This window comes from Hyperoodon ampullatus (assembly GCF_949752795.1).
Source record: "Hyperoodon ampullatus genome assembly, chromosome: X".
NCBI classification, from domain to species: Eukaryota; Metazoa; Chordata; class Mammalia; order Artiodactyla; family Ziphiidae; genus Hyperoodon; species Hyperoodon ampullatus.
Genome location: NC_136913.1, coordinates 66,456,429 through 66,528,517, shown reverse-complemented (window position 1 = coordinate 66,528,517; position 72,089 = coordinate 66,456,429). Strand labels below are relative to the sequence as shown.

At 37.0% G+C, this 72,089-nt stretch overlaps 1 protein-coding gene across 2 annotated transcripts; it reads right to left on the bottom strand.

Moving 5' to 3' along the window:
• Positions 1–34,795: 34,795 nt before the first annotated feature.
• Positions 34,796–59,717, bottom strand: LOC307069114 (putative P2Y purinoceptor 10; the record flags this gene model as incomplete). Of its 2 annotated transcripts, none has more annotated exons than XM_079727263.1 (2): positions 59,596–59,717; positions 34,796–35,831 (listed from the first exon to the last, which is right to left on the bottom strand). In XM_079727263.1, exon 2 carries the CDS (start codon positions 35,780–35,782, stop codon positions 34,796–34,798), a length of 987 nt encoding a protein of 328 aa, XP_079583389.1. In that variant the 5' UTR covers positions 35,783–35,831; positions 59,596–59,717. The 2 variants fall into 2 exon arrangements, with proteins under 2 accessions (XP_079583389.1, XP_079583390.1); XM_079727264.1 differs by having other exon boundaries at positions 59,567–59,655.
• Between the last annotated feature and the right edge of the window lie 12,372 nt (positions 59,718–72,089).

Sequence of the window (72,089 nt, the reverse complement as noted above, 5' to 3'; positions counted from 1 at the left end):
TCTCAGGAAGCATGAGCACATTATCATAGATTATTTTATTATATTGAATGACTGAAATCAGAGTCCTGAGGGAATGGAACATAGACCAGGTAAATTTTGATAAGTACATGTATATGAGAGAATGTAGGGTAGAAAATACCCAGATCTTAGAGGAGTCCTTCAATGGCAGAAATTGCCTTATTTATTTCACTTTATGCCCTTAAAGATGTACAGCATTTCCTTTAACTTATTATACCCAGCAAATACAGAATGAACAATAAAACTATATTAATATAGCAGATTACAGAGCATTTCATAGCCATTATTTAATAAATCTTCAAAATAGTCTTCAGAGAGAAACATTGGTAGCTTCTCTTTATATATAAGGAAACTGAGGCTCAGAGAATCCCAGATAAAAGAGGTAACTTGACTTGCATAAGGTCAAACAGCCAATAAGTAGAAGAATCAGGACTTGGAGCCAGTCTGTTTGACTCCAAAGCTGTGTTTCTACTTCATTATGGTGATTGTTTGAGTGAGTGAAGAAGAATAAGAGTACAGATACTGTCAAGACCACAGAGGCAAGTAAGGCAGCATCTGTGAACCCATAATGGGGGACTAAAACAAACTCTAAAGGAGGTAGAAACCAGAAGAAAGCAAGTTAAAACTAAGACTGTTTTTTTTCATAGACTCTCCTCCTCCCTCTCCCTCTTTTTTTATATCTTTAAAAAGTAATCATTATTATTCTGATGTGCCACTCCTATGGTTTTCATGTGTGCTTTCCATCACATCAGAGGGAGGACTTGGCCATGCTCCTTTGGTCTGTGATTGGAAGGAAGTCATGTCCATGGCATCTTTAGATATATGTCAACAATCCAAGTGTAGCCACATTGTGTATCAGAAACTAGTGAATCATTACCATGGCTTGCAGATGACATAGAAAGAAACTTAGCTGTTTAAACTAAGTTCGATTTTCCAAAGTAAAACATAGGCTAAATTCCTTTCTCTCCAAAGACTTCATGTATCTTGAGTAACAAGAAGAAAGTTTTATTTAAAAAAAATTTTTAATGCAGTGAAATGAGGATTTGTGTTTCTTGGTGACCAGTTAATTGTATTATGAAAGTCTTTATAGTTACCCTTCCAGAAGACACAGTTCTTAGTTTTCAAAATTAGTCAGGTGTCCCAAAAATGCATTGTTGGTCCAGGTTTCAATGTCTTGTCTTTATTTTTCTTATGTTTACATACATAATTATCTTGCCTTTGAGCCTTGACAGAGACTGTCTCTAGAGACTGTTAGCAAATATTTCTCCTATGCCAAACCTGAGTGAGACTGACCACATACTTTGGAAACTGAAATCTACTGTCTTCCATGGACCAATCATCTATAAGTTCCCAAAAGGCTGAAGAACATTAAAAGGTCAATTTTTATGGGGCTTAACAGTCAATACCATCATTGGATTCCATTTTTTATCAAATGGTGATAATAAAATTATATATATACTTTTTGTTCTTTTGGATTATTTGACAATAGCTAGCTAAGACAACCAGATAATTCACATCACTTTATTGAACTATCCCTTACAGACTGACATGTGTTTGGATTTTCCCCTTGAAGATGGTTTTATTTTCAACTTGGGGAGAACAGAAAAAAAGGTTTGATTTTGTTAGGTTTATTTATAATTGGAAAAACTTTCTTTTGAAATTTCCTTTTATTCCTGACATTGTACTAAAATTATGCTTAAATAAAATATGCTATAAAATTACCACTTAAAATGGCAGTATTAAGTTTTTAATGCATTGCTGAACTTTAGTTCCCAATATTTTATTTAGCTTTGAGTCTATATTCATAAATAAAAGTCATTTATTTTTATGTGTGTATCTTAATAAGGACCATAATGCATTACAAAATGAATTAGCAGCTTACATCTGTTTGTATATTTTAGGAGCAATTATGAAAAAAGGAAATCTACTCATTGAAAATTGTAAACAATGCATCATGGATACTTGCCTTTGGTGGAGATGTGTTTAACTTTTCTTAATTTCTTATATAGTCAATGGTTTCCTTTTATAAAAATATTTTTGTTAAAATTTTATTAAAGTATAGTTGATGTACAATGTTATATTAGTTTCAGGTGTACAACATAGTGATTCGATATTTTTACATGCTGTACTTCATTTAAAGCTATTATAATCACCTGTAGCCACCAGCTTCCTTGTGCACCTGGAGCCACCAGTGTTCCCACAATCCAAGCAGCTGTGCCACCTCTGCACCCGGTCCTCACCAGGACATACCTAAAGAGTGCTCCAGGGAAGCCTTGGGAGCAGACTCCTGGGGTGGCCTACACACAGAGGTGGGGATAAAACAACAGCTGAGCCCCAGGGGCAGAGCAACTAAGGAAGGGGATTGAAAATTTTCCATCAGCTCCACAAGCTGCAGATTAAATCCCTGTGAACAGCTAAGTAGACCCTACATCTATGCAATATCTGAATGGACAGTGTGTGTTCCCACAAATGAAAATGCTGGAGCACCACAGAATTCCCGGGCCCAAGGAATATTAATCAGTGAGAGCTCTCACGGAGGCATCCACCTTAATCCAAGATGTGGCACCACCCAACTGCCTGCAGCCCCCAGTGCTGGACGCCTCAAACCAAATAACAAACAAGAGAGGAACACAAACTCACCCTTGAGCAGACAGGCTGCCTAAAGTCATACTAAGCTCACAAACACCCTAAAACACAACACCTGACATGGTCCTGCCCATCAGAGGGAAAAGACTCAGCTGCACCCACCAGAATGCAGGCACCAGTCTCTCCTACCAGGAAGCCTACATGGGACACTGGACCAAACTCACCCACTAAGAGCAGAGATTGAAGCAAAATGAACTACAACCATGTAGCTTGGGGAAAGGAGACCTCAAGCACAGTAAATTGGACAAAATGAGATGACAGAGAAATATGTTACAGATGAAGGAGCAAGGTGAAAACCTACAAGACCAAATAAATGAAGATGAAATAGGTAATCTACCTTAAAAAAAATCAGAGTAATGATAGTAAAGATGATCCAAAATCTTGGAAATAGAATGGAGTCACAGATTGGAAGATAAAAGAAATGACTAACAAGGACCTAGAAGAACTAAAGAAAAAAAAATCAGTGATGAACAACATAATAACTGAAATGAAAAATACAATAATAGCAGAATAACTGAGGCAGAAGAACGAATATGTGTGCTGGAAGATAGAATGGTTGAAATAACTGCAGCAGAGTGGAATAAAGAAAAAAGAATGAAAAGAAATGAAGACAGTCTCAGAGATCTCTGGGACAACATTAAGCACAACAACATTCGAATTATGGGGGTCCCAGAAAAAGAAGAGAAAGGGAAAGGGCCTGAGAAAATATTTGAAGGGATTACAGTTGAAAAATTCCCTAACTTGGGACAGGAAATAGTCAATCAAATCCAGGAAGCACAGAGAGTCCCCTACAGGTTAAACCCAAGGAGGAACATGATGAGACACACATTAATAAAACTAACAAAAATTACAGAGAAAAAATTTTAAAAGGAGCAAGGGAAAAGCAACAAATAGCAGACAAAGGAACACTCATAAGGTTATCTGCTGATTTTTCAGCAGAAATTATGCAGGCCAGAAGGGAGTGGCAGGATATATTTAAAGTGATAAAAGGGAAAAACCATCAAACAAGATTACTCTACCCAACAAGGATCTCATTCAGATTCAATGGAGAAATCAAAAGCTTTACAGACAAGCAAAAGTTAAGAGAATTCACCACCATGAACCCAGCTTTACAAGAAATGCTAAAGGAACTTCCCTAGGCAGGAAACAAAAGAGAAGGAAAAGACCTACAAAAACAAACCCAAGACAATTAAGAAAATGATAATAAGAACACACACTTTGATAATTACCTTTAATGTAAGTGGATTAAATGCTCCAACTAAAAGACACAGACTGGCTGAATGGATACAAAAACAAGACGTGTGTGTATGCTGTCTACAAGAGATCCACTTCATACCTAGGGACACATACAGACTGAAAGTGAGGGGATGGAAAAATATTCCATGCAACTGGAAATCAAAAGAAAGTTGGAGTAGCAATACTCATATCAGATAAAATAGACTTTAAAATAAAGACTGTTGTAAGAGACAGGGAAGGGCACTACATAATGATCGAGGGATCAATCCAAGAAGAAGCTATAACAATTATAAATATTTATGCAACAAATATAGGAGCATTTTAACACATAAGGCAAATGCTAACAGCCATAAAGGGGAACTCAACAGTAACACAATCATAGTAGGGGATGTTAACACCCCACTTTCACCAGTGTACAATTCATCCAGACAGAAAATTAATCAGGAAACACAAGCTTTACAAGACAGAGTAGACCAGATAGATTTAATTTATATTTATAGGACATTCCACGCAAAAGTAGAAGAATACACTTTTTTTTCTCAAGTGCACACAGAACATTCTCCAGGATAGATCACATTTTGGGTCACAAATCAAGCCTCAGTAAATTTAAGAAAACTGAAATCATAGCAAGCATCTTTTCTGACCACAACACTATGAGATTAGATATCAATTAGAGGGAAAAAATCTGTTACATATACAAACAGAGGGAGGCTAAACAATATGCTACTGAATAATCAAGAGATCATTAAAGAAATCAAAGACGAAATTTTAAAAAATACCTAGAAAGAAATGAAAATGAAAACACAAAAACGCAAAAAGTATGGGATGCCACAAAGGCAGTTCTAAGAGGGAAGTTTATAACAATACATTGCTACCTCAAGAAACAAGAAAAATCTCAAAGAAACAACCTAAACTTACACCTAAAGCAATTAGAGAAAGAAGAGAAGAAAGCCCTAAAACTTAGTAGAAGAAAAGTAATCATAAACATAAGAGCAGAAATAAATGAAAAAGAAATGAAGAAAACAACAGTAAAGGTCAATAAAACTAAAAGCTGCTTCTATGAGAAGACAAACACAATTGATAAACCTTTAGCCAGACTCATGAAGAAGAAAAGGGAGAGGATACAAATCAACAAAATTAGAAAAGAAAAGAAGTTACAAATGGCACTGCAGAAATACAAAGGATAATAAGAGACTACTACAAGCAACTGTATGCCAATAAAATGGAAAACCTGGAAGAAATGGACAAATTCATAGAACAGTAAAACTTTCCAAGACTGAATCAGGATGAAATAGAAAATATGAAGAAACAAATCACAACACTGAAATTGAAACTATGATTTAAAATCTTTTAACAAACAAAAGCCCAGGACCAGATGGCTTCACAGGCAAATTATATCAAATATTTAGAGAAGAGCTAAAACCTATCCTTCTCACTCATCCAAAATATTGCAGTGAGAGGAACACTCCCAAACAGATTCTATGAGGCCACCATCACCCATACCAAAACCAGACAAAGATATCACAAAAAAGAAAATTACAGGCCAATATCACTGATGAACAGAGACACAAAAACCCTCAACAAAATACCAGCAAAAAGAATCCAGCAACAAATTAAAAGGATCATAAGCAATCATCAAGTGAGCTTTATTCCAGGAATGCAAGAATTCTTCAATATATGCAAATCAATCAATTTGATACAACATATTAACAATTTGAATGGTAAAAACCATATGATCATCTCAATAGATGCAGAAAAAGCTTTTGACAAAATTCTACACCTATTTATGAAAAAAACTATCCAGAAAGTGGGCATGGAGGGAAACTACTTCAACATAATATAGGCCATGTATCTCAAACCCACAGCAAACGTCATTCTCAATTGTGAAAAATTGAAAGCGTTTCCTCTAAGATCAGGAACACAACAAGGGTGATCATTCTTGCCACTATTATTCAACATAGTTTTAGAAGGTTTTTCTTTTTTTTCTTTTCTTTTTTTTTTTTTTTTGTATAGCCCGACTTCCTAGAGTTCATGTCAGTGTTTACACAGCTTAATGATAAGTCAATGATTTGGACAGAGATTTTGCTCAGACACCTCAAATCTGGTAAGTCATTTACCCTCTGGTGATGGGTCTGCTTGGATATGGGTTGGGGAGTTCATTTAGTGTTCAGCAGTTATCAAGTCTGTCCTGGGTTCTTTTTTTTTTTCTTTTTTCTTAATTTAATTTTATTTATATATTTTTAAAGCAGGTTCTTATTAGTCATCAATATTATACACATCAGTGTATACATGTCAATCCCAATCACCCAATTCATCACACCACCACCCTCTCCCACTGCGGAGCACAGGCTCCAGATGCACAGGCTCCGTGGCCATGGTCCACAGGCCCAGCCACTCCACGGCATGTGGGATCCTCCTGGACCAGGGCATGAACCCATGTCCCCTGCATTGGCAGGTGGAATCCCAACCACTGCGCCACCTGGGAAGCCCTGCTGGAAGATTTCTAATCACAGTTTCAATTTCATTACTTGTGATTGGTCTCTTCATATTTTCTATTTCTTCCTGGTTCAGTCTTGGAAGGTTATATCTTTCTAAGAATTTGTCCATTTTTTCCAGGTTGTCCATTTTATTAGCATAGAGCTGCTTGTAGTAGTCTCTTAGCATGCTTTGTGTTTCTGCGGTGTCTGTTGTAACTTCTCCTTTTTCATTTCTAATTTTATTGATTTGAGTTATCTCCCTCATTTTCTTGATGAGTCTGGCTAGTGGTTTATCAATTTTGTGTATCTTCTCAAAGAACCAGCTTTTAGTTTTATTTATCTTTGCTATTGTTTTCTTTTTTTTCATTTCATTTATTTCTGCTCTGATGTTTATGATTTCTTTCCTTTTGCTAACTTTGGGTTTTGTTTGTTCTTCTTTCTCTAGTTCCTTCAGGTGTAAGGTTAGATTGTTTATTTGAGATTTTTCTTGTTTCTAGGGTTCTAGGACTTTCTTGAGGTAGGCTTGTATAGCTATAAACTTCCTTCTTAGAACTGCTTTTGCTGCATCCCATAGGTGTTGGATTGTCGTGGGGTTTTTTTGTTATTTTTGTTTTGTTTTGTTGGGGTTTTTTTGTGGTACACGGGCCTCTCACTGTAGTGGCCTCTCCCATTGCGGAGCACAGGCTCTGGATGCGCAGGCTCAGTGGCCATGCATCACTGGCCCAGACGCTCCACTGCATGTGGGATCTTCCTGGACCGGGGCACAAACCCGTGTCCCCTGCTTCGGCAGGCAGACTTTCAACCACTGCACCATCAGGGAAGCCTGGATCATCGTGTTTTAATTGTCATTTGTCTCTAGGTATTTTTTGATTTTCTCTTTGATTTCTTCAGTGATCTCTTTGTAATTTAGTAAAGTATTGCTTAGCCTCCATGTGTTTGTGTTTTTTATGTTTTTTTCTCTGTAATTCATTTCTTTTTTTTTTTTTTTTTTTTTTTTTTTTGCGGTACACGGACCTCTCACTGCTGTGGCCTCTCCCATTGTGGAGCACAGGCTTCAGACACGCAGGCTCAGCGGCCATGGCTCATGGGCCCAGCCACTCCGTGGCATGTGGGATCTTCCCGGACCGGGGCACGAACCCACGTCCCCTGCATCAGCAGGCAGACTCTCAACCACTGCGCCACCAGGGAAGCCCTGTAATTCATTTCTAACCTCATAGCGTTCTGGTCAGAAAAGATGCTTGATATGACTTCAATTTTCTTAAATTTACTGAGGCTTGATTTGTGACCCAAGATGTGATCTATCCTGGAGAATGTTCCATGCATACTTGAGAAGAAAGTATAATCTGCTCTTCTTGGATGGAATGTCCTATAAATATGAATTAAATCTATCTGGTCTATTGTGTCATTTAAAGCTTCTGTTTCCTTATTTATTTTCATTTTGGTTGATCTGTCCATTGATGTGAGGTGTTAAATCCTCCACTATTATTGTGTCACTGTGTCCTCTTTTATAGCTGTTAGCAGTTGCCTTATGTATTGAGGTGCTCCTATGTTGGGTGCATATGTATTTATAGTTGTTATATCTGCTTCTTGGATTGATCCCTTGATCATTATGTAGTGTCCTTCCTTGTCTCTTGTAACATTCTTTATTGTAAAGTCTATATTATCTGATATGAGTATTGCTACCCCAGCTTTCTTTTGGTTTCCATTTGCATGGAACATCATTTTCCATCCTCTCACTTTCAGTCTGCATGTGTCCCTAGGTCTGAAGTGGGTCTCTTGTAGACAGCATATATATGGGTCTTGTTTTTGTATCCATTCATCAAGCCTGTGTCTTTTAGTTGGAGTGTTTAATCCATTTATGTTTAAGGTAGTCATTGATATGTATGTTCCTATGACCATTTTCTTAAGTGCTTTGGGTTTGTTTTTATAGGTCCTTTTCTTTTCTTGTGTTTCCCACTTAGAGAAGTTTCTTTAGCATTTGTTGTAGATCTGGTTTGGTGGTGCTGAATTCTCTTAGCTTTTGCTTGTCTGTAAAGCTTTTGATTTGTCCATCAAATCTGAATGAGATCCTTGCTGGATAGAGTAATCTTTGTTTTAGGTTCTTCTCTTTCATCACTTTAAGTATATTATGCTACTCCCTTCTGGCTTGTAGAGTTTCTGTTGAGAAATCAGCTGTTAACTTTATGGGAGTTCCCTTGTATGTTATTTATCATTATTCCCTTACTGCTTTCATTAATTTTTCTTTGTCTTTAATTTTTACCTTTGATTTCTATGTGTCATGGTGTGTTTCTCCTTGGATTTATCCTGTATGGGACTCTCTGTGCTTCCTGTACGTGGGTGGCTCTTTCCTTTCCCATGTTAGGGAAGTTTTCACCTATAGTCTTCAATTATTTTCCCTGTCCTTTCTCTCCCTCTTCTCCTTTGGGGACCCCTAAAATGTGAATGTTGTTGCATTTAATATTGTCCCAGTCGTCTCTTAGGCTGTCTCTATTTCATTTCATTCTTTTTTCTTCATTCTGTTCCACAGCAGTGAATTCCACCATTCTGTCTTCCAGGTCACTTATCCATTCGTCTGCCTCAATTACTCTGCTATTGATTCCTTGTAGAGTAGTTTTCATTTCAGTTATTGTATTGTTCATCTCTGTTTGTTTGTTGTTTAATTCTTCTAGGTCTTTGTTAAATTTTTCTTGCATCTTCTTGATCTTTGCCTCCATTGTTTTTTCGAGGTCCTGGATCATCTTCAGTATCATTATTCTGAATTCTTTTGCTGGAAGCTTGCCTATCTCCACTTCATTTAGTTGTTTTTCAGGGGTTTTATCTTGTTCTTTCATCTGGTACATAGCCCTCTGCACTTTCACCTTGTCTATCTTTCTGTGAATGTGGTTTTGTTCCACATGCTGCAATATTGTAGTTCTTCTTGCTTCTGCTGTCTGCCCTCTGGTCTAGTTTTGGAAGTTTTAGTCATGGCAATCAGAGAAGAAAAAGAAATAAAAACAATCCAAATTGGAGAAGAAATAAAGTGGTCACTGTTTGCAGATGACATGATCCTATACATAGAAAACCCTAAAGATGCTCTCAGAGAATTACTAGAGCTCATCAATGAATTTAGTAATGTCACAAGATACAAAATTAATACACAGAAATCTCTTGAATTCCTACACACTAAAAATGAAAAATCAGAAATAGAAATTAAGGAAACAATCAAATTTACTATTGCAAAAATAAGAGCAAAATATCTAAGAATAAATCTATTAAAGGCAGCAATAGTCCTGTATGCAGAAAACTATAGAACACTGATTAGTAAAATCAAATAGGACACAAACTGATGGAAAGATATACCATGTTCTTGGATTGGAAGAATAAACACTGTGAAAATGACTATACTACCCAGAGCAATCTACAGATTCAATGCAATCCCTATCAAATTACCAATGGCAGTTTTCAAAGAACTAGAACAAATTTTTTTTCAGTTTGTATGGAAACACAAAAGACCTGGAATATCCAAAGGAATCTTGAGAAACAAAAATGGATCTGGAGGAATCAGCCTCCCTGACTTCAGTCTATACTAGAAATCTCCATTAATCAAGACAGTATTTTACTAGCACAAAAACAGAAATATAGATCAATGGAGCAGGATAGAAATCCCAGAAATAAACTCATGCACCTATGGTCACCCTATCTTTGACAAAAGAGGTAAGTATATGCAATGGAGAAAAGACAGTCTCTTTAATAAGTGGTGCTAGGAGAACTGTAGAGCTACATATAAAATAATGAAATTAGAACACTTCCTAACACCATACACAAAAATAGACTCAAAATGGATTAAAGACCTAAATGTAAGGCCAGACACTGTAAATTTCTTAGAGGAAAACTTATGCCAATCACTCTTTGATATAAATCACAGCAAGATCCTTTTTGACCCACCTCCTGGAATAATGAAAATACAAACCAAAATTAATAAATGGGACCCAATTAAACTTAAAAGCTTTTGCACAACAAAGGAAACTCTAAACAAGATCAAAAGACAATCCTCTGAATGGGAGAACATATTTGCAGATGAAATATTTGCAACTGACAAAGGGTAAATCTCCAAAATATACAAGCAGCTCATACAAATCAATATCAAAAAACAAACAATCAGGCTTCCCTGGAGGCTCAGTGGTTGGGAGTCAGCCTGCCGATGCGGGGAACGTGGGTTCGTGCCCCAGTCTGGGAGGATCCCACATGCCACGGAGCAGCTGGGTCCGTGAGCCATGGTCGCTGGGCCTGCACGTCCGAAGCCTGTGCTCTGCAGTGGGAGAGGCCACAACAGTGAGAGGCCCACATACCACAAAAAACAAACAAACAAAAAAAAATCAAAAATTGGGCAGAAGACCTAAATTGGCACTTCTCCAAAGTAGACATACAGATCACCAACATACACATGAAAATATGCTCAACATCAATAATTAGAGAAATTCATATCAAAACAACAATGAGACATCACCTCACACCGGTCAGAATGGCCATCATCAAAAAATCTACAAACAGTAAATGCTAGAGAGGGTGTGACCAAAAGGGAACCCTCTTGCACTGTTGGTGGGAATGTAAATTCATACAGCTACTATGGAAAACAGTATGGAGGTTCCTTAAAAAAACAAAAATAAAAGTACCATATGACCCAACAATCACACTACTGGGCATATACCCTGAGAAAACCGTAATTCAAAAAAATACATGTATTCCAACGTTCATTGCAGCACTACTTACAATAGGCAGGTCATGGAAACAACCTAAATTTCCATTGCCAGATGAATGGATAAAGAAGTTGTAGTACATATATACAGTGGAATATTACTCGGCCATAAAATTTTGAACTGGGTCATTCGTAGTGATGTGGATGGACCTACAGTCTGTCATACAGAGTAGTAAGTCAGAAAAAAAAAATACTGTATATTAGCGCATATATATGGAATATATATTAAGAAAGGTACTAATGAACCTATCTGCAGGGTAGGAATAGAGACAGAGATGTAGAGAATGGACTTGTGGAAACACAGGAGGAAAGGGAGGGTGGGATGAATTGAGAAAGTAGCATTGACATATATACACTACCATGTATAAAATAGATAGCTAGTGGGAAACTGCTGTATAGCACAGGAAGATCAGCTCTGTGCTCTGTGATGACCTAGAGGGGTGGGATGGGGGGTGGGAGGGATGCTCAAGAGGGAGGTTATATATGTATACATATAGCAGATTAACTTTGTTGTACAGCAGAAACTAACACAACACAGCAAAGCAATTATACTCCAATAAAAACCAAATAAAATAATAAAATAAAGTTATTATAAAATATTGTTTACCTTCCCTGTGCTGTGCATTACACTGTTGTATTTTCTTTCTTTCTTTCTTTCTTTCTCTCTTTCTTTCTTTCTTTCTTTCTTTTTTTCTTTCTTTCTTTCTTTCTTCTTTCTTTCTCTCTTTGTTTCCTTCCTTCCTTCCTTCCTTTATTTATTTAAAGTATAGTTGATTTACAGTATTACATTACTTTCAGGTATATAGTATAGTGATTGAGTATTTTTTTAGATTATACTCTGTTAGAGAATATTAAAGATAATGGCTATAATTCCCTGTGCTATACTGTGTATCCTTGTATCTTATCTATTTTATATACAGTAGTTTGTATCTGTTAATACCATACCCCTAATTTGTCCCTACCCCCTTCCCTATCCCCTTTGGTAATGACAAGTTTGTTTTCTAAATCTGTGAATCTGTTTCTATTTTGGACATACATTCCATTGTATTATATTTTAGATTCCACATACAAGTGATATCATACGGTATTTCTCTTTCTCTATATAACTTATTTCACTAAGCATAATATTCACTGATACTAACTTTGCTGCAAAAGGCAGAATTTCATTCTTTTTTATGGCTGAGTAATATCCCATTGTGTGTGTGTGTGTGTGTATATATATATATATATATATATATATATATATATATATATATAATATTTTCTTAATCCAATCATCTTTTGGGCACTTGGGATGCTTTCATGTCTTGGCTATTGTAAATAAAGCTTCTATGAACACTGGATGAGGGGGTGTGTATCTTTTTGAATTAGTCTTTTTTTTCTGGATATATACCCAAGAGTCGAATTGCTGAGTTATATAGTATGTCTATTTTTGGTATTTAAGGAACCTCTAAAATTATTTTCCATAGTGGCTGCCCCAATTTACATTCCAACAAGCAGTGTAAAATGGTTCCCTTTTCTTCACATCTTGTCCAATATTTGTTACTTGTAGACTTTTTGATGATAGCCATTCTGATGGGTTTGAGGTGATATATCATTGTTTACATTGACATTTCTCTGATAATTAACAATGTTGGACATCTTTTCATTTGTCTGTTAGCCATCTGTATGTCTTCTTTGGAGTAATGTCTGTTCAGGTCTTCTGCCCATTTTTTGATTGGATTGTTTGTTTTGTTTTTGTTTTTTTTAATATGGATTTGCATGAGCTGCTCACGTATTTTGGATATTAACCCTTTATTTGTCACATAATTTGCAAATATTTTCTTCATTCCATAAGTTGTCTTGTCATTTTGTCATTGGCTTCCTTTGCTGTACAAAAGCTCTTAAGTTTAATTAGGTCCCATTTGTTTATTTTTCATTTTATTTCTTTTGCCTTAAGAGACTGATCCAAAAAAATATATTGTTTCAGGTTATGTCAAGGAATGTTCTGCCTATATTCTCTTCTAGGAGTTTTATATTTCTGTTCTTACATTTAGGTCTTTAAATTATTTTTAGTTTATTTTTCTAGAAGGTGCAAGGGAATATTTTAATCTAATTGTTTTACATGTGACTATCCCATTTCCCCAGCACCACTTTTTGAAGAGACTCTCCATTCCCCATTGTATATATGTGCCTCCTTGTCGTAGATTAATTGACAATAGGGGTGTGGGATGTCTTATTTATTTTATACCTAGTAGTTTGTACTTATTCATCCCATTCTCCTATCTTGCCCCCTCCCCACACCTCTTCCAGCAGCTGTTTTGTTCTCTGTAGCTATGAGTATATTTATATTTTTTTAATTTTTTTTTCATTTGTTTTATTTTTTAGATTCCACATATAAGTGAAAACATGCAGTATTTGACTTTCTCTGACTTAATTCACTAAGCATAATACCCATCCATGTTGTTATAAATGGCAAAATTTAGTTTTTCGATGTCTGAGGAATATTCCATTTTATATATGTATATCACATCTTCTTTATCCATTCGTCTGTTAATGGACACTTTGGTTGTTTCCATGTCTTGGCTATTGTAAATAATGTTGCTATGAACATTGGGGTGTATGTACCCTTTCAAATTAATGTTTTCATTTATTTTGGATAATATCCAGGAGTGGAATTGCTGGATCATATGGTAGATCTATTTTTAACCTTCTGAGGAACCTCCATACTCTTTTCCATACAGGCTGTACCAATTTACATTCCCACCAACAGTGAACTAGGGTTCTATTTTCTCCACATCCTTGCCAACATTTATTATTTGCTGTCTTTTTTTAAAATTTTTATTTTTTTATTAGTTTCTGCTTTATAACAAAGTGAATCAGTCATACATATATATCTGTTCCCACATCCCTTCCTTCTTGCGTCTCCCTCCCTCCCACCCTCCCTATCCCACCCCTCCAGGCGGTCACCAAGTGCCGAGCTGATCTCCCTGTGCTATGCGGCTGCTTCCCACTATCTATCTACCTTACGTTTGGTACTGTATATATGTCCATGCCTCTCTCTCACTTTGTCACATATTTGCTGTCTTTTGAAGATAGCCATTCTGACAGATTTAAGGTGATACCTCATTGTGGTTTTGATTTGCATTTCCCTAATGCTTTGTGATATTGAGCATCTTTTCATGTGCCTATTGAGCATCTGTATATCTTCTTTGGAAAAGTGGCTAATTGCATCTTCTGCACATTTTTTAATCGGTTTGTTTTTTGGGTATTGATATCTATATATTTTGGATATTAACACCTTATCAGAAGTAACATTTGCAAATATCATCTCTCATTCTATAGGTTTTCTTTTTGTTTTTTTGATGGTTTCCTTCACTGTGCAAAAGCTTGTGCATTTAGTTACATCTGATTTGTTTATTTTTTAATTTTGTTTCACCTGGCCAAGATGACAGATCCAAAATATATTGCTAAGAATCATGTCAAAGACTGTATTGTCTATATTTTCTTCTAGGAATTTTATGATTTCTGGTCTTACACTTAGGTCTTTAATTCATTTTGAATTTATTTTTGTATATGGTGTGAGAAAATATTCTATGGTTTCATTTTTATTTTCTTATTTCATTTGGATAATTCTTTTAATAGAAAATCATCCATTAAAATGTATTTTAAAATTTATTTGCATTAGATATCATAGCATTGCCTTACATTATCTTATGTTGGTTATTCAGTGTCCTTTTTATTTTCTACTATCTACATTCTTGGTAATTCTAACCTTGGTCTCATAAGGTCACATTCATAATTACTGCTTTTTTCATCTCAGGTTTCCTATAAGATCTAGTATATAATCTATTATATAATACGTTCCATGGATGTTTCATAACCTACACTCCCTTTCTATGTGATGTAATGTCTACCAACTATCCATTATGCCTTACTGTCTTTTTTAGTGCATCTCAAAATGTTATTTGTTCTGAAGCAATTGTATTTTTCTTCGTTTACCTAATTGCTGAGTCATGCTTTATAGTACTATTTTCTGATTAAAACCAATATGTATACTAAAGAAATTCTAGCAAATCAGACAAATTAAAGTAGAAAATTGTAACTATTCATAAGCAAGTTTACCAAAGATAACCAAATTTAATATTTCAGTGTTGTTTTTCAAGTTTTTCTTTTATGCATTTGTATACAATTATTGCTGAGGCCATTCATAATATCATATATTTATTTACACTCATCTCCAAGGTTTGCTCCCACAGAAGAGATTGAAATAAGCATTTAGAAAGAAGGTAGAGACAAAAATGAGTTTTTAGGATGTTGGAAAATGTGAACAAAATCCAAATGCATGTATCACAACATTCTGTGTGTCTGATACATATTTTTATTAAAAGGGGAAAACACCATAAAATGTAAATGCTTCCCAGGAAATATATTTTACTGAATTAGTTTATAGACGAATTCTACAGTGATTAAACACATGATTTCTGGACTCAGACTTCCAGGATTAAAAAATTCCCAGCCCTATCACTAATTATTAGCTGTATATCCTTGACCAAATTACATAACCTCTCTATCTTGTGTTTTTTGTTTTGTTTTTTGTAATCTAGCAAATGATGATAATTATCATACCTATCATGGAATTGTGAGGATTGATTGTGACAAACCATATAAAGTCCCCACATTCTTATATTTTATCATTATTTCTCAAGACCTGTTAGATATAAGGTACTTTATTTTCATAATCCTTATGATCCACCTCCTCACCCACCACACAAAATTGCATTCAAATTCCTCTATATTATAGGCCTCTATTTTTTAAATTGACATATAACTGAAAAACAACATTATATTAGTTTCAGGTGTACAACATAATTAAATATTTGTATATATTGCAAAATTATCACTACAATAAGTCTAGTTAACATTCATCATCATATGTAGCTACAAATTTTTTTCTTGTGATGAGAACTTTTAATATCTACTTTCTTAGCAACTTTCAAATATGCAATATGGTATTATGCACCATAATTACTGTGCTGTACATTACATCCCCATGGCATATATTTTATAACTGGAATTTTGTACCTTTTGCCTCCTGTCACCCATTTCATCAACCCTTCATTCTTACCCCACCCTCACCTCTGGCAAACACCATTCTGTTCTCTATAATTATAGCTTGTTTTTTTGGAGGGGTGTCCTAATATGAGATCATATAGTACTTGTCTTTCTCTATCTTACTTATACTAAGCATAATGTCCTTAAGTTCCATCCATGTTGGTGCAAATGGCAAGATTTCATTGTTTTTTTATGTCTTAATACCATATATTTCTCACATTTTATTCATTAATCTGTCAGTGGACATTTAGGTTGTTTCCATACCTTCACTATTGTAAATCATGATGCAGTGACCATGAAGGTGCATATATACTTTCCAGTTATTGTTTTTATGTTCTTCAGATAAGTATGCAGAAGTAGAATTGCAGAAGTCACAGTATTTCTATTTTTAATTTTTTGAGGAACTTCCATACTGTTTCCCATAATGGCTCAACCAATTTACATTCTCACCGACAGTGTACTATGATTCCCTTTTCCACACATCCTTGCCAATACTTGTTATTTCTTGTATTTTTGATAATAACCATTATAATAGGTGTGAGGTGATATCTCACTGTGGTTTTGATTTGAATTTCGCTGATGATGAGTGATGTTAAGCATCTGTTCATGTAACTGTTGGCCATTTGTATGTTTTCTTCAAAAAAATGTCTACCCAGATCCTCTGCCCATTTTAAAATTGGATAATTTAGGGTTTATTTGCTACTGAGTTGTATGAGTTTTTAAATATATATTTGGGTATTAACTGCTTATCAATTACATGATTTTCAAATGTTTTTTTCCCATTCTGTAGGTCATCTTTTCATTTTGTCACTAGTTTCCTTTGCTGTGCAAATCTTTTAAGTTTGATTAGGTGCCATTTGTTTATTTGTGATTTTATTTATTTTCCCTTGGGAGACTGATCTAAGAAAATATTGCTATGATTTTTGTCAAAGAGTGTTCTGTCTATATTATCTTCTAAGAGTGTTATGGTGTCATGTCTTACATTTAGGTCTTTTAACCATTGAGTTTATTTTTGTATACAGTGTAAGAGAATGTTCTAATTTCATTGCTTTACTTTTGTCTATTCAGCTTTCCCAGCACAAATGTTAAAGAAACTGTGTTTTCTCCATTGTATATTCTTGCCCCTTTGTTGTAGATTAATTGACCATAGATGCATGGGTTTATTTCTAGGCTCTCTGTTATGTTCCACTGATCTATGTGTCTGTTTTTGTGCCAGTACCATGCTGTTTTACTATAGCATTGTAGTATAGACTGAAGTCTCAAAAGGCCATACCTCCAGCTTTGTTCTTTTTTCTCAGGAGTGATTTGGCAATTATGGGTCTATTGTGATTCTATATAAATTTTAGGATTGTTTGTTCTGTTTCTGTGAAAAATATCATGGGTATTTCAAAGGCTTTGCATTAAATCTGTTGATTGCTTTGGGTAGTATGGTCATTTTAAAACTATTAATTCTTCCAATTCAAGAGCATGGGATATCTTTCCATTTCTATGAATGAACTTCAATTTCCTTATCAATATTTTTTAGTTTTCAGCGTATAGGTCTTTCACCTCCTTGGCATGATGTATGTTTCTAGAAATTTGTCCATTTCTTCTAGGTGGTCCAATTTGTTGGCATAAAATTGTTCATGGTATTCTCTTAGGATATTTTTGTATTTCCATGTTATTGGTTGTAATTTCTCCTCTTTCATTTCTTGTTTATTTGGGTCCTCCTTGATTCTTCTTAGTGAGCCTAGCTAAAGGTTTGCCAATTTTGTTTATCTTTTCAAAAAACCAACTCTTGGTTTTTTTGATTATTTTCCATTGTGTTTTTTATTTCTATTTCATTGATTTCCTCTCTGATCTTTATTATTCCCTTTATTATGTTGACTTTGCTTTTTCTTCTTTTTCAATTATTTTAGGTGGTAAGTTGGGTTGTTTATTTGAGATTTTTCTTATTTCTTGAGGAAGGTTTGTATTCCTATGAACTTTCCCTTCTAGAACTGCTTTTGCTGCATCCCACAGATTTTGTAAAGTTGTGTTTCCTTTTCATTTTTCTCAAGGTATTGTCTTATTTCTTCTTTGATTTTGCCATTGACTTGTAGGTTTTTTAGTAGCATTTTGTTTAATCTCCACATGTTTGTTATTTTCCTGTTTTTCTTTCTGTAGTTGATTTCTAGTTTCATACAATTGTGGTAAGAAAAGTTGCTTAATATAATTTCTATCCTCTTATTTTAAATTTGTTGAGGTTTGCTTTGTGATCTGCTATGTGATCTATCTTACAGAACATTCCTTGCATGCTTAAAAAATGTGTATTCTGCTTTTTTTTGTATATAGTGTCCTTTAGATATCAATTAAGTCCAATTTTTCTATTGTGTCATTAGGACCTCTGTTGCCAATTGATTTTCTGTCTGCATGATCTGTCCATTGATGTCAGTGAGAATAAAAGTCTTTTACTATTATTGTATTCCTGTCAATTTCTCTCTTTATGTCTGTTAGTATTTGCTTTCTATATTTAGGTGCTCCTATATTGGGTGTGTTTATGGTAATGAGTGTTATTATCCTCTCCTTGTATTGATGTCTTTATCATTATATAATGCCTTTGTTTTTCTTTATAGCATTTTCTTTAAAGTTTATTTCATCTGATATGAGTATTGCTACCCCCACTTTCTTGTCATTTCCATTTGCATGAAGTACATTTTCCTATCCCCTCCCCTTCAGTCTGTGTATGTCTTTCATGCTGAAATGAGTCTCTTATAGGCAGAATATTATATCCCATTTTTTAAAATCCAATGCTCAGTCTTTTAATCTGAGCATTTAAAGTAATTATTGAGTGGTATGTATGAATTGCCATTTTAACCCTTTTTTTCCAGTTGTTTCTGTAGTTCTTCTTTGTTCGTTTTTTACTCTTTTTTGTTTTAACTTTTGTGTTTTGATGATTTTCTTTTGTATTATGCTTTAATTTATTTTTTGTTTTTGTGTATCTATTGTATGCTTTTTTTGTGGTTACCATGGAGTTCAAGTATGTTTACCCATAACTATATCTACTTGCTTTAATCTGTCATTCAAGTTTAAATACTTTCTAAAATATCTATGGTTTTATATCTCTCCCCTACATTATTTTAATGTCCTATTTTACATCTTCATGCTTATCCTTTTTCTGTTTGTTGTAGTTATAATTGCTTTTACAATTTTTTTTATTGTTTTTTTAATCTATGTAGTAGCTTAGTTAAGTGATCTTCAATCCTTACTATATATTTGCCTTTTCTATTGTGATTTTCTCTTTTCTATAAATTCTTGTTTCTTTTCTACTTAGAGAAGATCCTTCAATATTTCTTTTAGGTTAGGCTTAGTATTGCTGAATTTTTGCTTGTCTGAGAAATTCTTTACCTCTCCTTCGATCCTAAATGGTAATTTTGCTAGGTAGAGTATCCTAGGCTGTAGGTTTTCCCCTTTCAGCACTTTGAATATATCATGCCACTCCCTTCTGGCATGAAAAGCTTCTGCAGATAAATAAGCTGATAACCTTATGGGGTTCCCTTGTAACTGACTCTTTGATTTTCTCTTGCTGCCCTTAGAATCATCTCTTTATTTTTAATTTTACCCTTTTAATTATGATATGTCTTGTTGTGGGTCTGTTTGCGTTCATCCTGTTTGGGACTCTCTGTGTTTCCTGTACCTGGATATCTGTTTCGATTTTTAGACTTGGGGTGTTTTCATCCATAATTTCTTCAAATATGTTTTCAATTCCCTTCTCTCACTCTCTCTACGCCTTCTGGAACACCTATTATGTGTAGGTTAGCACATTTCATATTATCCCATCAATTTTGTATGTTGCTTTCTTTTTCTTTTTTCATTTTTCTTTGTGTCTGCTAATCTGATTGTGTGGTTTCCATTATTCTAACTTCCAGATCACTTATTCATTCTCCTGTGTCATTTAGTCCTCTATTCATTACTTCCAGATTGGTTTTTATCTCAGTGATTGAATTGTCTTTTTTTGATTGATTCTTCTTTATAGTTTCTAGCTACTTGTTACAGTAATCTTTCTTAATTCAGTTAGAATTTTAATACCACCTGTTTGAACTCAGTGTCTGGTCGAGCAGTGATCTCTGTTTCATTATTTATTCTTTCAGGGGATTTTTCTTACTCTTTTAATTGGGAGTGATTCTTCTACCTTTTTGTTTTACTTAACTTTCTCTATCTCTATGAATTTAAGAGAAATAGTTATCGATTGTGGTCTCAAAGTGGTGTTTTCATGTGAGAACATTCCTATGTAGGCTCTGTGTGTCCAGTGTCTTTGGTGTGAGAGCTGATTTTGATATGGATGTCAGCCACATCTTTCCTCACAGTGTTCTGGCCACTATCATCTTGATAGTGGCTGTGGTTGGTGTTTGAAGATCTAAAGCCTATGCAGTGAATGAGGCTGGACTTCTCTGCTCCATGGCTGTTGCCACCCTTTCATGGGTGGGGTCTGCTCTTCTTCCCTTGGATCAGAAGCCCTGAGTTTCAGGCTCAATCAGACATCATTCCCCTTTACTGAGTGTCCTGCCCCAAAGGAGGAGAGTGCTGCAGCAAGTGAGGCCAGTGCACTCAGAGAAGACTGATTTACCACCTTTATAGGTATTCATGGCTCTGCTCAGATAGAGCCAAAGGTTACATATCTTCCCCTGTTGTAGTTGTTCCAAATCTAGTGCAAGGCTGTGGTGTGGGGTGGGAAAGACTACGGTATTTGCTAGGTGGGAACTGGGGATTGTGGCTGCAGATATTGAAGTGACCTCATAGATCTGGGTTGCCTCTGTGGCAGTCTTATCCTAGGACCCATCTGCCCAGATGTAGTGTCAAGATGTGGTGTGGAGTGGGTGAGGTTGGAACACTTGGTTAGCTAAGAAACAGACGGCAGTGTGATGGTCATGGTGGCTCCCAAGTTGCTACCCATGTAACTGCCAACAATGACCACTGCTCCTCTACCTGGACCATATCCAAGTCTCCCAGGACTTTTGTGTCCCTAGATCAAGTCTTCTCCTAAGACCTGCTTGCTTCAGATCCAGCACCAAGCTGTAGTGTGGAGTGGGTGGGGCCAGAGCACTCAATAGGCTGGGAGATAAAAATTGCTGGTCACAGGGATTTTAGAGGTACCACCCAAGTAAGTACTGACAATGGCCGCTGCAGCCCCACCTTGACCACACACCAGACACCCAGGCCATTTCTGCATTGCTAGTCTTTTCCCAGGGTCCAGCTGCCCTAGATCCAGCACCAAGCTGTGGTGTGGAATGAGAGAGGCCAGGCTGTTAACCTGGCTTGTATTGGGGAGTGTGGCAAGGTGGCATCTGGCAGTGCAGAGCTCTCTCCACACTGTTTGTTGGCATGTCGGCACCCGTGCACTCTTCATGAGTAGAATCTAGGCTTCTCCAGTCACATTTTTTTTTTTTTCGTGGTACGTGAGCCTCTCACTGTCGTGGCCTCTCCCTTTGACGAGCACAGGCTCCAGACATGCAGGCTCAATGGCCATGGCTCATGGGCCCAGCCACTCCATAGCATGTGGGATCCTCCTGGACTGGGGCACAAACCCATGTCCCCTGCATCGGCAGGTGGAGTCTCAACCACTGCGCCACCAGGGAAGCCCCTCCAGCCCTTTTATCTGTCCCAGCAGCCAAGGAGGTTTGCCTCTTCTGTGCAGGACCCCAGGACTGAGACACCCAGTGTGTGGCTCAACCTACTCACTCCCCAGGACGAGTGTCTGCCTGTGCAGACTTTCTCTTCCTTTCATATCCTTTCCAGGGGCAGAGGTCCTGACCCTATGCCTTTTTTCCTTTCTGCCTGGTTATGTAGAAATCCTTCTTGCAGCTTTGACTGTATATTTCTTCTGCCAGTTTCCAGTTAGTTTTCCATGAGAATTTTTCCACATGTCAATGTGTTTTTGATGTATTTGTAGGGAGAGGTGAGTTTCATGTCCTCCTACTCTACCATCCAGATCCAATCTCACATTCAAGTCTATAATTCATTTTGAGTTAGGTTTCACAAATGCCACTGGAATTTTGATAGGGTTTGTACTGAATCTGTACATTGCTTTGGGTAGTACAGACTTTTACACAATATTGATTCTTCTAAGCCATGAGCATGGAATATCTTTCAATTTGTATGTGTCTTCTTCAAGTTGTTGTTAATGTTGTTTCATCAATATCTTATAGTTTTTAGAATAGAGGTCTTTTACTTCCTTGGTTAATTTTATTCCTAGACATCTTATTATTTTTGATGAGATTGTAAATGTTATTGTTTTCTTAATTTCTCTTCCTTATAATTCATTATTAGTTCATGGAAATGCAACCAATTTTTGTGTATTGATTTTGTATGCTGCAATTTATTAATTCTAATGGTTTTGGGTGGAGACTTTAGGGTTTTTATTGTCTTGTTCTTGATCTTAGAAGAAAAGATTTTAGCTCTTCATCATTGAGTATGATGTTAGCTGTAGGATTGTCATATATGGCCTTTAGTATGTTGAAGCACATTCCCTCTATACCCATTTTGTTGAGAATTTTTATTATAAATTGATTTTTATTTTGTCAAATACTTGTTTCTGCATCTATTGAGGTGATCATAAGATTTTTATCCTTCATTTGTTAATGTGGTGTATCTCATTGATTTGCAAAATTTGAACCAACCTTGCATCCCTGGCATAAATCCAACTTGATCATGGTGTGTGATCCTTTTAATGTGCTGTTAAATATGGTTTGTTAGTATTTTGTTAAGGATTTTTGAATTTATGCTTATTATATACATCAGCCTGTAATTTTCTTCTGGCTTGCTTGTATGTTACTGGTATCAAGGTAAAGCTCACCATGTAAAATGGGTTTGGAAATGTTCCGTTCATACCTATTCTTTGGAAGAGTTTGAGAAGTATAGACATTAATTCTTCCTTGTTTCATCATGATTTAGTTGTAGGTGATTGTTTAATTCTAGGAATTTATTTCTTCTAGGTTGTCCAGTTTGTTGGCATAATTATCCATAGTAGTTTCTTCTGATCTTTTGTATTTCTGGGGTATCAGTTGTAGCATTTCCTGCTTCATTTCTGATTCTATTTATTTGAGTTCTGTTTCTTTTTTTCTTGGTATATCAGTTTTGTTTATCTTTCAAAGAACCAGCTTTTGGTTTAATTAATTTTTTATTGTCTTTTTTAGTTTCTACTTTACTTATGCTCTGATCATTTTTTTATTATTTCCTTTCTTGTACAAACATTGGACTTCATTTGCTCTTTTTTTTCTAATTCCTTGAGGTGTAAATTTATATTGATTATTTGAGATGTTTCTTGTTTCTTGAGGTAAAATTTTATTGCTATGAGCTTCCCTGTTTGAACTACTTTTTCATATATCATAAGTTTTGATATATTTTATTTACAATTTTATTTGTCACAAGGTATTTTTGACTTCTCTTTTGAAGTCTTCATTGACCCATAGGTTGTTCAGTATTATGTAGTGTAATCTCCACATATTTTTAATTTTCTGGTTTTCTTCTTGTAGTTCATTTCTAGCCTCATACCTTTGAAGTTGAAAAAGATGTTTGATATGATTTCAGTATTCTTAAATTTGTTAATACTTGTTCTGTGGCCTAACTTATGATCTAGCCTGGAGAATGTTCCGTGTGAACTAAGAATGTTTATTTTGTTGCTTTTGGATGAAATGTTCTGTATTTATCTGTTATGTCTGACATGTCTAAAGAGTCCTTTACAGACAATGTTTCCTTCTTGATTTTTTGGCAGGATGATCCATCCATTGAAGTAAGTGGAGAATTAAAGTCTCCTATTATTAATGTTTTATTTTCTATTTCTCCCTTTAATTCTATTAATATTTGCTTTATTTATTTAGGTGATCCTAAGTTGGGTGAATTAATATTTACTAATGTTATGTACTCTGGTTACAGTTACCCCTTTATCATTATGTAATATCCTTCTTTCCCTCTTATAGCAATCTTTGTTTTAATGTTTATTTTTGTCCAATATAAGTAGAGCTACCCCAGCGTTCTTCTGTTTCCATTTGCATGGAGTATTTTTCCATCCCTTCACTTTCAGTCTACATATGTTCTTACATATGAAGTGAATCTCTTATAGTCAGCATAGATTTTTGTTTCTTAACATCTTTATTAGAGTATAATTGCTTTACAATGGTGTGTTAGTTTCTGCTTTATAACAAAGTGAATCAGTTATACATATACATATATCCCCATATCTCTTCCCTCTGTGTCTCCCTCCCTCCCTCCCTGCCTCCCTATCCCACCCCTCTAGGTGGTCACAAAGCACCGAGCTGATCTCCCTGTGTTATGTGGCTGCTTCCCACCAGCTATCTATTTTATATTTGGTAGTGTATATATGTCCAAGCCACTCTCTCACTTTGTCCCAGCTTACCCTTCCCCCTCCCCGTATCCTCAAGTCCATTCTCTAGTAGGTCTGCATCTTTATTCTCGTCTTGCCACTAGGTTCTTCATGACCATTTTTGGTTGTTTTTTTTTTAGATTCCATATATACTTGTTAGCATACAGTATTTGTTTTTCTCTTTCTGACTTACTTCACTCTGTATGACAGACTCTAGGTCCATCCACCTCACTACAAATAACTCAATTTTGTTTCTTTTTATGGCTGAGTAATATTCCATTGTATATATGTGCCTCATCTTCTTTCTCCATTCAGCTGCTGATGGACACTTAGGTTGCTTCCATGTCCTGGCTATTGTAAATAGAGTTGCAATGAACATTGAGGTACATAACTCTTTTTGAATTATGGTTTTCTCAGGGGATATGCCCAGTAGTGGGATTGCTGTGTCATATGGTAGTTCTATTTTTAGTTTTTTAAGGAACCTCCATACTGTTCTGTATAGTGGCTCTATTAATTTACATTCCCACCAAGAGTGCAAGAGGGTTCCCTTTTCTCCACACCCTCTCCAGCATTTATTGTTTGTAGATTTTTTGGATGATGGCCACTCTGACCGGTGTGAGATGATATCTCATTGTAGTTTTGATTTACATTTCTCTAATGATTAATGATGTTGAGCATTCTTTCATGTGTTTGTTGGCAACCTGTATATCTTCTTTCAAGAAATGTCTATTTAGGTCTTCTGCCCATTCTGAAACTATACACTTTTATACTCTTCCCCATGTTTTATGTTTTTCATGTCACATTTTCCATATTTTTATTTTGTGTATCCTTATCTAATTATTATAGTTACAAGCATTTTTGCTAATTTTTCTTTTTTAACTTTCATTCTAGCATTATAAGTGGTTAATCTACTAGTTTGTATGTATATACGTATGTGTGTCTTTTACAATGAGATTTATATTTTCAAATGTTTTGTTATTAATTAGTGCCTTTTCTTTTCAACTTAAAGAAGTCCCTTTAACATATATTGTAAGGCCAGTTTAAGAGTAATGAAATCCCATACCTGGAAAACTTTATCTCTCCTTCAATTCTAACTGATAACTTTGCCAGATAAGGTATTCTTGGTTGGACAATTTTTTTTTAATTTCAATACTTTGAATATATCATGCCACATCCTCTGGTTAGCAAAGTTTCTTCTGAAAAATCTACTGCTAGTCTTATGGGGTTTCCCTTGTATGTGATCAGTTGTTTTCTCTTGCTGCTTTTAATTTTCTCCATGTCTTTACGTTTTGACACTTTAATCTTAATGTATCTTGGTGTGGTTTTGTTTGTATTTATCTTATTTGGAACTCTCTGAGCTTCCCGGATCTGTACGTCTGTTTCTTTCCTCAGGTTAGGGAAGTCTTCGGACATTCTTTCTTCAAATAATTTTTCTGCCTTTTTCTCTCTCTCTTCTCTTTCTCATATTCCTGTAATGCAAATGTTAGTTTGCTTGATGTTGCCTCATAAGTCCCTTAAACTATCTTCATGTTTTTCTTTTTTTTTCTTTTTGCTGCTCTGATTGGTTGAGTTACTGTCCCCTTTGTTTGAGTTAACTGATCTTTTCTTCTTTATCTACTCTCTGTCAAATCCCTCTAGCATATATTTTAGTTAAGCAATTGTATTTTTCAGCTCTGTGATTTCTGCTTAGTACTTTCTCATATTTTCTATCTCTTTGTTGAAGTTCTTACTGTGTTAATCCATTCATCTCCTGATTTTGGTAAACATCTTCATGATCATCACTTTTAACTCTTTAACGTGTAAATTACTTATTTCTCTTAATTAAGGTTTCTTTTCCCCCGAGTTATCTTGCTCTTCCACTTGGAACATATTCCTTTGTTTCTTCATTTTCCTTGACTTTCTGTTTTGTTTTCTATGTATTGGATTAAATAGCCACCTCTTCCAGTCTTCTAGGGTTGGAATTGTGTAGGATATAAAACTTATCATTCAACCCTACTCTAGTTGTTGGTTGTCTCTCAGACCTTTTTGATTGTTTAAGCAGCCCATTTTATTTTTAAGAGCTCCCAGTAGTTGATGGTGTGCCATGACATTTGGGACAGTCAGTGTCCCTAAGTGGAGGATCTGTCAGTACCAAATACATACTGATTCGAAGCCAGACCCTCAGGCAGCAGCTTTTAGAGTTTAAATATACATAGTCTTGTGGAACTGCAAACATAAGCCCTATTGGCCACCGGAACCAAGTGATCTGGAGGTGTCCCTTGGGAGGCAGTCACAAGAATTGACGTTCTTATAAGCTCCTTTCTAGAAGATACCAGTGAGCTGTAGTGGGGTAGCAGGAGGGCACAAACATGGCACCTTGCCTACATTTTCTGAGAGCATCTCAATAACTCTTAGATACGTACAAAACCTGAATCCTGCCCCTAAAACAGAATCTCCAAGACAAGCAAGTGGGCTTTTTTCATAGAAAGCCTGAGGGTGTGTTTCAGTCTGTTATCTGTGAAGTTCTCTGGGGGTGGTATTCTGCCAAGCACTCTTTCTCTGATTGTCACAGTCACTTATGTCCCAGGAATACAAGCCCTCTTGACCACCAGAGCTAGGCAATCAAGGGAGTATCCCTGGGCAGCAGTTGCAAAAATAAGGGGCTAGACATAAAACCTGGGGCACAAGGCACATATAAGTGCTCTGCTATGAGAAATGTTGCCACTCTGGACCATGGCATGGGGAGAGCACAAAGTGCCTACCCTCTGAAGTCCCAGGAAAAGTTTACAGTCAGCCCTTAAATGTGTGTTTAATTAGAATCCTGTCACTCAGCCTGCAGCTATTATGATAAACTAATAAAGCCTCTTTCACAGAAAAACTGAGCTCTTTGATCTGTTGCCTTTTGCTGTGCCCTGGAGAGTGGTACCTATTGAAGAACTCTTTCTCCATTGGTTACAATCTTGTGAGACCTGTGAGTGTAAGCCCCACTGACCACCTGAGAGTGGTGATATAGATGTGTCTTCTGGAAGCAGCTATAAAAATCAGCTGTAAAACCAGAGAAGGTATAAGCTCTTTTCTGGAAGATATCTGTGAGCTGGAGTGAGCCAGAGGGAAAGTGTAAATATTGAATCCACTAAGCTCTATTGCCTGAGAATACCTCTATAGGCCCCTATGTATGTGTCAAAAGAGAAGCCTACCCCTCAGGCGAAAATTCCTGGACAAGCATATAGGCCTCTTTCTCAGAAAGACTGGGGGTCTGCAATCTGTGAACTGACCTAGGAGTGGTAGTCTACCAAGAAATCTTACTTTCGTTGACACAGTCCCATGGCATATGGGATGACAAGACCCCAGATCTCCAGTTAGGTGATTAAAGGACTCCCCCTTTGCAGCAAATACAAAATTCAGTTAGATAAAAAAATTACATCACCAGAACTGTGTAGAAGCACCGCTCTGGAAGATACTAGCACTCTGGAACATGCCAAAGGGTGAATGTGAAGACAGTGCCCACTGGCTACAGAGGGTCACAGGAGAAATGCAAAGATGACACCTGCTGAGTAGTGGGATTTCAGGGTCGTATGGTAGTTCTATTTTTAGTTCTCTAAGGAACCTCCATACTGTGCTCCACAGGGGCTGTATCAATTTACATTCCCACCAACAGTGCAAGAGGGTTCCCTTTTCTCCACATCCTCTCCAGCATTTATTATTTTTAAATTTTTTGACGATAGCCATTCTGACCGGTGTGAGATGATATCTCATTGTACTTTTGATTTCAAATTCTCTAATGATTAATGATGTTGAGCATTCTTTCATGTGTTTGTTGGCAATCTGTATATCTTCTTTGGAGAAATGTCTATTTAGGCCTTCTGCCCATTTTTGCATCAGGTTGTTTTTTTTGTTTCATATTCAGCTGCATGAGCTGCTTGTAAATATTGGAGATTAATCCTTTGTCAGTTGCTTCATTTGCAAATATTTTCTCCCAATCTGAGGGCTGTCTTTTCGTCATGTTTATGGTTTCCTTTGCTGTGCAAAAGTTTTAAGGTTCATTAGGTCCCATTTGTTTATTTTTGTTTTCATTTCCATTCCTCTAGGAGGTGGGTCAAAAAGGATCTTGCTGTGATTTATGTCATAGAGTGTTCTGCCTATGTTTTCCTCTAAGAGTTTGACAGTGTCTGGCCTTACATTTAGGTCTTTAATCCATTTTGAGCTTATTTTTGTGTATGGTGCTAGGGGGTATTCTAATATCATTATTTTACATGTCGCTGTCCAGTTTTCCCAGCACCACTTATTAAAGAGATTGTCTTTTCTCCACTGTATATTATTGCCTCCTTTATCAAAGATAAGGTGACCATATGCACGTGGGTTTATCTCTGGGCTTTCTATCCTGTTCCATTGATCTATATTTCTGTTTTAGTGCCAGTACCATACTGTCTTGATTACTGTAGCTTTGTAGTATAGTCTGAAGTCAGAGAGCCTGATTCCTCCAGCTCCATTATTTTTCTCAAGATTGCTTTGGCTCTTTGGGGTCTTTTGTGTTTCCATATAGACTGTGAAAAATTTTGTTCTAGTTCTGTGAAAAATGCCACTGGTTGTTTGGTATGGATTGCACTGAATCTGTAGATTCCTTTGGGTAATATAATCATTTTCACAATGTTGATTCTTCCATTCCAAGATCACAGTATATCTCTCCAACTATTTGTATCATCTTTAATTTCTTTCATCAGTGTCTTATAATTTTCTGCCTACAGGTATTTTGTCTCCTTAGGTAGGTTTATTCCTAATTATTTTATTCCTTTTGTTGCAATGGTAAATGAGAGTGCTTTTGTAATTTCTCTTTCAGATTTTTCATCATTAATGTATATGAATGCAAGAGATTTCTGTGCATTAATTTTGTATCCTGCTACTTTACCAAATTCATTGATTAGTTCTAATAGTTTTCTGATAGTATCTTTAGGATTCTCCAGGTATAGTATCATGTCATCTGCAAACAGTGACAGCTTTACTTCTTCTTTTCCAATTTGGAATCCTTTTATTTCTTTTTCTTCTCTTATTGCTGCGACTAAAACTTCCAAAACTCTGTTGAATAATAGTGGTGGGAATTGGTAACCTTGTCTTATTCCTGATCTTAGTGGAAATGATTTCAATTTTTCACCATTGAGGACGATGTTAGCTGTGGGTGTGTCATATATGTCCTTTGTTACATTGAGGTAAGTTCCCTCTATGCCTACTTTCTGGAGGGATTTTGTCATAAATGGGTGTTATACCCTGAGAAAACCATAATTCAAAAAGTGTCATGTGTCAAAATGTTCATTGCAGCTCTATTTACAATAGCCAGGACATGGAAGTAACCTAAGTGTCCATCAACAGATGAATGGGTAAAGACGATTTGGCACATATATAGTGGAATATTACTCAGCCATAAAAGGAAACGAAAATGAGTTATTTGTAGTGAGATGTATGGACCTAAAGTCTGTCTTACAGAGTGAAGTAAGTCAGAAAGAGAAAAACAAATACCGTATGCTAACACATATATATGGAATCTAAACAAAAAGGAAAAAAAAGGTTATGAGGAATCTAGGGGCAAGTTGGGAATAAAGACGCAGACCTACAAGATAATGGACTTGAGGATATGTGAAGGGGGAAGTGTAAGCTGGGACAATGTGAGAGAGTGGCATGGATATATATACACTACCAAATATAAAATAGATAGCTGTGGGAAGCAGCCACATAGCACAGGGAGATCAGCTCGGTGCTTTGTGACCAGCTAGAAGGGTAGGGTAAGGAGGGTGGCAGGGAGGGAGACGCAAGTGGGAAGAGATATGGGGATATATGTATATGTATAACTGATTAAGTTCGTTATAAAGCAGAAACTAACACACAATTGTAAAGCAATTATACTCCAATGAAAACGTTAAAAAATAAAAATATATGTTAAAAAAAAGAAACGATGCTATCTGCCAAAAATAAATAAAGATAAAGAAAAGATCTGCCAAAGACAAAGAAAAGAAAAAAGAGAAGAAAACAGAAGAAAGAAAAATGAAAGCCAAAAAGCAAAAATATATAAAGAAAAGCAAAGTTTAAAGAAAAAGAAAAAAAGAAGAATTTTTTTTTAAAGAAAAAAGAAAAAGAAAAAATCACATGGCTCCTGCTTTAACAAGGCAGAGGAAGAGCATGGAAGATGATATCTACCAGCCTCCATCCCCAGAGAGTATCCCAGCAAGGCCCTCAGACTGATGCTTTAAAATTTTCAACTGAATCCCTTTCACAGAAAGTCTAAGCACTTTTCAAAGGGCTGCTTCTGTGCTGGGCCCTGGATCAGGTGAGATCTATGTGAGGCCTTTAAGAGTCATTTTTAAGTTCACCATATCCCCACTGATGTGTGGGCTTGAGTGCTGTTGGTCTTGAAAGCTTGATGTTTGGCAGGGGCTCATCTCTCAGATGTGGGTATTAAAAGTTGGGGTGCCCAACATCAGATACAGACCGTTTGCTCCTCAAGATGAAGATCTGTGTTTTGAATTCCCTCCTGATTGTGGGTCACCGTAGTTGGGGTGGGGTTTATGAGGAGGTTGTGTCTTAGCCTTTCCTATCTTCTTCAGTGTGGTTTCTGTCTCACTTTTCAATGTGAAGTGGTTCCTCCACTGGGTTTTTTGGCTTTTTTCAAAGGAAACTCTTCAGTATATATTTGTAGATTTGGTGTGTTCCTAGGATGAGGTGAGTTCAGGGACTTGAACCAGAACTAGGCCTCTACATATACTCGTTATAGCCTCATTACTTATTGCTCCCTCATATAGTTCTAGCCAAACTATAGTATTCAGTATTAGTCACCTTCCAGATTTTTTCTCTTTCCTTCCTTGGCTTAGGAGGATTTCCAATAAGAATGCTTACTCTTTTTTGGTATTTAAAAACAATTTTCAAACTTTTCTATCATGTAAGACCAAGTTCAAATGCAATTTCTCAGGTCAAGGAAATCTGCCCCCCCCAACTCCAGAAGATCAGGAAATCTGCTAGTCTATGATAACAGCTCCTGATACTTTGCTACTCTCCATCTTTGCTCTTAGTAGCCAGTTTGAAATTCAGCTTCTGTAAACCAATTGTTCCCTCCCTACTTCACAAATTCTGAACAGTTTACTTGGAGAAAGTAATACCTATATTAAAAAAGGAAACTTGGGCTTCCCTGGTGGCACAGTGGTTGAGAGTTCGCCTGCTGATGCAGGGGACAGGGGTTCATGCCCCGGTTCGGGAAGATCCCACTTGCCGCGGCGCAGCTGGGCCCGTGAGCTATGGCTGCTGATCCTGCACGTCCGGAGCCTGTGCTCCGCAACGGGAGAGGCCACAACAGTGAGAGGCCCGTGTACCGCAAAAAAAAAAAAAAAAAAAAAAAAAAGGAAACCTATTTCCTGTTCCAAATACAACATTGTGTTTAATTATTAAAACGTCAGGAAGTGAAAATAACTTAATTATTCATTGGTGGTAAATTTGGAACTTTGGGAGATTAATTAACTCTTTCAAAGCCTTAAAGAATAATAGCATACTTTTACTTGTAATTACATATTGTGTTTCTAATGTATTTAAAGGTACAGTATTACCTCTAAAGAGTTAATATGATACCCAAACTACTTACTAGTTAAAAGAGGAATGTGGTTTAAAATTTCTATTTAAGCAGTACCTTACTTTTATGGTGGGTTACATTCCTGGAAAACATGTAAAAGCATATGAGGAGAAACTGATTTTCTTATAGAAGCAATTTTATAATAAGTGAGTTCAATTTTCAAATAAGAGAATGATGCTTAATATATTTTTTTATAAAAATGACCTCATGTTCCATAAAGATTATCTGTCAATTTAATCTATGATAAATGTGATATCTATAGTCTGTGCTAGTAATTAAAGCTTTCTTAAAGTAAACAGCATAACCAATCATGCATAAACTGTATTTAAGTTCATATAGATTATTGTACAACTTTACTATATTCCTCAAAATCCTTTCCTTTGTTTAAACTAAAATTATCACAAAACTAAAGAGTATTTCATTAAGGTTATGAGATTCTGAATGGTTAATAATTGGATTGTGACAGGCGTCTTACAGAGATTTTTGGGAAATGCACAGCTTTTTTGGGTGACTTCTTGAAAAGCTGATGCAAGGATATATGTTCTGCTATCCTTTGTCTCACAGAATGTCCTTGTTCAAATTGGTCATTGTAACACCTTAACGTAGCCTCACCTATTCTTGAGCCATTATTTCATTAGATCAAGCACTGTCACCTTTCCCCCTAACATTATATAAGGCAAACCAGCCTTTAAAATTCAAGAACGAATCATTGCTTGTTTTGAAGTTATCTTTTTCTCTCTCATTACAATAGAGATTCACATGTCAGAAAAGGCCCAAAGATTCCTCTTTAATGGTGGACAGATGAAATTTAATTTGTTCACTAACCCACAAGTCTGGTGCTTGAAGCACAGCCTCTTGTCAACAACGTGAAAGGAGGGAATATGAAGTGTGACTATTTAGAACTGAGGTTCCTTTTGTTCACAAAGATAACAGGATGTGTAGTTCCAAGTGGGTTTCTTTCAAAATAATCTCCTTAGAGTAGGGTTGCCTATGCATATCTGGAAACCCTCTTTAGGCTATGCCTTTAGATTCTGGTTAATAAAACACACAAATAAAAATAGTTTCATTACTTTATAATTACAGAACTCTCTTCTTCCTTAGAAAACTTATGGTATTTTTTCCTTTTAATTCCTCCTTTTTCAGTTGTCCCTACTTCCTCTTCCATAGACATTGTATTCAAATGGATATCTGAGGACGACCACTTCCCTTCTCCTCCCTGCACACGAAGTGTCTATGCTACTTAAACTGCAGGAATAAAAAAAAATGAGAGTGATGGATTGTGTTTCATAAATGCCAACCTGAGAATCTGAGGATTGCTTGTATTTAAAACCTCCATACTAATTCTGAAACAGCCATAACCTTTAAAAAAAAATGAAGATAAGATTGCCAGAAAGAGGACATAAACTTTTCTGCCATTTATTCATGATGTGATGATATTATGCTTCCAATACAATTCTATAAGCTCTGCTCACAGAGAAATTTCTTAATAAACACAAATCTGTTCAGATCTATGCATAGTAATGTTTAAGAAGAAAGGTTGGGTGAATTCAAAAAAAATCTAAATTTTACAGAATGCTTATCTTCCAGCCTTATAGATTTTTTTTCTTTCTTTCATTTATGGGTTTATATTAATAACATTAAGACTTAAAGTATATTTTGTGTTAATAATAAACTACTTGTGTGTCCTATACTCCTGATCATCAGGACTCTGTAGTTTGGGACAGTATTACAACAACCTATTTATTATTTGATACCTTGCAACCTGAAGCCTGGCACACCATCCCCACAAGCCACAGACTTTTCAAATAATCTTCAAAAAATTGTATAGAAGTGATCTTGGTCTTGGATGGCTTAAATTTAGTCTGTGTTTTCACCATTCAGACCAAGTGTAGCATTAACCAAGTGAATAATAACACAAATAGAGGCAATAACTTAAGCATATGTGGTGTATTCAGGACAAATTTTGACTCACCACTGATTATCTCCAGGGAAGTTGTTTCATCTGTCTGAGGTTCCATTTATTCATTTGTATAATCTTCCACAACTTTATTAGAAGAGCTAGATGAGATGCTATATGTGAAAGTACCCAAGAAAGTGGTAACCCAGAATACAATAGACATCCAATATATTTTCAATGAATGAACAAATTCCCATGCCCTTTATTCAATAAGAAGTTTGTGTCCTAAAATTGATACACATGTTGTTTCAACATTCACACCCCCTGCCTGTGCATTTATCCTTTAGAAAGACTGGAGATTTTTTTGCTCTCATTCACAAATAATGGTCTTCGTATGAAAGAGATTTGTTTTTGCATTCTGGAAAAGATTCATGCATTTATTGTATCATTAACAGCATCACATTTACTAAAGAAAGGTTTAAGATAAAATATCCAATTTCCATTTGTTTAAAACTTCTGTAAAGCCTTGATATATATCTCTTAAGTAAGAAAGTGCTTTGAATTTCAAAGAGGAAACATACAACTCCCATCTTCCCTTCCTCTCCCACATTTTTCACACTCTCCCTCCACCATCCCACCCTTGTAACCACAAATATTTCTGTTGTTCCCAAAATTCAATTAACAAAATTGTCTGGCTGGTCATTTTCGCCTTTGGAAAAAGCCAGGAATCATAGTTAAACAAAGCCATAATCAAAGATCTATTTTATTTTTAACCAATCATTGATGAACCACTCTCCCTGCTCATTAGGCGGGAACGAGTCATGGAGCTGCCATGGCGGGATAGTTGGTCACGAAACTCTGAGGCCATGAAATAGTAGAGAATTGGATCCAAAAGGCAGCAGAGACTTGCAAGACATAGACAAAAAGGGTGGAAATACAGTGAGCTTTGGACAATGGAGCAACTGCTAATGATGGTTTCCTTTACCATGGTGTAAAAAATAAAGTTAATATGATAGGGAGTGAAACAGATGAAGAAGACCGCAGCACACATGTAAACCATCCGCAGTGCTTTCTGTCTCTCACTGATTCCCTGGAAAGCCACTGGTGGTTGTCGCAAGGATATAGTGGTTTTCCAGGTACACCATGCAATGATGACTACTGGGATCACAAATCCTGCCAGCTCAGCAGCTGTAATCATCCCAACCAAAGCCATTGCATTCATTTTCCTGTAACCAAGGTCAGCAAAGCAGGACTCGGTGTTGTTGGCTAAGTCTGTGCTTCTCATGATGGGAAATGGCAAACAGGCAGTCCCCACGATGACCCAGACGGCAGCACAGATGCCCACATCATACCTACGCTTCCAGTCTCTGGCCCTGAAAGGCTGGAGAAGAAAGAAGCACCTCTGAAGGCTGATGCATGTGAGAAAACAAATGCTGGCATACATGTTGAGATACTTCAGGTAGAAGCACAGTAGGCAAAGGGCCCTCTGGAAAGGCCAGTGGTGGCTGATGTAATAGTAAATCCGGAGGGGTAAGGACAGCACATGAGCAAGGTCAGCCACAGAGAGGTTGATCATGAAAATGATGGCTTTATTTTTCTTGCTGATGAAGCGGCACAGAACCCACAAGGCTGCACTGTTGGCCAGTAGACCAGGGATGAATATGAGGATGTAGGTGGTGGCGTAGAGGGAGTATTGAAATGTCAAATTAGTGACATTGCAGTGAGTCTCAGCATTGCTGGTATTGTTGCTGCCCATCTTGAATATTTCAGTATATTCATCAAGGTAAGCCGTGAAGTTATGATCCCTGCCCAAAACAAACAAGCAAACAAAAAAAAAAAAAAAGAAAGAAAAAGGGTATAATGGTTAACCAGTACTTTAGCTGACACCCAGATCTTTTTTTAATTGAAATATAGTTGATTTACGAAGTTTCAAGTGTACAGCAAAGTGATTCAGTTATATCAGATTCTTTTCCATTACAGGTTATTACAAGATATTGAATATAGTTCCCTGTGCTACACAATAGGTCCTTGTTGTTTATCTGTTTTATATACAGTAGTGTGTACCCCTTAATCTCAAATTCTTAATTTATCCCTCTCTCCCTTTCCCCTCTTGTAACTGTAAGTTTGTTTTCTATGTCTTTGAGTTTATTTGTGTTTTGTAAATAAGTTCATTTGTACCATTGTTTTAGATTCTACATGGAAGTGATATCATATCATATTTGGTTTTCTCTGTCTGACTTACTTCACTGAGTATGATAATCTTAGGTCCATGCATGTTGCTACAAATGGCATTACTTCATTTTTTATGGATGAGTAAGATATATATATATATATATATATATATATATATATATATATACACACACACAGCTACATCTTCACCCATTCATCTGTCAATGGAACCTAGGTTGCTCCCATGTCTTGGCTTTTGTAAATAGTGCTGCTATGAACATTGGGGTGCATGTACCTTTTTGAATTAGTTTTTGGCTTTTCTGGGTATATGCACAGAAGCGGGATTGCTGGATCACATGATAACTCTATTTTTGGTTTTCTTAAGGAACCTCCAGACTGTTCTCCATAGTGGGTGTACCAATTTACATTTCCACCTACACTGTAGGAGGGCCCCTTTTCTCTACACCTTCTCCAATATTTATTATTTGTAGACTTTTTGATGATAACCATTGTGACCAGTGTGAGGTGATACCTCATGGAAACACAAAAGACTCAGAATAGCCAAACAATCTTGAGAAAGAATGGTACTGGAAGAGGAGCTTCAAGATGGCAGAAGAGTAAGACGTGGAGATCACCTTCCTCTCCACAAATACAGCAGAAATACATCTACATGTGGAACAGCTCCTACAGAACACCTACTGAACACTGGCAGAAGACTTCAGACGTCCCAAAAGGCAAGAAACTCCCCCACGTACCTAGGTAGCACAAAAGAAAAAAGAAAAAACAGAGACAAAAGAATAGGGACGGGACCTGCACCAGTGGGAGGGAGCTGTGAAGAACGAAAGGTTCCCACACACTAGGAAGCCCCTCTGAGGGCGGAGACTGCAGGTGGCGGAGGGGGGAAGCTTCAGAGCCAAGGAGGAGAGCACAGCAACAGGGGTGCAGAGGGCAAAGTGGAGAGATTCCCGCTCAGAGAATCAGTGCCGACCAGCACTCACCAGCCCAAGAGGCTTGTCTGCTCACCTGCCAGGGCGGGCAGGGGCTGGGAGCTGAGGCTAGGACTTCAGTCAGAGCGCAGGAAGAGGACTGGGGTTGGCTGTGTGATCACAGCCTGAAGGGATTGGTGCACCACAGCTAGCCGGGAGGGAGTCTGGGAAAAAGTCTGGACCTGCCGAAGAGACAAGAGACTTTTTCTTGCCTGTCTGTTTCCTGGTGCACGAGGAGAGGGGATCTAGAGCGCTGCTTAAAGGAGCTCCAGAGACAGGCGGCTATCAGCGCAGATCCCAGAGACGGGCATGAGACTCTAAGGCTGCTGCTGCAGCCACCAAGAAGCCTGTGTGCGAGCACAGGTCACTATCCACACCTCCCCTCACGGGCCCTGTGCAGTCCACCACTGCCAGGGTCCCGTAATCCAGGGACGACTTCCCCGGGAGAACACACGGCGCACCTCAGGCGGGTGCAACGTCATGCTGGCCTCTGCCACCGCAGACTCACTCTGCATCCGTACCCCTCTCTCCCCCTAGGCTCAGTGAGCCAGAGCCCCCGAATCAGCTGCTCCTTTAACCCCATCCTGTCTTAGCAAAGAACAGACGCCCTCAGGTGACCTAAATGCAGAGGTGGGGCCATATCCAAAGCTGAAACCCGGGAGCTCTGCAAACAAAGAAGAGAAAGGGAAATTTCCCCCAGAAGCCTCAGGAACAGAGGATTAAATCTCCACAATAAACTTGATGTACCCGGCATCTGTGGAATACCTGAATAGACAATGAATGATCCCAAATTGAGGAGGTGGACTTTGGGAGAAAAGATATATATAATTTTTTCCCTTCTTCTCTTTTTGTGGGTGTGTATGTGTACACTTCTGTGTGTGATTTTGTCTCTATAGATTTACTTTTACCATTTGTCCCAGGGTTCTGTCTGTCCGTTATGGTTTTTTTATTATTATTACTTTATAAAATTTTTTTCTTAATAATTATTTTTAATTACTTTATTTTATTGTATTTTACTTTATTTTATTTTATCTTGTCTCTTTCTTTCTTTCTACATTTTCTCCCTTTTACTCTGATCCATGTGGATGAAAGGCTCTTGGTGTTCCACACATGCATCAGGGCTGTGCCTCTGAGGAGGTAGAGCCAAGATCAGGACACTGGTCTACAAGAGACCTCCCAGCTCCACGTAATATCAAACAGTGAAATCTCCCAGAGATTTTTATCTTTACACCAAGACCCAGCTTCACTCAACGACCAGAGAACTACAGTGCTGGACACCCTATGCCAAACAACTAGCAAGACAGGGTCACAACCCCACCCAAGAGCAGAGGGGCAGCTGAAAATCATAATAAGGCCACAGACACCACAAAACACACCGTCAGATGTGGACCTGCCCACCAGAAAGATGAGATCCAGCCTCATCCACCAGAACACAGGCACTAGTCCCCTCCAGCAGGAAGCCTACACAACCCACTGAACAAACCTTAGCCACTGGGGACACACACCAAAAACAATGGGAACTACAAACATGCAGCCTGCAAAAAGGAGACCCCAAATACAGTAAGTTAAGCAAAATGAGAAGACAGAAAAACACACAGCAAATGAAGGAGCAAGGTAAAAACCCACCAGGTCTAACAAATAAAGAGGAAATAGGCAGTCTACCTGAAAAAACATTAAGAATAATGTTAATACAGATGATCCAGCATCTTGAAAACAGAATAGAGAAAATGCAAGAAACGTTTAACAAGGACCTAGAAGAACTAAAGAGCAAAAAAAAAAAAAGTGATAAATAACACAATAAATTAAATTAAAAATTCTCTAGAAGGGATCAATAGCAGAATAACTGAGGCAGAAGAATGGACAAGTGACCTAGAAGATAAAATAGTGGAAATAACCTGCAGAGCAGAATAAAGAGAAAAGAATGAAAAGAATTGAGGACAGTCTCAGAGACCTCTGGAACAACATTAAACACACCAACATTCGAATAATAGGGGTTCCAGAAGAAGAATAGAAAAAGAAAGGGGCTGAGAAAATATTTGAAGAGATTATAGTTGAAAACATCGCTAATATTGGAAAGGAAATAGTTAATCAAGTCCAGGAAGCACAAAGAGTCCCAACAGGATAAATACAAGGAGAAACAGGACAAGACATATATTAATCAAATTATCAAAAATTAAATACAAAGAAAAAATATTAAAAGCATCAAGGGAAAAAGAACAAATAACACACAAAGGAATCCCCATGAGGTTAACAGCTGATCTTTCAGCAGGAACTCTGCAAGCCAGAAGGGAGTGGCAGGACATATTTAAAGTGATGAAGGAGAAAAACATAAAACAAAGATTACTCTACCCTGCAAGGATCTCATTCAGATGTGATCGAGAAAGTAAAACCTTTACAGACAAGCAAAAAGGTAGAGAATTCAGCACCTCCAAACTAGCTTTACAGCAAATGCTAAAGGAACTTCTTTATGCAGGAAACACAAGAGGAGGAAAAGACCTAAAATAAAAAAACCCAAAACAATTAAGAAAATGGTAATAGAAACATACATATCGATAACTACCTTAAATGTAAATGGATTAAATGATCTAACCAAAAGACATATATTGCCTGAAAGGATACAAAAACAAGACCCGTATATATGCTGCCTACAAGAGACCACTTCACACCTAAGAACACATGCAGACTGAAAGTGAGGGGATGGAAAATGTTATTCCATGCAAATGGAAATCAAAAGAAAGCTGGAGTAGCAATTCTCCTATCAGAAATAATAGACTTTAAAATAAAGACTACTAGAAGAGACAATGAAGCACACTATATAATGATCAAGGGATCAATCCAAGAAGATATAACAATTATAATATTTATGCACCCAACATAGGAGCACCTCAATACATAAGGCAAACACTAACAGCCATAAAAGGGAAAATCCACAGTAACACAATCATAGTAGGATACTTTAACACCCCACTTTCAGCAATGGAAAGATCATCCAAAATGAAAATAAATAAGGAAACACAAGCATTAAATGACACATTAAACAAGAAGGACTTGATTGATATTTATAGGACAGTCCATCCAAACACAACAGAATACACATTCTTCTCAAGTGCTCATGGAATATTCTCCATAATAGATCATAACTTGGGTCACAAACCAAGCCTTGGTAAATTTAAGAAAATTGAAATCATATCAAGTATATTTTCCAACAACAGTGCTATGAGACTAGATATCAAATACAGGAAAAAAATCTGTAAAAAATACAAACCAATGGAGGCTAAACAATATACTATTTAATAACCAACAGATCACTGAAGAAATCAAAGAGAAAATCAAAAAGTACCTAGAAAAAAATGACAAAGGAGACACGATGACACAAAACCTATGGGATGCAGCAAAAGCAGTTTTAAGAGGGAAGTTTATAGCAATGCCATCCTACCTTAAGAAACAGGAAATATCTCAAGTAAATAACCTAACCTTACAGCTAAAGCAACTAGAGAAAAAAGAACAAAGAAGCCCCAAAGTTAGCATAAGGAAACAAATCATAAAGATCAGATGAGAAACAAATGGAAAAGAAATGAAGGAAATGATAACAAAAATCAATACAACTAAAAGCTGGTTCTTTGAAAAGATAAACAAAGTTGATAAACCATTAGCCAGACTCACCAAGGAAAAAAGGGAGAAGACTCAAATCAATAGAATTCGATATGAAAAAGGAGAAGTAACAACTTACACTACAGCAGTACAAAGGATCATGAGAGATTAGTAAAAGCAACTCTATGCCAATAAAATGGACAATCTGGAAGAAATGGACAAATTCTTAGAAATGCACAACCTTCTGAAATGAATCAGGAAGAAATAGAAAATATGAAGAGTCCAATTACAAACAGTGAAATTGAAACTGTGATTAAAACCTTCCAACAAACAAAAGCCCAGGACCAGATGGATTCACAGGCAAATTCTATCAAACATTTAGAGAAGAGCTAACACCTATCCTTCTCAAAATGTTCCAAAATATAGCATAGGGAAGAACACTCTCAAACTCATTCTAAGAGGCCAACATCACCTTGATATCAAAAACAGACAAGGATGTCACAAAGAAAGAAAACTACAGGCCAATATCACTGATGAATTTAGATGCAAAAACCCTCAACAAAATACTAGCAAACCAAATCCAACAGCACATTAAAAGGATCATAAAACATGATCAAGTGGGGTTTATCCCAGGAATGGAAGGATTCTTCAATATACGCGAATCAATCAATGTGATACACCACATTAACAAATTGAGGGAGATTAACCATACGATCATATAAATAGATTCAGAAAAACTTTTGACAAAATTCAACATCGATTTATGATAAAACCCCCCAGAAAGTAGGCATAGAGGGAACTTTCCTCAACATAAAAAAGGTCATATATGACAATCTCACAGCCAACATTGTCCTCAATGGTGAAAAAGTGAAACCTTTTCCACTAAGATCAGGAACAAGACAAGGTTGACCACTCTCACCACTATTACTCAACATAGTTTTGGAGGTTTTAGCCACAGCAATAAGAGAAGAAAAACAAATAAAAGGAATCCAAATCAGAAAAGAAGAGGTAAAACTGGCAGTGTTTGCAAATGACATGATACTATACGTAGAGATTCTGAAAGATGCTACCAGAAAACTACCAGAGCTAATCAATGAATTTGGTAAAGTAGCAGGATACAAAATTTATACAGAGAAATCTCTTCCATTCTTATACACTAATTATGAGAGTGAAATTAAGGAAACTCTCCCATTTACCATTGCAACAAAAAGAATAAAATAACTAGGAATAAACTTACCTAAGGAGACAAAAGACCTGTCTGCAGAAAATTATATGACACTGATGAAAGAAATTAAAGATGATACAAATAGATGGAGAGATATACCATGTTCTTGGATTAGAAGAATCAACAGTGTGAAAATGACTCTACTACCCAAAGCAATCTACAGATTCAATGCAATCCCTATCAAAATTCCACTGGCATTTTTCACAGAATTAGAACACAAAATTTCACAATTTGTATGGAAACACAAAAAGCTGCAAAAAGCCAAAGCAATCGTGAGAAAGAAAAACAGAGTTGGAGGAATCAGGCTACCTGACTTCAAACTATAGTACAAAGCTACAGTGTTCAAACAGTATGGTACTGGCCCCAAAACAGAAACACAGAACAATGGAACAGGGTAGAAAGCCCAGAGATAAACCCATGCACATATGGTCACCTTATCTTCGATAAAGGAGGCAAGAATATACAGTGGAGAAAAGACAGCCTCTTCAATAAGTGGTGCTGGGAAAACTGGAGAGGTAGATGTAAAAGTATGAAATTAGAACACTCTCTAAAACCATACACAAAAATAAGCTCAAAATGGATTAAAGAGCTAAATGTAAGGCCAGACACTATCAAACTCTTAGAGGAAACATAGGCCGAACACTCTATGACATAAATCACAGCAAGATCCTTTTTGAACCACCTCCTAGAGAAGTGGAAGTTAAAACAAAAATAAACAAATTGGACCTAATTAAACTTAAAAGCTGTTGCACAGCAAAGGAATCCATAGAGAAGATGAAAAGACAACCCTCTGAATGGGAGAAAATATTTGCAAATGAAGCAAATGACAAAGGATTAATCTCCAAAATTTACAAGCAGCTCATGAAGCTCAAAATCAAAAAACAAACAATCTGATGCAAAAACGGGCAGAATACTTAAATAGACATTTCCCCAAAGAAGACATACAGTTTGCCAACAAACACATGGAAGAATGCTCAACATCATTAATCATTAGAGAAATGCAAATCAAAACTGCAATGAGATATCTTCTCACACTGGTCAGAATGGCCAACATCAAAAAATCTAGAAACATTAAATGCTGGAGAGGGTGTGGAGAAAGGGAACAGTCTTGCACTGTTGGTGGGAATGTAAATTGGTACAGCCACCATGGGGAACAGCATGGAGGTTCCTTAAAAACTAACAATAGAACTACCATACAACTCAGCAATCCCACTACTGGGCATATACCCTGAGAAAACCATAATTCAAATGAGTCATGTACAGGGCTTCCCTAGTGGCTCAGTGGTTGGGAATCTGCCTGCTGATGCATGGGGCATGGGTTCATGCCCTGGTCCGGGAGGATCCCACATGCCACGGAGTGGCTGGGCCCATGAGCCGTGGCCGCTGCACCTGCGCATCCAGAGCCTGTGCTCTGCAATGGGAGAGGCCACAACAGTGAGAGTCCCGCATACCAAATAAAAGAAAAAAAAGAGTCATGTACCAAAATATTCTTTGCATCTCTATTTACAATAGGCAGGACATGGAAGCAACCTAAGTGTCCATCAACAGATGAATGGATAAAGAAGATGTGGCACATATATGCAATGGAATATTACTCAGCCATAAAAAGAAACGAAGTTGAGTTATTTGTTGTGAGGTGGATGGACCTAGAGTCTGTCATACAGAGTGAAGTAAGTCAGAAAGAGAAAAACAAATACCGTATGCTAACACATATATGCAATCTATGAAAAAAATATTTCATGAAGAACCTAAGGGCAAGATGGGAATAAAGACTCAGACCTACTAGAGAATGGACTTGAGGATATGGGGAGGGTGAAGGGTAAGCTGTGACAAAGTGATAGAGTGGCATGGACATATATATACTACCAAATGTAAAATAGATGGCTTGTGGGAAGCAGCTGCATAGCACAGGGAGATCAGCTCGGTGCTCTGTGACCACCTAGATAGGTGGGATGCAGAGGGTGGGAGGGAGGAAGTTGCAGGAGGGAGACACAAGAGGGAAAAGATATGGGAACATATGTATATGTATAACTGATTCACTTTGTTATAAAGAAGAAAGTAACACACCATTGTAAAGGTATTATGCTCCAATAAAGATGTTAACAAAAAAAGAAAAATAAATGTGCTGGAGTAATCATACTCTTTGATTTTAGACTATTCTTCAAAGTTACAGTAATCAAACAGTATGATATTGGCACAAAATCAACATATAGATCAATGGAGCATTATAGAAAGCCCGGAAATGAACCCACACACTTATGGTCAATTAATCTCATGATGAAGGAGGCAAGAATATACAATGGAGCAAAGACAATCCCTTTAATAAGTGGTGCTGGGAAAACTGGACAGCTACAGGTAAGAGAATGAAATTAGAACATTCTCTAACACCATACACAAAAATAAACATAAAATGGACTAAAGACATAAATGTAAGAGTAGATACTATAAAACTCCTAGAGGAAAACATAGGCAGAACGCTCTTTGACATAACTCACAGCAATAGTTTTTTTTTTTTTATAATCCATCTACTAGAGTAATGGAAACAGAAGCAAACAAGGTGGACCTTATTAGATTTAAAAGTTTTTGCAAAGCAAAGGAAACCATCAACAAGACACAAAGACAACCTATGGAATGAGAGAAATTATTTACAAACAATGCAATTGACAAAGGGATTAATTTCCAAAATACACAAACAGTTTGTACAGCTCATTAAAAAAATTCATAAAATGGGCAGAAAACCTAAACAGACATTTCTCCAAGAAGACATGCAGATGGCCAACAAGCATATGAAAAGATGCTCAACATCATTAATTATTAGAGAAAAGCAAATCACAAATATGATGAGGTATCACCAGATTTGTTTTTATACCTACAGAGTCATAGGATATTAAAATTAGAAGGGATTTGTTTACAGATGAAGAAGAAGATGCTCAAGGAAGATATACTATTGATCCAAGGTCACCCAGTGAATCAGTCAGAGAACCATGGAATTGTCATCCAACTGCCTTGCCCTCCCAGATTGTCAAAGCTGTGTCTTGCAGGTAAGGAAGTCCTGAAATATTCCGTCTGTTTTTCTAACCACAGAAAAATAATGTGATATTTGAGTCTTTTTCTTTTGTATCAAGACTTCTCTTGCCTCAAGCTCTGGTTGGGATGACCATTGTTCACTACTTCCCAATTGCAATGGTAGAAGTCCAGTCTTGTTCTTCAGGTCTTCTTGCCTCTCTTTTGTCTGCCACCTTGCTCACTGGGTCCTGACTTCCTAACTTGGCACCACAGCACTTGGAAAACAGATCTGCCTCCTTTAGCCTGCATTACCAGTATCCTGGTTGATTTTCATGGCTTGGAAATATTACCTCCTTATTATTCTATCACAATAGCTGGTGGTTTTCATGCATTTTCTCTCTTTCTCTTGGCTTAGGTTTCATTCCAAATTTACATGAATTTTTTCAGTAATATATGGATTTAGAAGCTGAACCAGGATGTTTTCCCTTATGTGATTGGAAAGGGAAGAGACCTATTCTCTATCTAAGGGCAATTCTGTACTGGTGTGACATCATGTCTTGGCAGATTATCCAACAGCCACAGTGAACATTGATTAAGGTACCAGCAAAATAGGCCACCAAAATCATTTTTTGAAACAATTTAAGATTTAATATTTTTTTCATTATTCATCATAATGAGAAAGTTTTTTGGACTTCCTTAGTTTATTTTATGCTTTAGTATAGTTTTTATTGTGTATTATATGTAAGACATGGGGAATATACAATAATTTTTAGGGCTTCTCAAGGTCTGTCCATGGATTTATGCAGGCTCTTTGCAAATAAGAATGGCAGGGCAGCAACAACCTTGTTATTTTATTTGTAGAATTTTAGACTGAAAAGGACCTTTAAAAAACATTTAATTCAGCCACCATATGATACAGGCAGAAGAAGCAAGGCCCAGAGAGGGATTTAAGGCCACAAATCTACTAAATGAAAGATCTGGGACTTCAAAAAGGAGGAAAGGGTGGTTAATCTTTCCTCACACCCTTCTGTCCATCATTTGTTTTCCTCTCAAAGACAAATTTTACAAACATAGCTTCTGTCCATACTGCAGGAATGTTTGTTGCCTTTAGAGCTAGAATTGGGAAAAAAAAAGTACTGAGGTTTCCTCAGGTGGAGTTTTGTTGTTGGTATTGTTTTTGTTTTGTTTTGTTTTAAGTATGTTTACAAAAACAAAGGAGTGGCCTCTTAGATTCTCTTCATAAGTAGCAAAATGACTTCCTATATCATTCTAAGTCCTACTCCAGGGAATAGAAATGTGATAAAAGAACAGAACCCCAAAGGATTAATTCACAGGTAAAAGAGAGTCAATTTTATAAGCTACCATTACTCTAAAGAGTACTTTCATTTTCCCTCCTCTTATACTCCCTATTTGACCTATCTGTGATATATCTTAAAGAGTCATGCTTGTGTATGTATGACTTAGAACAAAGGTAGAGGGGTACTCACAGGTGAAAAGAAATGAAATAATTATAATGGCCTATCAATTATGTACCCCAGAATCTGCAATGGAATTTTTCACATGCATTACATAATTCAGTTCTCACAACCATTGTAAGTTACTATTATTACTCTTATACTGCAGATGAGAAACTGAGGTTCAGAGAGATTCAGTAAATTGTCTTAGGTAACAAAGTTAAAAAATGGTAAAAATTGGATTTACTACCATGCCTGACTTGATCCAAAGTCTGTGCTATTTCCACTATACCAGTTGCCTCTCCCTGCTCAGGAGGGACTTTTTAATAGAATGAGGATCATTGTGATATCTGGAGGGCACATTATGGCAGAACGTTTCTAACCCCATAGTAGGACCTTATGATCTTGTAACATTAGAATTACTCTAGCTATGCCATCAGGATATAACTAAACATCTGTCCTCACACATGTCACCCACCCCTCCTTACCACCCACTTCTATCTCACATATTATCTCACATTTTATTGCACATATTATCTCATTAATCCTCATAGCAGCCCAGTGATTATTTCCATATTACTTCAGTATTGATCCTGTTTCTACTATTATCTATTGTCTATGCATAGGCTTGTGAGAGAGCAAGGGAGGCTACATCAAGTGCATTACAGTTCTAAGAACTAAAAACAGCTCATACCCACCAAGTTTGCACTTCCACTTCTGCACTTTATAAACATGGATATTTGTTTCTGCTTCACTGGTACAGAAAATTTCACTTACTAATGGGACAGGTTGTTTTCATACCTCTGTGCTAAATAACAAAGTTCTATTAGGCCAGAAAAGCAAGATGTTCACAATTTATTTTGTTTCTGTGGTTTCTTATGCTTCTGCAATTCAGTTTATTTCAAGTTTAGAGATTTGCATGACCTGCTTTCCAAAATCTTTTTTCTTCTCCAGACTGAAGGGGAGGTAGGAAGGGTTTTTCCCCAAATATGTCTGGTGACAATTAAGTGTAAAATCCCCATGGTAATGGGAAACTGGGGGAACTTTTAGGGGTAGGGTGAAAATATAAACTCTCTCAGGGAACATTTCGTTTCCTGTTAACAATCTGTGACACTACTGAAATTTTAGAAAGGAGAACAACCAAAGAAGCCACTAAAAGGAGAAGGCTGAATGGAAGGTCCAAAGTCAGAACATGTTCCTTCTCTCAGTCTCTGCCCCTGCTCCTGTCTCTGTGTCTCTCTCTTTGGCTCTGGCTCTATTATTGACTATTTGTGGTTGGCTCGTGCCCCCTGTGATACTGATCTCTCTTCTCTTCAATCTAGACATATTTTTGGTTCCTCTCTCAGGAAAGGGTACATGATTGGTGATTCACTCTTGAGTCTAAGCTCCCTTTCTCTGTCTGTGCCATGACTCTCTTTCCAGACACTACGGATAGAAACTGGGAATTCATCCAACTCCTATCACTATATTTCACCCATATCTAATCAGAAACCAGGTGATTCTGTCTCCTTTAAAGCTCTGAAAGCTATCTCCAATCCATCTCCACTTACACTGCTGCCATTCTAACCCAGGCCACTATCATTATTCCTCTTGATTATTGTAGAAGATGCCTTACTGGATTCCCTGCACCCTAGTCTTGTCTCCTGCAGTTCAGCCCCATACTGTGTCTAACATTAACATTAATTATGGCTAAAGCTTATTGAGAGCTACCATCTATTTATAGGCTAAGCACATATTATCTCATTAATCCTTATAGCAACTCAATGATTATTTCCATATTACAAATGAGAAAACTGAGACCCAGAGAGGTTAAATAAGTTGTGCCAAAGTCACAAAACTTACATAGTGTAGAGGTGGTATATAAGAATTGGAACCCATGCTTGTATCCATACTCCCTTACCTCTGTCATGGCACTTACTACACACACACTGAAATTCTGTTAACATGTCTTTCTGTTTAAGTAGACTTTGCACTCCTTGATGGCAGGGACTATGTCATCTCTTAACCCTTTCTAACCTCTTCCCCACTGTGGCCTAAGTGGTTTTTCTTTGAAATATCTTGTCATTCTCCTGTCTAAAATCCTTTGCTCGTTCTCTATTGTATTAAGGCCAAACTTCTCACCATGGCTTGAAGGCCATTCCCGTGTCATTTAACATCATTTCATGCCATTCTTCTCCTCATTCACTACTGTTTCAATTACACTGAGATGCTTTCAGTTTCTAGAACAAGCCAAACTTTTTTCCTGAGAAAAACCTCTGCACACGTTGTTTCCTCTGTCTGGAATTATCTTCCTTCTTTTTCACATGTCTGGTTCCTTTAACCTCAATTGGAAGGTCAGAGACATCTTCACTGACACTATTATTTAGGTCATCCTACATAGCATTACATACTATCACACTCCGTGAAATTTCTCTTCGTAGCATCAATACTTGTGATGTAGATGTTTGCTCACTTTTTATTGACTATTTCGTTCACTGTGCTGTTAGCCCTATTAGTGCCATAAAACGATTTATTTTGTTCATGACCATATAGCCAAGACTTAACCTGTGACTTAGTAAACACTCAAAGAAAAGTGATATAATTGGATTCAATTGCATACAAAATAGTTTAAAGTCCTTATTTGGAATCATTAAGTAAAAATGCAAACCCTGATATGTCACCTAATATATGGGGTAAGAGCTTATGGAAAAACCCGAATGAACTTTTTGGCCAGCCCAATATTTCTGCTGCTTGCTATTTCCCTCAAAAATTGTCTTCTGATTTGGGCTATTATCATCAATATTTGCTGCACTTACCCTTTATAACTAAGAAAAAAACATGCCTTCAGAAGCCTGAGAAAAGAGCAAAATATTCAATTTAGAATCAGAGGTGGTCAGACATATCCTGTAGGTAGATACCGGCACAGCCCAACATCTCAGAGTACCATAAACACTATTATCTAGACCTCAGGGAGAGGGTAGTCCTTGTGATCTGCTTCCAAAAGCTTCTCAACACTTTATTTTTGTTGATTGTCATTCTGCAAATGAAAGATATACCTGCCTCATCGCATCAGCAAATGGCTTGTGGGACTTGGAACAAGAGTGAGAGGTAACATCTGTAGTCCCCAGAGCTTAATTTTCCACATGGAAATTAATCATAAAAGGAAAACAACTTGTGTATTTACCTTTTTCTTTGGCCTTTTGAGGGCTCTGGCTGCCTTGGAGGCCAACACTCAATCAACATATATTTAATAAGCATCATACTATGAATTCTGTGCTAGGTTCTATGGAGAATATAGAATCATCTACTATAATCTCTGTCCCTGAGAAACTTCTGGTCTGGTGGAGAAAATATTTTTTACATTTCCAACATCACAACCAATGCATGACAAGAACTGAGGTGAATGTCATAGGTGATAAGAAATCCTCATGTTGGCACAGCATCATCTCTGTGAGGTAAGCAGGACAGATATCAGTAATACCCCTACCATATTGTTTAGCTGACAAAGAGATGCATTCAAGAACAACTCAGTACCCTGTCCAAAGTCACAGGGTTAAAATATGGTGAAACTAGGACCGGAAGTCAGGTTTGTATGTCTCTTACTTAACATTCTTTCAACCATGTTGGGCTGCTTCTATTAAATTATGAGAGATAGAGCACCTCGAGCCAGAGAAGATGGCACTTGTGTCAAACTACCTGCATTCTTTTATTGGTCACTACAGGGACAGGGTTAGAGAGAAAAATGCTGATGGTGGCTGGGGAGAAGATAAAAGTTAACCTTACTTTGCCTGAATTATACACTATTGTATTTAAATCTAAATTGCCCTTCAAAGCTGTGGTCAAGTTCCATCTCTTCAAGAAAGGCTGAACTTGGTATTATCAATACCATTCATCTGGGATTTAGCAATTCATAATTTTATCCAGCAAAGGGACATTCTGCTTTATGTGTATTTGATATGTTAATTGATGAAGATAGTGCAGTGGGGTGGGAAATTTCAAGGAAGAATAATACATGATTGTCATCCTCAAGAAGTTTATAGTCATTTAAGGAGAAAAAGACATAAGAATAAATAACCATAATAGATTTTTAAATGTGCCATGAAAGGGATAATAAAGAAATTTCTGTGAAAGTAGAAATGAATCCTGCACAGAAGAGGAGTATTAGAGCTCATCCTGAAGGATAAGTTCACTTTTAATAAACAGCTGGAGTGGGAAGGCTGTAGGAAAAATGGATGAAAAAAGAGTTTCAGAGGTGAATGAAAAGCATTCAAAGTTCTCAAAGTATAAAAATGAATGACCCATAGAAAGGAAGAATAGATGTTCTATACCAGCTGGAAAACAGGGTGAGATGGTGGGGAGGGTGGAATAGGAGGTTAGAGTGGGAGAAGGTAGTGGAAGGGAAAAGCAACTTAAAAGGTAGATGCAACTAGATCATGGAGAGTTTTATGGGGAATTATTGAAGGATTCTGGGAAGAGATGTGATATTACTATACTTGTGTTTTAGAAAGATCACTCTGGCAACAGTGTGGAAGATGGATTGGGAGACCAGAGACAGGAGGTCCAAATTAGTTGTGAGTTTGTAGGGTGACCAACAGTCCAGGTTTGCCTAGAACTGAGGGTTTCCCAGCATGTAAGATTTTTGGTGACAGTCCAGGACAAACAGAGTAATTGATCATCCTACTATTCCAACAATCAAGGAAGTAAAAAAAAAAAAAAAAGCTCTGACTTGGTATGGCATGAATATTGGAATTTCAAGTAAAAGTCAGATATGGAATTGACCAGTGTTTGGGAGACTGCTTGAGGAGTCAAAGATAACTTCATTTATAAAACATGTGAAATGTTATACAAGGATATCACAGTTTTGTACTTTTCCAAAGCCCTTTCAGATTAGCAGCTCACAGCATTCACTATTCCTGACACTGAGTCAAAAGTAAACTCTTCCTTATTCCAGAAATTTTCAAATTTGTACTCTCTGCCAAGCTTCATCAATTCCTGACTCTTCAGATGGTTTGCTTTCTCTAACACTAAAATCACTGAACTTCACTGCAAGTTGCACTATGCTAGCTTGCACCAGACACTCCCAGAGACCTGAAATTTCCAAATCTCGCCATTTCCCCTCGGCCAATCTGGCACCCGCCCTCATCTTACTTCCTCCCTTACGCAGACTACATTAAATGGTCAAATTAACTATTCTCACACAAGAACCCTCAACTTCTTTGCTCATCATTCTTCTGCTGTACCATCCTGGCAAGGTCTTAATCCCAGATCAAGTCCACAATCCATTTTCTTTTTTACTATCCAAACTGCCGAATGATCCTATTAAAAATACCAGTATCTATTTGAAATGCTAAAACTAGAAGAGTATGATCTCCAGCCTAAGATTTTTTGCTCCAGCCTCTTTTTGCACATGCCTGATTAGTTTCTTCTCCTATTGCCTATGCAGCACCTTCACAACTCTTTTAAAGTTTCTTCTCTCCTGTTCCCCCATCCCCCAACTTTCTCAGCAGAGAAACTTACCTCTTAAATCACAAGAAAATTGAGGTTATTGGGTGAGAAACAACTCAGTTTCATCCATTGTCCCCTTCCAACCCACACAGTCTTATCTACAACTGCATCCTTCCCAACACAGCTGTCTTTCCTATTGCACAAGATGAATTCCCATGCTCTTAATCCCTTTTATCTTTCTCAGGATCTTCTTTCATTAGCTGTTCCCTTTCACTCCTAGATCATCATGTTGTCCTTCACTCTCAGCTAGATATTTGTCATCAAGTCTCTCCAACACTCAAAATAATACTACTCTTGTCAATGTATCTTACTCTAGCTCTTTGTCATTTTCCTTCTCTTCTTAAATAAACGTCTCACAATAGTTTTTGACACTGACTGTTTTCTTTTTCTCATTTTATATCCATTCTTTAATGCACTCCAAGGTGACATGCATATCTTTACAACATCACTGAAACTACTTTAATAAAGGTGACAAGTGACCATCACATTGCTAAATCAGGCAGGGCTTCTCTGCCGGCTTGGACACAGTCTGATCATTTCCATGTTTTCTAAATGCTCTCTTCTGTTGGCTTCTAAGCCACAACTCATTTCTTGACTCTCCTCTTAACTATCTATCCATTCATACCGAGTCTCCTTTATGGTTTCTTTTATCTCTGCACATCCTTTAAATGTTTGGTTTCCTTAGGTCTGCATATTCTTTTCTTATTCAGTGCCCTCGTGCTAAGTAACATCACCCAGTTTCATGACTTCCGTTACCACCCATATCCAGATGACTCTTATGTCTCAATGTCCAGGGTTGGCCTCCTCTCAGATATTAAATCTATATGTCTAACTTTCAGTGGAGATTTCCCATTTCAATATCTCCCAGGCATCTCAAAATAAAAATATTCAAAACTAAACTCATCATACTCCCTGACCTTTTACTTATCCACACCATCTATCCAATTACAAGAGCCAGAAGCCTTAAAATAATCCTAGATACCTTCACTCTCATTAAATCAACAAAGTTTTCTCGTTCTCCCACTCTCTCTCCCTCCTCTCTCTCTGGATTATTAAAACACTCTTTAACTGATCTACCTGCTTTGAGGATTGCTCTCTTAAAATCTATTCTATACTCTGCTGCCAAAATGATATATCAAAAAGGCAAATCTGGGCTGCCATGTCATCATAAGGATTGTTTTAACGATACACTCACTGCTCTAGAATGTTTCCATTTATATCTCTTTATTTCTAACTAAACTATGAGCATTTTTGAAGCCAAAGAGCATGACTTACTCATCTTTAAATCTCTAGAACCTAGCAGAATAATTAGCACATAATCATTTAGTAAATATTTTAACTGGGCAAATATTCTGCCTTATGACAACTCTTTTATTGTTTACCTGTTTATGAATCTCTCTACACTGGGCTGTGAGCTTTGTGAAGTCAGGGATTATGCCCTAAATTTTGTTCTCTCTCTCTCTCTCTCTCTCTCTCTCTCTCTCTCTCTCACCCTAGAACAAGGCTAAATATATAGCACTATTAAAAAAATTGATGTTAACTGGCTCATGTGGGGATTAATCCTAAAGACTTAACCTCATTGCTGTTGCATAACCAACTCAGCTAAGCAGGACCACACAAAAAAATGCAACCCAGGCAAAATTATAACCTGTGAAAATACCATATCTTTAGTATATACTTGAGCTCCTAGCTCTATGACTGTGAACCACCCAGACAGAGATGAGGGCTAAATTCCCAGTGCCTCCAATACCATCCTTAAAGAAGTAAATGCCTCTTGGTTTATCCAGTGTTCAGTGCTCTATCCAGGGTACACACTGCCTACATCAAAGGCCAGTACCTTCATAGAAATGCCTCTTCTTGAAAGAGGGGTCTGTAATGGGAGCTAAACCCTAAAGGGAATGACCAGCACAGCCTTCTAATCTAATAATCAGAGCAGGAAAATCAGGTACCATGATTGAGCTAACAAGATTCACTTCAAATGTGCAGCTTTACGGATGTTCCTGATAATGAAGATTGTTATAAAATTATGACTAGGGTTTCCCTGGTGGTGCAAGTGGTTGAGAGTCCGCCTGCCGATGCAGGGGACACAGGTTCGTGCCCCGGTCTCAGAAGATCCCATATGCCGCGGAGTGGCTAGGCCTGTGAGCCATGGCCGCTGAGCCTGCACGTCCGGAGCCTGTGCTCCACAACGGGGGAGGCCACAACAGTGAGAGGCCCGTGTACCGCAAAACAAAAAACAAAAACAAAAACAAAAAAAATTATGATTAAAACTTCATCAAACTCCTTTCTCCTGTATCCCATCTCAGAAGTATATATTTTACTCCACTCTCCAGATCCCATCTCAACTCTCATCTTTTTCTTGTATGGGGCAACCTATTCTGACTTCTTCCTTCTTTGTATTTGTACTGGACTTTTAGGCTACACTATAAGAATGTAGTCTCAATGAGGGAAGACTGTATCTTACACTTTTATATCCCTCATTTTGTTTAGCAGAGGGTTAGGCGTGTAGTAGGATCTCAGTTCATACACATTGGTTTATAAAGGTAAGAGTATGGAGAATAGGCACATATTAGCAGAGCCTTAGGCAGTTTTATTTCTAATGTCTCTCCCATAAGCTACTCTCCTGAACAACAGCAATAGTTTTTCACCCTTTGTTACTGAGGAAAATATGGTCAAGGCAAGGATAATAAGGTTGGAGTCTAACAAATCTAAAAGCTCCAAAGCCTGTAATCTCAACCTTTTATTTTAGAGCCAGTTAAATGAATTATTATTATGTCATTAAACACTTGACTTTATGGAAATAACTAAATTTTGTCTCAGAACACAAAGGTATATCATGTCACTAAATATGACTCATACTACGTCTGAGTCCAAGAACAGCATAGGTACCAATAATGTCTACCCAAAAGCAGCTTCACTTCCCAACCAACTAGCTCAATGCTGTGCTTTCACAAAGTTACAGCCAAAATGAACTTATTTTATGGCAGCATCAGAATTTGTACCAGACTCCTAAGTTTCAGTGAAATACTAAATCCAAGAAGTTTCCACATGCATCCTGTCCGTTTTTAGCTAAGCACTGTTAATATATTATCTTTGATCTTTGAGAGAACTCTGAGTTAATTATTATTATACCCCTTTACGGATCAGAAAATGAAGGTTCGGCAGGATAAAGTTTCTTTCTCAAAGTCACTGCTATTACGATTTCAGTCATAATGAGGCTCTTCATGAGTAGAGACAGCTAAAATTCTTCTCTGCAAGCAATTTGTTGCACAGAAATACCTTAAAGTAACATTTCTGTGGATAAGACCATTCTTCAAAGATGAAGAAGCTAATAATCTTGGTTCTATTTCTAGCACTTTTATGACTATACATATATGGCAAATGATTGCCCACCAGGTGTCAGTGTAGGGGATCTTTAACGAGTTTTGCCTATGAACCCAAACCATAATAGATCTATGGATAGAGTACTGGAACAATGTATTTATAAGAGTAGTGAGCTGAATATAACAAGACAGATAGGATGGGGAATCTCAAGCAGTAGAATTTATTAAAAAGAACACTGGATTTGGAGCTAAAACACTTGGATTCTAGTAACTATTCAAATTCTGCCTCTTTGTGTTGTCCTGCTAATCCCCTTCCCTTACATGGGTTTCATTTCCCTCATTATTAAAATAAGACAATATGAACTGGATCATGTTAACTACCTTCTGCTCTAACTTGCCATGACATTACGGGCCTGGCTCCTCTAAACCCCCACCCCTAACTAATACCATCAGCACTGCCACTGCCATCACTGATACAGCTGCCACCATCTCAACCTACCTGCTGATTTACACTTTACACATCATTATTACATCTATAATTGCTGTTAATCATTATTAAATGTGTGTATATATATATATATACATATTTTACACCATACATATATATATATATATATATATATAGCAAATTAGGTCAGAGGATATCATCCCCATTTTACAGATCAGGAAACTGAGACTCCAAGAAGTGACCACATTTACCTGAATGCTATGCAAGTGGCAGAGTGAAGAGTGTAGAACATAGGCTTCTGGCATCAAAGTAACTGCTCTTTTCCTAGTACAACTCTATAAAGTTTTACCCTCTTAGTCCTCTCCCTCTTTTCACCCCTCATCATTAAGTCACTAATACCACTAAATGAACATGTCTGTCAAATCTGTGGCTCTTATTTTCTTTGATAATAGGGCCAGTATGTGAGCTTGTCATCTTGGGAGGAGAAGTGAAAACTAAATAGAGAAATGTTGCTGATGGAGGCCCTTCCCACTCTACAGGGGAAAATATCTACAGGCCATTTGGGAATGTAACTTGTCTTTTTTCCCCCTTTTTCTTCTTATTTAAACCACAGAAGTCTCACATGAATTATCCAAGCCAGTCCTATACCCATGACCATGGTGTCCTTCATTCAATCACTCATAACCACAGCCAAAGAAGAGCAACTGGAATCTGGAACTCTGCCAGTTCCTGAATTAATTCAAATCAACTGTAAATAACCTGGCTTAATGTCAGAAACACAAAAGTTTGTATCTATTCTGCAAATCTAGACATTTTCCCCATAAATGAGAAGTGAAAATTATTTTACCCTTAAAATAAATTAAAGCAATTAGACTATTCACAAACTAATATCTTAGAGTTGGAATTGAACTTCCCTGCATGCATCTTTACTGGATTTTTAATCAGGTAAGAAGGAGGCCTAATTATTCATCATTTTTGTACTTGGGGCAGCATTTTGGAGATGGAAAGAATCGTGTTCTTTGGCCAGACCTGGATTCATATCTTGACTCACTTATCAGCTGTCTAGCCTGAAAAGACTCACTTCATATCTCTTGGTTTCAGTTTCCTCGTTTATAAAATTAGGATCATAGTGCCTGCAACATATATTATTATAAAGATTAAATAGAAAATGTACATCTTTAAGTAGAAAATGTATATATTTTCATGTCTGGTACACTGTATATGTTAAATAAATCTTAGTTCATTTCCACTTTACTTGTACAGAGAGTAATCTCCATAAGCCTTTCGTTGGATGCTGTACATCTCTGAGTTTAGAAAATCTCCCCAAAAGCATAGGTGTGAGAAATATTTACTAAGACTAATGCAATAATTCTTAAAGTAGAAAAGTGGAAAATATGTGTTACTTGAAAAGAAAATTCCTTATTACAGTAAATATATTTGGAAATCAAAATTATTGTCCATATAATACATACTGCTGAAAGTGCAGATCTAAAAAATCTTTTTGGCTGCTGGGCCCACAGTATTTGGGAAATGTCAATGTGATGGAATAGGTTTTTCTAGGAGTCCAAGATCTGGTTCCTAGTTAAGCGAGTCCACAATAACTTTTTAGTGAGATTTTTATGTTTTTCAAATGGAACTTTGCACTTAAAAGATTGAGAAATACTGATTGAGTGACACTGTCATTGTGGAAATCAGATTACAGAACTTGCTCCCTTGTATGTTTGCATCTTATCATTTGAAAAAAAAGGAAATTATTTACAAAACACTTGCCTGTGCTCTGAAAGTTGAAGTTCTCATGATGATGTTACTCTGAAAGAAGTATAATGGCCCTTAGCAAAGATTACTGAGTTCACTTTGAGATCTAGACTGTATTTCAAGAAGGTTCACTGTAGTTAGATTTCCCTACTATGGTCCCATTATTTACCACTTCATGATATGCAGCTCTTCTCAGGCACCAGGAGCCTAGAGTCAAACATTTGTATTACTAGGAAGGAAATTGAAGGCCATCTATTTCAAACCCCTCCCCCCTTATTATAGGTGAGGCTACTGAGACCCAGAAAAATAAAGCAACTTGCCCAAGGTCAAAACTGAATCATTGGCATAACTTGAAGTAGAACCAAAACTCTTCGTCTCTCTGTGTGTTGGTTCATATACTTCATCACTCTGCCTCTGATGCATGTGAATCAATACTAGATGAACATTTAATATAAAACATCTCGACCTGAAATATGAGACTTTTTGAGCAAAAGTTTTTAAGTAAAGCATAGACTTCCTGCCAATCATTGCTCTGATTGTTGAAACACTTAGAAAAGATGGTTTCACAAAGACAGCTCTGTTCTCTTTATTAGGTCCATAGACTGTCCTGCCTCTTAGGACATCAACTGACTTACCTCAAACACAACTAGCTGTGAAAAGCCACCCAAAACCATCCAGAAGTATGCTTACTCATTTGAAGCCCTGTGCTCCACCACTGCCAGGATTTGAGCAGTCTGCACAACTTGAATTCAACAACTTTTCCAGTTGAGCCCCAAAAGGAACTGTTTTGATCAAAGAAGGCCCTCTGTTCAAAAGGAACTATTCCAAAGATAATTACCCCCAAATGCATGACTTGATTCTCAGTATAGTTCAGGCTGTTTTCAGCCTCAATATATCAACCTATCACATACTTTCAACAGTGAATAATTTTACTGTGTCACAGCTAAGGGATAAACTCCTCAATTAATAGAAATGGCAAGGACTCCCACGTCCATTTGAAAACCAAAATAAAAATGTTCCCACTTGCAGGATCCTTGGGACTGAGACTACCCACCCAAAAAGCACAATAAAGCTTGTTATCATTCTATCCAAAATGATTCTGGTACCAACTGTTGTGGCACAGTCCACCTTGAAGGATTACCCAACTGGAAGTCTCCTTTTGACTCAGTCATCTTGTCTCAGAACCAGAGAGATTGCTAGCACTCAACGTAATAAGAACAATAATTACTGAAAAGATAGGTGCCTCTTTTTTGGGCTCTGCTATGCAGTAGGTCTGAACTTGGGCCAAAAAGCAGCTTTCAAAGGATCGAGAAATGCCTCTGAACAGACTTTGAAATCATTTCAAAAGATTTTGTCATCTGGCATATTTTCTCCTTTCCTAACATAAAATGCGACACAGTTATAAATATATTTACAGTATTCTCTGGGAGATACCCGCTTCTGTAGGAAAAAGGGACCGTAGTTTAGAAGACACATGTTCTAGTTCCAGCTCTGCGACTAACTAGCTGGGTGATCTTAAGTGTCTTCACTTCACTGTCTCTCAGTTTTCCCATCTGTATGGTGAAGGATTTGGATCTCTAAGAGCTCCTTCAGCTCCAAAATCTATGATCTGCCTTTCTTTCTTTCTCTCCTGAGAATTTACTATCTGTTGCTGTATCTGTGAAAGTTAAACTTACCAAAGCGAGGAGCCTATACATAAAAATGTTCCTTCACTAAGCAACTAGATAATTTATACAGAGCAGAAATCCAAATCCTCTTTTTCTGACTGAATAGGTCAAGCTTTCCCAATGAATCTCACTGACCATACTCTTTTCTTACCACTTTGTGCCATCTTCCCTTGTTGATGAAAAAACAAAGAACCCTCAGCAAAGACTGAGCTGCATCACAGACTCCATGCTCCTTGAATAATGGTGGGGACTGATGGCATTAACCCTAACTTTGTACTCTAGTCAGACTCAAGGGAAATCATGATTGCTCCTCCTGTAATAAGTCTGAAATAAGAAACCAGGGACCATTTTCAATTTGGACACTGGTCTCACATCTGTCTCTGTCCCGGATCTTCATGTCCCCACAAATCTTCCCACATCGAATTATACCAATTCCCACATATTAAGCTATAACTTACCCTGGAGCCTTGCTGGGCTTGTTTCTTTGCAGGGAGCTGGAGGCAAAAAAGCTTAAGTCTGGGTGGCACGGAGCTTACTGATAACTGACAAATTTGTTGTTGAAAAAGGAAGTTAAGTGCATTTAGTGTCTCACCACAGAAACCATATTTACACAGACCAAAGGTAAGTCCCTTGAGCAGCAGACATTACTCAAGTTTCATTTAGTTTTTACTTCATTCGTGCAAAGAAATTCAAGGAGCAGAGAGTTAAAGGGTGTTCAAAACCAAATAATGACTGTATACTGGCATTCCTCATGGTTTCACTGTTTCTTACCCTATCTCTTTCAACTACAACCCACATGCCTATCCATCTCACTAGATTCTGGTGGGCTCTATGGTAGGATGGGATTCTGAGGCAAAATCTGAAGGGAGTTTACCTAAGAACAAGAAAACTGCAACTCCTTCAATCCTGAGAGAGAAAGAGTGAGAAAACCTCAAGAATACCTGTCAGAGAATATTCTCTGACTCCCATTACATTTTCTTAAATTGAGTTTGTTCAACTTGTGATTTATTATTTTATTGAACTTTGGGAGTTTTAATGATGATGTAGATTTAGGAAGGTACTATTTATAATTTTGACTTATGTTTAAATTGTGAGGGTTTAAAAAAGTTTAATTATAAAGCTATAGAAAAATAACCTTTCCCTTCAATGAACTTATGAAGTAGTGCTAAAAAAAAAACATGTCAGAACTAACAGCAGTAAGACTACCTTTGCTTAAGCTATTCCCTGCATTTGGAGTACCTTTCCAAACCTCTCATCTCAAGGCTTATAATTTAATGTGTAGTTTGTTTATTTTTATACATTTCTTATCCTCTTAGTGTATTGCAAACTGCTTCAGGGCAAAGATCATGTCTGACTCATCTCTGCATTTCAAACTAGTCCAGCACGAGGTACTTTCATGAATGCTTGTTGAATGAATGTGAAGGAATGAATGAAAAAAATAAATATTCAAATAATGAATGAATAAATAAATGAGCCATATATATTTCAGTCTCCCTCCAGTGTACTAAGGTTTAGTCTTTGTCTGTGGAGCCTTTATAAGTTGCAAATAAAGAAAGATCATACACTTAGGGACTATAGTATCAGCCAAGTCTGAGAGTAGTTCTAAGAAACAAGGCTTGCAAACCAGCACAAACCTCTGTGTGCATGTGAGGAAACTAAATTCAGAACCCAGGGCTTAGAGCTGCAAAGAGCCTTTTGGGTAATAACCATAACAAATGAGAAAAGAAAGTACTGTGGGTTAGATCAAACAGTAGCATCTGGATTTATGGATAAGACTGATTAAAGTGGTTGACAACATTAGAAGGGCAACCTGGATCTGCAACATGCTCTTCTTGTAAAACTAGAATGATTCAAGAACTAGATAGAGCCACACCCAACAGGCAGAGATCACTAATATAAATTTCAAGGACATCAAGAGATGGAAAAGAGACACTTTCAGCACTAGGAACTGAGAACTTGAACTGATTGATGAAAAGGCCATGACTTGTGAGAACTGGTAAAGGAAGAGGGTACCCAACCTGGCTGAGGTATATCAAATGAAACATGCATGACCTTGCAATCCCCTTCTTAATTCAGATTTCATATATTTATCCAGCTGCAATCTGTTGTTAATTTAATTTTCTGACATGACACCCTTACTGAAAGAATACACTGATAGGCCAACACACATTTCAGTCCATTTGGCAGTTCTTGTCTTCAATATAAATTATTAAATTGGCTTTCTGTTACAAATCCATCCCTTCTGAGTTTGGGCAGTGTAAGCCAGTTTTCCTAGGCTATGATCCTTCTCTGGCCAAAGAAAGTTCCAGACCTGTTGATCTTTAAAGCCAAACCCTGGGACAAAATGATAAAAGGAACCCTTTCTTGACAATTAGCTACTGTCACGGCTGCCCACTTTCATTTCCCAGACAACATCTTAACATTGCTAAGAAAATAGCTTGCCAGCTTACCTCATTGCTCTCTTGCATGCAAGTGTCTTCTCCTTTCATTGGTTCTAAAAAGGGAAGCAAAAGTAGCTCAGAAGACAGTGACCCAGTTTAGGCAAAGAACATTTCAACTTAGGTAAAGTTTTTAGTGTTAATTAAAGGAGTAAATCTGTGGACAAACCAAAAAAGCCAATAATTTAACAATCATCTCCAATTAACTTTTAGAAGAGAGACTTTAGTTATTGAGTATGACTGGTAGTCTAGGAATCATTATCACCTCAAACCAAGTAATAAATATCCAGTCATAGAAGTCTAAAAAACAGTACAGCTGCCCCACTTTGCCTATACTTCTGAACTCTTCCCTTCTCTCTTATGCATCCTTTCAAAGTTTAACTGGTACATCATATCTTCCCTAGGTCTAGGAAAGTTTATGAGTCTGTGCTTCAAAGGCTTTTAGGTCTTCTCTAACAGTAACAGTAAATTAGGTGTGATAGCTGTTTTTGAGGACGTTATTTATTACAATATACTGTGTTTTCTAGGAGGACCTAAGAATACTACCTGATCTTAGTATTGGGAAGAGCTAGATTTTTCCTAAGCAATTGGTTTGATTTGATTCTTAACAGATACTGATAATTGTGTCATGTGTCTTTTTTAATATAATCTGCAGAAAACCCTGGAACTAATTTATAGTCTGCTGGCTGCAAGATTGGAGATATTTTTATGGTGTGCTTTTCTTTCATGGCTCTAATTTTACATCCTTCTCCATTTTTCTTTATTATGTTCCACCTATTTTTTATTTATATTATCTTGCTATAGTATGCATCCTTTTAAACCATCTTCAATTCTTTCTGGAACAATAGTATAACAAAAAGTGGAAAAAAAAGAGGAAAGAATGAGTTGTGATCTCAATTCCTTTTGCATTAGAACTAGTGAGTATTAATTGCTTTAGATAAACTGTCTTCAAGAGTTTCCCATATCTGACTCTGTAAACACAGATTATTCCTGCACTTTTAAAAACTACTCTTTCAATAAGTGCTTAAGAAGCTATAAAAACAATCAATTTGGGGATGCTGAGTGGGAAGAGTGGAATTCAGAAGCATAAAATATGTCTTCTATCTTCCAAGAGTATACAGTTTAAGTGACACGTTAATCACTCCATAAAATAATTAGAAAACATAACATAGAAAGCATAAATAGTGTGATTTACTATTAAATTGTGTGGAAGTTAAGATGAGTTCAGTATGGGTTAAGCCTGTTGGGGAAGGTTGGCTGGTCTTTGTGCAATAGACAAATTTGGTTTCAGTAGTATTCCCAATGGGTGAAACATGTCCCACTAGAGGCATGCAAGGTTATTTTTGGTGGTACAAGGAATTGCTGTTTAAACATTTTCAAGTTACACATTTGTTTTTAGGCTTTAAATGTAATAAAATTAGCACTTCACATCTATGATTTCATTCATAATACTACTTAGGATGAGGCTAAAGTAGGTAGCTAAGTTTTAAAAAGTGTGATTAAACAACACACATACAAATAATAGTATAGAGGGTAAGTAGACATAGCAAAAACAATGGAGAGACATATGCATATCTGCAATTTGGCAAATACCAGCTTAAAGAGAAAGGGGAAGTCAAGGGACTCCAGGAGAGAGAAGAAATATTGCCAAGCATGTAAATGAAGAGTAAACATACTATTTGTGTGATAGTGAGGACAAAATTTTGACTAAAGCATAGGGCATGCTAGGGAACAGCAGGAAAGTAACTCAGAGGGTGAAACCATACGAAGAAGAACTTAAGTGTACAGAAGCCATAGGATACAGGAAATCATTCACGGGCTTTAAGCAGAGCTGAGAGAGGGAGATTAAAAACTCTTATTTATTGTGTACTTTCTATGTACTAGTCACCATTCTAGGCAATTTACACACATCCTCTCACTTAATCCTCAGAAAATTCCTGAGGAGTAGGGACTAATATTATGTCCTATCCTACCGACAAGCAAATTGAAACACAGAGAGGGTAATTAAATTCCCTAATATCATACAACAAATAAGTGAGAGAGGCAAGATTCAGACCCAAGTATGTCTGGCTCCAGAGCCCAACCTCTTTTCTTCCACTCCATGAAGGATTGCTGAGACAAAGTTGCACAGAATGCATTGGAGAAGAGATGAAACAGGAGGTGGAGAGCCCTATTGAAGGAAATGACAATAATTTACATTTAAGGTAATAAGAGCATGGATTAGGGCAGTGACAGTAAGAATGAAGATAAAGAGTAATTTCAAAAGAATTAGTTTTCTTAAAAGAGCGCTTAAAACTGTAATCAGTAAAATGAAAGAGGAAATTAATCTTCACAAGTAGGAATAAATCAGTCTTTGAAGGGGTTTAATTTTTGCATATTTTTCACAAAAACGTTTTTGAGTCATACACTAAAGTACCTTTCTTCAATGAGAAAACCTTACTTTGTAACTGGAAGAGGAGATAATTTCCCTGAACCCTAGAGGCTTGTTTTGGAGACAGATATTAGCACAGAGCAGCTTCTTGAGACCCCCTGTGAGGAAACTACAGTCCTGAAAAGGGAAATGGTTAGTCTCACAGGATGTGAATTTCTAAAGGAATGTGTTTCAGAAAATGTCCATAAGAACAAGTTTCCTTCAGCTAACTGGCTGTTTGTATATACATATTGTGAATTAACATGAATGATAAGCTTTCCCAAAATTATTGGTCATCTATTTGGTTTCTATATAGTCAAAGCCATGAACAATGGGCAAGAGGACAAGGGATGAGGAAAGGTATTTCTTCTCTAGGTTTCTAATTTTGGGTTCCTTGCTATGAGGTTTACTAACTTTATAAATATCACTAAGACTGACCATTGAGAACATGATGGAATAGGTGAAGGCTATATTTGTGCCCTAACTTCCTTTTCTGGACTTTTTGTTCAGCTTTCTCTCCAAGGATAGGGTGCTTTTCCAGACCCTCTGGGTTCCTGTTGTCACAAAAGAATTTGATATGATTATATCTTTAATACTAAAACAGGAAGGGTTTTTAGGATTTGGGCACTGCAAACACATGAGAATGGATTCCAAGTGTCTGGAATTTCAGGCATTGACAAGCAGCAAAGATTCCTCACATCAGCAATTAAGTCAAATTGCTCAAATAAGCAATTCTCAAACTTTTTGTCTCAGACCGCTTTACACTCTTAAAACTTGTTTAGGATCCCAAAAAGCTTTTGCTTATACGGGTTGTATCTATTGTAAATAATGAAACAAAAACGTCAATTAAATAGAGTTCGGAGTCCAGAAGGTGGCGCTCTCATGCTCTGCAACTGCAACTGAGCCCAGCAGGAAGAAGAAAGACTCCGCTTCTTTCCTGGCAAGTACTCAGTGAATGAAAAGCCATGGACTCGCTGTTTACTATCACCCTCCAAACTTTCTTTTCCTCTCTATAAAACACTCTCCTTCCCCTACTGTGTGGGGACTTGCACTTGGCTTATCATGCTTACAGACCCCAAGTTGCAATTCTCTGTTGATCCTGATTAACGCATTTTGCTGGAGAAATACTGGCAGTCTATTTGTTTCAAGTCAATGCTATCAATATTTCCCATATTAGGCATTCAAAATTGATGGCATAGAAAACAAACTTAGGGTTACCAAAGGGAAGAGGGTGTGGGGGAGGCACAAATCAGGAGTATGGGGCTATCAGATACAAAATACTATACATAAAATAAATAAGCAACAAGGATTTTCTGTATAACACAGGAAACTATATTCGATGTCTTTTAATAACCTATAATGGAATATAATCTGAAAATTATAACTGAATCACTTTGCTGTACACTTGAAACTAACACAATATTGTAAATCAACTCTACTTGGATAAAAGTTCTAATTTATTAATCCACTTAAAATAATAAATACATTGTATGTTAACATAAATAGCATATATTTTATGAGATATAACTAATTTACTAAAAAATAGTGAGAAGAGTGACATTGTTTTACACTTTTGCAAACCTCTTTAACAGAACAAAGCTGGATTCTCATATATTTATTTTTTTCATTCAACCTGTTGTGATATATTGTTTCAGTTGTAATTTAGGGAAAAAATATGGTCTCATGTGGATGAGATGAAAAAAGTTGAGCATTTTAATAATCCTTTCATTTGAGTGTACATATTCTTTGTTACAACACAAAAACTAAACTAGTAGTAGCCTTTTACAGAATTATTGCAATGTGGATTCTGAAAGCACATCAAGGAACTTTTCCTACTCTATTTTATTAAAATTCATTGATATATCTTGTATTTTGAATTGGTCTTTTAGCCGTGCATTATTTGTAACCACTTGCATTGGTCTCTTGGAACATATTGGTTCATGGAGTTATGCTACACTTGATACAGTTCACTATACAGAATCAAAAATGCACCACATTTGCTACAATCACCACTGGTTTCATCAGAAAAGTCTGTAAGTAATAGGAAGCTGTCAAGTATATGATGATGGGTGCAAGTTGTCCAATTTCTAATTTACTTGAAAACTCAAGTTTTAATATTGGCAACGAATACTTGGCAGTTGTTTTTCCTTGAAGCAACAGGTTTACTTTGATCATTTCTAAGAAATGTCTGCCAAATTCCCAAATCTGAACAACTATAATTTCTTTCAAGTAAAAATTGTGTCCCATGAAAAAGTGTCTAGTTCAGCACAAACCTTAAATAATTTACAAGTGTTTTTCTTTGAGACAACCATTATACTTCAATGTGCAGCAGAAGTACTTTATATATACTTCCTATTTTTTAAACAAAACATTAAAAGACTTGTACTCAAGGGTCAAGATTTAACAAAATTAATAATATTTTTGTTGCTTCATCAAGGGCATTCTTAAGTGAAACTGCTTTTTCTACCCATAAATGTATGACAATGAAGAATACTAGAATACTTTGATACAACTGCTTTGATTTATATTAAGGTATCAGAAGTTTTACCCTCCATATGTTTTGTACCATCAGTGCAAATGTCAATACACTGAAAAAGTAAAAATGTCTTAGTATTGTTATAAAAATAGTTTTGACCTTGAGGGCACACTGAAAGAGTCTCAGATCCTCCAGGGATCTGTAGACCACACCTTGAGAATCTTTGTCTCAAATCATGTTTCATAGGGATTCATAAGTGATTGTTAAAAAATTCAGTCAAAATGTTATTATGACTAAATAACTATCGACATAGTTAAACATTCATGCTGGGAATCAACTGATAACATCTATATCGTATTATTCTAGCATTAACATGAAAGTTACATGTTCTCTGTAGAGCCTTTTTGGCTGTCTTCAAATGTACCTTTGGTATTCTCTTTGCTATCTCCTCTGTCTTTACTACCCTTTATTCATTTGAATTCAGAGTACTTTCCTTTATTCATTTGAATTCAGAGTAGCTATGTTAATTGAGCATTCACTAATTGCAAGACTCTGTGCTGGGTTATGTTTGGGTGGATTCAGTGATGAATAAGACAAGCCCTTGTCCTTAAGGAATTTAAAATCTAATTTAGAAAGTTAGGGATGTATATACTTAGTGCTAGAATACAATGCAGGCTGAGATCAGATTTACTCAGCTTCCCTCCTTCAGAGGCAACTACCATATTTAGGTTCTTATTTATGCTTTCACAGATACTCTATGCACATACAAGCACATACATATATATGTTTTCTCTCATTTTTAATACAAGAAAGCAGTAAACTATATACATTCATCTGCACCTTGATTTTCCACTTAGTAAATTATCTTAGACATAATTGCCTATCTGTAAAAACAAGGAGGTACCAATAATTTTTGACAATTTTGACTGTCTAATAATTAATTTAATTATTCTCTACTGGTGGTTTATAATTTTTTTGCTGTTGAAAATTGTTCTGTAAATAATGTCATTTTACATGTGGCATTTTCAACATATGAATTTATAAAGCAACATAGTAGAGTGGTTTCGGTTTGAATCCTAGCCCTCCTAATTACTAGCTCTGTGACCTTAGGCAAGTTTCTTAACCTCTCTGGGCCTATTTCTTCATCTTAAAATGAACACAAGTTAATGTATATGAAGAACTTATAGTAGTATCTGACATATAGTAAACCTTCAATACATGTAAATTATTATTTTTTAACCTTTATTGGACCAGTGAAGCCATGGAAATTATCTTTAACACTTATGTGTATATGAAATTTTCTAGAAGAGAATTCAAAGCTTCCATCAAATTCTGAAAGAAGTATGGGATCTCCCCAAAAACGTAAGGACCACTACTGGGAATAATAATAATAATAATAATAATAATAATAGCTACTGGGTAAAATACTTTAGACTACCTCCTCTTACAACACTAGCTCCTTTTGCATCATAAATCCTATCTCAATTCCTTCAATGAATAAATGCCTAATATATAAAGTATTTTACATCCATTATCTGTAATCTTCACAACAATATTGCAAGATAGGAATTTCTATTTTACACATGAGGAAACTGACATTCAAAGAAGTTAGTTAATGAGCCCAAGATTAAATGATTGACAAAGACAGTATTTGAACTCAGTATAGCCTGGCTCCAAAGTTATTTCAATTATATACTGCTAACCTTTTTTCTTCCTTGCTTGAATAATTCCATTTTCTTTATGACAACAACATTCTCTATACTCATTCTACAAATCAAATCCCCGAAATCTGGCTTCTACTCCCTCTCCTGTACTAAAATTGGTTTATTAAAAGTTGTCAAATACATCACAATCACCCATTCTGATGGATCGTTCTTCAATATCTTATTGAACTCTCTGACATTTGACATAGTTAACCAGTATGAAGACACCATGGACAAGAAATTAGGTCTAGGTTCAGAGAGACCTAGGTTCAAATCCTTTGTTGCCACATATTAGCTGGGTTATCATAGATAAGTTATATTACTCATCTGAGCTTCAGTGACTTCATCTATAAAACAGAGATAATTTATTTACTTCTTAGGCCGATTCTGAGAATTTAATGTAATTGCTCATTTAAAGTGCCTTAACACAATAAACTTGCAGTAAATGTTAGTTATCATTCTCCACATTTCATGAAATGCTCTCTGTGGTTTGATAACTGCATTATTGAAGCTGCCCTACCTCTCTCATTGCTCTTAAAAAAAAGAAAAAAATTGCTCGTTCCTTTTCCTCCTTCAAGCCTTAAATCTCAGTGTCTAAAAACATACCATCATTAAACCTCTCTTCTTTTCTCTTTACTGCTCCTTGGTAATATCATTGAAATTAAAATCTATATTCTTATGATAAACACATAACTCCAGAAGATATTTATCAAAATTGTCTACAATATAATTCCCTCTGAGAGTCAATGCATCCCAAACTGCAGTGAATATGCTGCCCTCTGTGAGTCTACTCCTTGATTAATGTGATATCCTCCAAATTTTCTAGGCTAAAAATCTGAAGTGGTCCTACTGGTAATGAAGACAATATGTATGCCTAAAGCTGTGCCTTCTGAAGAAAAAATTCTGCTTCACACTGCAATAGAAATAGACTTCACTGAACTAACTTAGCCAAGTCACTAAAAAAATTAAACAATCAAACAACAAGGCCCAAGGAGGAGGCCATTTCAGCATCTGCAATTGCTGCAACATATTATTTAAAATTGTTCAGTTTAAAAAAGTTATAATACATGCAAAGAAACAAGAAAATGTGTACTATAAATAGTAAAAAGAACAAGCAATGGAAATTTCCTTTGAGGAAAGCAAGATGTTGCACTCAGCAGATAAATATTTCAAAACAGCTATTATAAATATATTCAAACAACTAAAGGAAAACATTTTGAGAGAATTGAAGGAAAGTGTGACGATTTTCCTTCTATCATAAGATAGAGAATATCAGTAAACTGTTGAAATTATATTAAAAGTGAAAATTCTGGAGATAAAAAGTGCAATAACAAAAAGAAAAAAATCACTACAGGAGCTCAAAAATATATCTGAACTGGCAGAAAAAGGAATAAGTAAAACTGAAGATAGATTGATAGAGATTATGCAATCTGAAGAACAGAGAAAAAAGGAGGATAAATGAATGGAGCCTCAGAGAAATATGGGATATTATTAAGTGCATGGCACATAATTAAATACAAGAAACAAAGAAGAAAGATAAAGGGGCAAAAGCTTATGCAAAGAAACAGTGAATGAAAATGTCCTAAACTTGTTGAAAAATATCAATCTACACATTTAAGAAGATTGATTCATTCTAAGTACAATAGATTCAAAATGGCAGAATAAGGAGCTCTTAAAGTGCTCTCCTGGATAAGAGCAATAAGAACATTGGGAAAAGTGTCAAAATCAACTTTTTCAGTACTCTGGAAATTGACTAAAGACTTGCAACAATCCACGGAATATTTCTTAGAGAAAAATGGCTAACTCTTGTGAAGAATAGTGTGCTTTCTGATGTTTTAATTTGCTCTATTTCTGTAACTCTTTCACGAGATCTGCAGCATCCTTGAAAACCAATAACCTGGAACCACAGTGGAAACCAGCAGCCTGGCCACTACTAGAAAGGTCAGGCTAAGGTTTGGGGCCTTCCAAAGCCACATTCCCAGAGAATTATTACTATTGGATTTGTCTGGACATTCCCTGGAAAATGCCACCAGCAGGGCTTGTTTAAACTGACCCAGAGATCTCTCAGTGTGTATATCATTTTCCCTGGAACATTTTTTCAGAAATATTAGCCATAATTATTTAAGAACACATGTGCCTCAAGTGGTAAATATCAACTGGGAGAGACAATAACCTAATCAAAATGTTTAGAATGAAAAGATATGGAATGGTAAGTCCAAAAGGGACTTTGAAAAGTTCTAGAAATCTAGAACAATATTTCTCAAAATCTAGAAGTATACACTGTGTAGGTCTATGTGCATGCCCAGAGCTGTGCACAAGCTCAAGAAAGACCTGAGAAGACAATGAACGCTCACCTCTGATCAAACTTAAAACTCTGGGGGATTGGGAGGAAGATGGCGGAAGAGTAAGACAAGGAGATCACCTTCCTCCCCACAAATACATCAGAAATACATCTACACGTGGAACTGCTCCTATAGAACACCTACTGAACGCTGGGAGAAGAGCTCAGACCTCCCAAAAGGCAAGAAACTGCCCACGTACCTGGGTAAGGAAAAACAAAAAACAGAGATAAAAGAATAGGGACGGGACCTGCACCAGTGGGAGGGAGCTGTGAAGGAGGAAAGGTTTCCACACACTAGGACGCCCATTCATGTGCAGAGACTACGGGTAGCGGATGGGGGAAGATATGGAGTCAGGCAGGAGAGCGCAACAACAGGTGTGTTGAGGGCAAAGCAGAGAGATTCCCGCACAGAAGATCAGTGCCGACAGGCACTCAGCAGCCGGAGGGGCTTGTCTGCTCACCCACCGGGATGGGTGTGGGCTGGGAGCTGAGGCTCGGGCTTAGGTCAGATCACAGGGAGAGGACTGGGGTTGGAGGGGTGAACACAGCCTGATGGGGGCTAGTGCACCACGGCTAGCTGGGAGGGAATCCGGGAAAAAGTCTGGAGCTGCCGAAGAGACAAGACACTTTTTCTTCCCTCTTTGTTTCCTGGTGTGCAATGAGAGGGGATTAACAGTACCACGTAAAGGAGCTCCAGAGATGGGCACAAGCTGCGGGAATCAGCGTGGGCACCAGGGATGGGCATGAGATGCTAAGGCTGCTGCTGCAGCCACCAAGAAGCCTGTGTGAAAACAGAGGTCACTACCCACAGCTCCTCTCCCTGAAGCCTGTGCAGCCCGCCATTGCCAGGGTCCCGTGATCCAGGGACAACTTCCCCAGGAGAACACATGGCACACATCAGGATGGTGCAACATTACGCTGGCCTCTGCCGCGGCAGGCTTGCACTGTATCCGTACCCCTTCCTCCCCTGGCCTGAGTGAGCCAGAGACGCCAAATCAGCTGCTCCTTTAACCCCGTCCTGTCTGAGAGAAGAACAGATGCCCTCAGGCCACCTACACACAGACGCTGGGCCAAATACAAAGTTGAACCACAGGAGCTGTGCGAACAAAGAAGAGAAAAGGAAATTTCTCCCAGCAGCCTCAGAAGCAGTGGATTAAAGCTCCACATTCAATGTGATGTACCCTGCATCTGTGGAATACCAGAATAGACAAAGAATAATCCAAAATTGAGGAGGTGGACTTTGGGAGCAAGATATATTATTTTCCCGCTTTTCCTCTTTTTGGGAGTGTGTAAGTGTATGCTTCAGTGTGAGATTTTGTCTGTAGAGCTTTGCTTTCACCATTTCTCCTAGTGTTCTGTCCATCCGTTTTCGATTTTTTTTTACATTTTAAAATATTTACTTAATAATTATTTTTTATTTTAATAACTTTATTTTATCTTACTTTATTTTATTTTACTTTATACTCTTCTTTCATTCTATTTTTTTTCCCTTTTATTCTGAGCTGTGCGAATGAAAGTCTCATGGTGTTCCAACCAGGGGTCAGTGCTGTGCTTCTGAGGTGGGAGAGCCAACTTCAGGACACT